At 50.7% G+C, this 68,439-nt stretch overlaps 5 protein-coding genes across 35 annotated transcripts; 3 read left to right on the top strand and 2 right to left on the bottom strand.

The window, feature by feature from the left end:
• The first annotated feature begins 16,480 nt into the window (after positions 1-16,480).
• TMT1B (thiol methyltransferase 1B) lies at positions 16,481-19,416 on the top strand. Its single transcript, XM_001170489.7, has 2 exons — positions 16,481-17,071; positions 18,618-19,416. Exons 1-2 carry the CDS (start codon positions 16,574-16,576, stop codon positions 18,852-18,854), a joined length of 735 nt encoding a protein of 244 aa, XP_001170489.4. The 5' UTR covers positions 16,481-16,573; the 3' UTR covers positions 18,855-19,416.
• On the bottom strand, positions 19,373-50,628 carry ITGA7 (integrin subunit alpha 7). 28 transcript variants are annotated; one of them, XM_009425185.5, is made up of 27 exons: positions 50,494-50,610; positions 46,934-47,005; positions 37,921-38,048; positions 37,742-37,821; positions 35,736-35,991; positions 35,086-35,217; positions 34,694-34,813; positions 33,534-33,741; positions 33,207-33,400; positions 32,762-32,850; positions 32,519-32,646; positions 32,275-32,370; positions 32,039-32,100; positions 31,722-31,891; positions 31,106-31,255; positions 30,353-30,468; positions 29,609-29,801; positions 29,446-29,526; positions 29,275-29,354; positions 29,088-29,162; positions 28,853-28,955; positions 27,973-28,149; positions 27,676-27,807; positions 23,670-23,783; positions 23,023-23,121; positions 22,792-22,917; positions 19,373-20,092 (listed from the first exon to the last, which is right to left on the bottom strand). In XM_009425185.5, exons 3-27 carry the CDS (start codon positions 38,021-38,023, stop codon positions 19,862-19,864), a joined length of 3,315 nt encoding a protein of 1,104 aa, XP_009423460.3. In that variant the 5' UTR covers positions 38,024-38,048; positions 46,934-47,005; positions 50,494-50,610; the 3' UTR covers positions 19,373-19,861. The 28 variants fall into 28 exon arrangements, with proteins under 28 accessions (XP_009423460.3, XP_063642719.1, XP_054519193.1 ...); XM_063786649.1 differs by having other exon boundaries at positions 34,694-34,785; positions 35,390-35,991; positions 50,527-50,610; XM_054663218.2 differs by having other exon boundaries at positions 50,527-50,598.
• Positions 50,601-54,291, top strand: BLOC1S1 (biogenesis of lysosomal organelles complex 1 subunit 1). The gene is made up of 4 exons (XM_509120.8): positions 50,601-50,771; positions 51,508-51,580; positions 53,679-53,811; positions 54,087-54,291. Exons 1-4 carry the CDS (start codon positions 50,627-50,629, stop codon positions 54,195-54,197), a joined length of 462 nt encoding a protein of 153 aa, XP_509120.1. The 5' UTR covers positions 50,601-50,626; the 3' UTR covers positions 54,198-54,291.
• Positions 54,292-54,980: 689 nt separating this feature from the next.
• On the top strand, positions 54,981-59,291 carry RDH5 (retinol dehydrogenase 5). Of its 2 annotated transcripts, none has more exons than XM_522429.7 (5): positions 54,981-55,105; positions 55,740-56,081; positions 56,276-56,534; positions 58,472-58,635; positions 58,908-59,291. In XM_522429.7, the coding sequence occupies exons 2-5, from the start codon at positions 55,772-55,774 to the stop codon at positions 59,129-59,131; spliced, it is 957 nt and encodes a 318-aa protein (XP_522429.1). In that variant the 5' UTR covers positions 54,981-55,105; positions 55,740-55,771; the 3' UTR covers positions 59,132-59,291. The 2 variants fall into 2 exon arrangements, with proteins under 2 accessions (XP_522429.1, XP_009423455.1); XM_009425180.5 differs by having other exon boundaries at positions 55,735-56,081.
• Positions 59,292-60,061: 770 nt separating this feature from the next.
• Positions 60,062-64,314, bottom strand: CD63 (CD63 molecule). 3 transcript variants are annotated; one of them, XM_016923258.4, is made up of 8 exons: positions 63,871-64,314; positions 62,865-62,941; positions 61,740-61,928; positions 61,479-61,553; positions 61,289-61,384; positions 60,713-60,853; positions 60,405-60,488; positions 60,062-60,218 (listed from the first exon to the last, which is right to left on the bottom strand). In XM_016923258.4, the coding sequence occupies exons 2-8, from the start codon at positions 62,928-62,930 to the stop codon at positions 60,153-60,155; spliced, it is 717 nt and encodes a 238-aa protein (XP_016778747.1). In that variant the 5' UTR covers positions 62,931-62,941; positions 63,871-64,314; the 3' UTR covers positions 60,062-60,152. The 3 variants fall into 3 exon arrangements, with proteins under 3 accessions (XP_016778747.1, XP_509121.1, XP_054519201.1); XM_509121.7 differs by lacking the exon at positions 63,871-64,314 and adding an exon at positions 63,542-63,652; XM_054663226.1 differs by lacking the exon at positions 63,871-64,314 and having other exon boundaries at positions 62,865-62,943.
• Between the last annotated feature and the right edge of the window lie 4,125 nt (positions 64,315-68,439).

Below are 68,439 nucleotides of genomic sequence, written 5' to 3'. Positions count from 1 at the left end.
ATTTTCTCTCTTCCACTTGCATTCGAGAGTGAGAAAACACACACCGTGGCCTTGATTCTCACTCACCACAATCCCCCTGTACAGAGGGGTTTGTTTCTAAGTTTGGATCCTCAACACGAGGCTGCGATGCTTCATGACGTGCTCTCTCCCATGGTCCAGCCATCTTTGGTGGTCTCCCCACAGTGCTTCCCCATCTTCTCACGCTCCTGTGGAGGGACCATGGGATGGGCCAGGAGGAAACTTGGGATCGCTCTGACAGGAAACGGACAAGCACAGCTGCCAGCTGCTCTGGCCTCAGTCTCCAGTTGTTAGTCTCAGGATCAACAGAGAACTGGAAAGACCTCTGGGTCTTTGTAGTCAAGAAAAAAAACTTTTTAAGAAAAAAAATAGAACTACCATAAGACCTAGCAATCTGTCTTCTGGGTACATATCCAAAGGAAATGAAATCACTACCACATAAAGATATCTGCACTCCCACATTCACTGCAGCATCATGTACAATAGCCAAGATATGGAAACAATGTACATGTCCATCAACAAACGAATGGATAAAGAAACTATGGTGGCCAGGCACAGTGGCTCACACCTGTAATCCCAACACTTTGGGAGGCCAAGGCAGGTGGATTGCCTGAGCCTAGAGTTCAAAACCAGACTGAGAAACATGGTGAAACCCCATCCCTACAAAAATAAAAATAAAAAATTAACCAGGCATGATAGCATGTGCCTGTGGTCTCAGCTGCTTGGGAGGTTGAAGTGGGAAGATCACTTGAGCCCCGAAGGTCGAGGCTGCAGTGAGCCATGATTGTGTTACCAATGGGGAGAGTCCAGATTCTTGGCATCTTGAACAAAGAATTGGACAAAATGCACAAACAAAGCAAGGAAAAAATGAAGCAACAAAAGCAGAGATTTATTGAAAATGAAAGTACACCCCACAGGGTGGGAGCAGGCCTGATCATATGGGTTCAAGAGCCCCGTTACAGAATTTTCTGGGGTTTAAATGCCCTCTAGAAGTTTCCACTGGTTATTTGGTGTATACCCTATGTAAATGAAGAGGATAAAGTTACGAAGTCATTTACTCAGCATACACCCTATGTAAATGGAGAGGATATTTCCTGACATAGCTGAAGTGTTTCCATCTGATTTAGTTCTAGGAAGTCAGCATGAATTGACCTTATGTTCCCTGCCTCCAGACCCTATTCTCCTGCCTCAGTTGTACCACCGCACTTCAACCTGGGCGACAGAGCAAGACCCTGTCTCAAAAAAACAAGGTTAAAAAATAATAATCATAATAAACAAATAGAGTGTTATACAGCCTTTAAAAAAGGAGATCCTGTCATTTGCCACAACATGGAGGAACTTGGAGGACATTATGCTATGTGAAATAAGCCAGACATAGAAAGAAAAATATTGCATGATCTCACTTTTATGTGGAATCTATAAAAGTGGTCAGGCTGGGCGTGGTGGCCCACACCTGTAATCCCAGCACTTTGGGAGGCCGAGGCAGGGAGATACCTGAGGTTGGGAGTTCGAGACTAGCCTGACCAACATGAAGAAACCCCATCTCCACTAAAAATACAAAATTAGCCAGGTGTGGTGGCATATGCCTGTAATCCCAGCTACTCAGGAGGCTGAGGCAGGAGAATAGCTTGAACCTGGGAGGCGGAGATTGCGGTGAGCCAAGATTGTGCCACTGCACTCCACCCTGGGCAACAAGAGCAAAACTCCATCTCAAAAAAAAAAAAAGAAAGAAAAGAAAAGGGGGAATATCATTTTCACACTGTTTCAGAGCATACAGAACCATGAGTAACTTTCTGCAACTGTCATAGCTGATTTCACTTTCTACCTATCACCTGGGTGCAGCAAGCAGGGCTACTCAGAGGTCCCGAGGTAAGAGGCAGGACTCGACTTCAGAGTGGGGGCTCAGACACTGAACCAAACTGAGAATAGCTAAAATAGGGACGGGAGGAAGCAGCTTTCCACAAGACACGCCCACCAGTGTGCCTTGTCAGTTTACCACTAACATGGCAGCACCCGGGATTTACTGCCCCTTCCCATGGCAATGACCTGATGACCCAGAGGTTTCTACCCTTTCCCTAGAAATTTCTGCATAAATCACCCCTTAATCTGCATGCAGTTAAAAGTAGGTGTAAACCGGGCGCGGTGGCTCACGCCTGTAATCCCAGCACTTTGGGAGGCCGAGGCGGGCGGATCACGAGGTCAGGAGATCGCGACCATCCTGGCTAACACAGTGAAACCCCGTCTCTACTAAAAAAAATACAAAAAATTAGCCCGGCGTGGTGGCGGGTGCCTGTAGTCCCAGCTACTCAGGAGGCTGAGGCAGGAGAATGGCGTGAACCTGGGAGGCGGAGCTTGCAGTGAGCCGAGATGGCGCCACTGCACTCCAGCCTGGGCGACAGAGCGAGAGAGCGAGACTCTGTCTTTAAAAAAAAAAAAAGGAGGTGTAAACATGACTGCGGAACTGCCCTGAGCTGTTACTCTCAGCACACTGCCAATGGGGTAGCCCTGCTCTGCAGAAGCAGTCACAGAGTTGCAACACCGCCTAGGCTATAACACTGCCACTTCAATAAAGCTGTTTTCTTCTATTACAGGCTCACCCTTGAATGTTTTCCTGGGAGAAGCAAAGAATCCTCCCAAGCTAAATCCCAATCTGGGGCTCACCTGCCATGTATCAAGAGGACTAGACTTCTAGTTTTCAGCCTCTGGGTATTTTTTAAAATGAAGAAATGCCAGAAATGAGTCAACATAATAGTGATGTGGTTTTGAAGTTTGGTTTTCGTTTTTTTGTTTTGTTTTGTTTTGTTTTGTTTGAGACGGAGTCTCGCTCTGTAGCCCAGGCTGGAGTGCAGTGGCGCGATCTCGGCTTACTGCAAGCTCTGCCTCACAGGTTCACGCTATTCTCCTGCCTCAGCCTCCCAAGTAGCTGGGACTACAGGTGCCAGCCACCACGCCCGTCTAATTTTTTATATTTTTAGTAGAGATGGGGTTTCACCGTGTTAATCAGGATGGTCTCAATCTCCTGACCTCATGATCCACCCGCCTCGGCCTCCCAAAGTGCTGGGATTACAGGCGTGAGCCACCGCGCCTGACTGCAGATGTTTGTTTTTAACCAATCAAAACTTTGAGTTAATCCAATAAATACAAAGACAGTGTGATCTCATATGGCAATAATAGCAAAGTCTATACTGTGCTTGAGGCCCTTCATGAATACCAGGCCCAGGCCACACTTCTTCTGGTTCCCTGAGTAACAATAAGACCCTTCCTTTCCTTCCTACTGGGAGTTCTTGGCTCTCCTATGGACAGAAGGGAATGAGAATTCAGATAAATCAGCCTTACGTTCTCTCTTGCCAGGAGAGCCACTTGCAGCTCAGTGGATCACAAGTTGGCTCCTCCTAGCAAACCCAAGGTGATGGGGACAGGTGCATCCACTCCCCATCCATGGCCATCATATCTCAGCCCCTGCCAGCATTCTCTTGCCTCTCCAGGCTTCCACAGGGAGAAAAAAAATCACTCTCACTGCTTTAGTGGATCTACACTATTTTCTTTTCTGGCACGCCAGGGAACTATTACAGAGAATTGTAGAGTAAAAGGACTGGAAGTTGCTGATTTAGCTAAATAACTCATTCCCAGGCCAGGCGTGGTGGCTCCTGCCTGTAATCCCAGCACTTTGGGAGGCCAGGACAGGTGGATCACTTGAGACCAGCCTGGCCAACATGGTGAAACCCCATCTCTACTGAAAATACAAAAATTGGCTGGGCGCAGTGGCTCAAGCCTGTAATCCCAGCACTTTGGGAGGCCGAGGCGCGCGGATCATGAGGTCAGGAGATCGCGACCATCCTGGCTAACACGGTGAAACCCCGTCTCTACTAAAAATACAAAAAATTAGCCGGGTGTGGTGGCGGGTGCCTGTAGTCCTAGCTACTCGGGAGGCTGAGGCAGGAGAATGGCATGAACCCCGGAGGCGGAGCTTGCAGTGAGCCGAGATCGTGCCACTGCACTGCAGCCTGGGCGACAGAGCGAGACTCCGTCTCAAAAAAAAAAAAAAAAAAATACAAAAATTAGCTGGACATGGTGGCGGGAGCCTGTAATCCCAGCTACTCAGTAGGCTGAGGCAGGAGAATCGCTTGAACCCAGGAGGTGGAAGTTGCAGTGAGCCGCGATCGTGCCACTGCACTCCAGCCTGGGCGACAGAGCAAAACTCCCTCTCAAAAATAATAATAATAATAATAATAGCTAATTCCCTTGTATCACGTAAGTAACAGCCCTTTTAGATCTAGGTTTTAAGAAGAAAAGAGTTTCTTGTGGACCCTTCCTCTCTCTCAACCCATGTTAAGCTTCAGATTTTAGCCAAATAATAACAATCTTTCTTCTTTACAGATTTTATCAGGTCCAAAGTGACAAGGAACTATCTCTGGTTCCATGAATGAAGAAGACATTGCATGCTGCATCCAGTTTCTTCACAGGTTACCAAAGAAGCAAGCACACCTCACCATAGCAAGGATTAATTTTTCTGTCAAGTCAAGACAATCTAGTTTCATATTAAGAAAGCATAGGCTGGGTGCAGTGGCTCGCGCATATAATCCTAGGACTTTGGGAGGCCAAGCAAATGGATCACCTGAGGTCAGGAGTTCGAGACCAGCTTGGCCAACATGGTGAAACCCCATGTCTACTAAAAATACAAAAGAAAATTAGCCGGGCGTGGTGGCGGGTGCCTATAATCCTAGCTACTCGGGAGGCTGAGGCAGGAGAATTGCTTGAACCCAGGAGGCAGAGATTGAAATGAGCCAAGATGGTGCCATTGCACTCCAGCCTGGGCGACAGATCAAGACTCTGTCTCAAAAAAAAAAAAAAAAGAAAGAAAGAAAAGAAAAGAAAAGAAAGCATATATTGCCCCTAATGTTAACATTTTTACCATATTCCTTCCAAAATGATAACACTAATATGACTGCACCAAGGAATTACTGAGTTTCTGAGCCTGCACTAGCTCTAACAGGTCACTCAGTCCCTCCCAGGTCATGGGTGCGAGCTCCAAATTCTGATCCACAACTCTCTCTCCTGACAGAAAGAAAAGGGAGGTCTTAGAACTTCTTAAGTGTATAATAGTTCACATTCTAACGTGTATCTGGATGGTTTCGATTATTTTTGCTGTGAAATATCAAACCATCGTATTTGAACACAAGAGAATGACATGCAGGAGTCACACAACAAATACATATAACAAGAGCACATTGGGGTGCTGGGAGGGCACGCGCTCTTCTGCAACTTCACCCCATGCTCCCTGTAAGATGTCCTTAGAAACACAGGCCTGAAAGTCTGCTAACTTCAGTAAAAAGCAGGACATTTTAACAGCCACCCCTTCAAAATGTAAAAATATTGCTTCAGATTGCCAAAAACCATTTTGCACTGAACATTCTGACCTTTACCCCAACCCTGAGCCTCACCCCATTCCTGAAGCTTGCCCTATCCCTGACCTTCTGAGCTGAGGGCCCAGCCCCAGTCCCTGCCCCAGCCCCAGGAACTACCTCATCTGATTCTCACCCTGACCCATGCTTGCTGACCAGGCCTCTGACTATCTGGCCTACCACTTCCATCTAGGCCCACTTACTGCCACACCTAGCCAGCCTGATTTTGACTAGATCTATTTAGTCCTATTTAGCCAAGCCCAGTCCCAGTCCCAGTCCCCAGACAGCTCCTGTTTAACCCTGCCTGTGAGATGCTGAGTCTCCAGACCTGCTCATCTGGTCACACCTACTAGATTCAAGTCCTTTGCTCTATTTCTCCTGAAGTCTGGCTCTAACATCCATCGGCCGAGCCCCACAGAGCACTACTTCCTGAGGAGCAAAAGAGACCTAAGACCTGAGCTCACAGGCTCCATCCTTTCCCAGGCAACAGAATTGTTTTCTCGGACAGTGCCTCTCAAAATGGAATGCACATACGAATGACCCGGGAGTCTTGTTAAAAATGCAGATTCAGATTCAGTAGGTCTGGAGTGAGGCCCTAAAGCCTGCATTTCTAACAAACACGCAAGTGAAGCCCATGTTGGTCCAGAAAACAAACTTTAATTAGCACAGTTCTGGAATACCAATTATAGTTTTGCAAAATTTAAAAAAAAATGTTTACAGTATCAACAGCCTTAATTTCTACTAAGGGAAGAGAACTCATCCCCCCATAGAATGCTCCAGCCTACAGAACTTGGAGTCTGTCCCACATATATTGTGCACTAATCACACAGTGCTTTGAATTTCACTCAATAGTTTCCTATATGTGTGTTTTATTATTCATTTGGTTCCTTTACAGCATTTGTTCATTCTGCAAACATTATTGATCATTAATCTATTAGGGCCATAAGAATATATAAGGCATAGTCTCTGTGTCCGATAAGGCAACAGGCCATTAAAGAAGATAGATATGGGCCAGAAGCGGTGGCTCACACTTGTAATCCCAACACTTTGGGAGGCTGAGGCGGGCAGATCACCTGAGGTCAGGAGTTCAAGACCAGCTTGGCCAACATGGTAAAACCCTGTCTCTACTAAAAATACAAAAAATTAGCTGGGCATGGTGGTGCATGCCTGTTAATCCCAGCTACTCTGGAGGCTGAGGCAGGAGAATCACTTGAACCCGGGAGGTGGAGGTTGCAGTGAGCCAAGATCACGCTGCTGCACTCCCGCCTAGGCGAGAGAGCAAGACTCCATCTCAAAAAAAAAAAGATAGATAGATATGTAAGCAGATCTTTTCAGCACAATAACAGTATATGTATATAGCGTGGAGGAAAAAGAGACCTGTAACCCCATTGGAGTTGGGGAATCAACAGGAAAGCCATTCTGGGCAAAAAAGTAGCCTGAGCTGAATCTAACAGAGGAGTGAGTCAAATGAAGTGCAGGGGACCCACAAGGCAGAGGAGCAGCCTGGCAGAGGCCCCGGGGTGAAATGGCTGGGTTGGAGAAGAGCTGCACACACCCAGGTTGTTGGGGCACAGTTAGCAGGGAGGAAGCCTCCAAGAAGAGGCTGAGGTGTCAGCCAGGGAACGATCACAGGGACCTTGTCTGCCACGTTAAGGATCTTGGACTTTAGCCTGTGGACAATAAGGAAACAATTTAAGTTTTTAAATAAGGCCAAGGCACGTTTGGGTTTTAGGTAAATCATGTTTGGTGACTGTGCAGAAAATAAAACTGAAGGTGCCAAAACTAGAAACAGGCTGGGCAAGGTGACATATGCCTGTAATCCCAACACTTTGGGAGGCCAAGGTGGGAGGATTGCTTGAGCTCAGGAGCTCGAGACCAGCCTCGACAACATAGCAAGACCTCATCTCCACTAAAAATAAGTGTAAAAAATTATCCAAGCATGGTGGTGCATGCCTATAGTTCCAGCTACACTCTGTTGTCCAGGCTGTAATGCAATCGTATAATCATGGCTCACTGCAGCTTCGACTTCCTGGACTCAAGCAATCTTCCCACCTCAACCTCCTAAGTAGCTCAAGCAATCCTCCTGCCTTGGCCTCCCAAAGTGCTGGGATTACAGGCGTGAGCCACCACATCCAACCAATGCTACCTTTCTAACACCTGTATAAATATCCTCCTCTCTGTCCCCACCACTATTGCCTTACTTCTCATTAGCCTTTCCTTGTACCATAGCAAATCATCTCTTAACTGATCTCCCAGCCTCCAGTATTTTTTCCCTTAAATCAAACATCGGAGAAATGTTTCCAACAGACTAATCTGACTATCTTAGTCTGTTTTCTGCTGCTGTAACGTAATACCACAGACTGGATAGTTTATAAAGAATAGGAGTTTATTTTGCTTGTAAGTCTGGAGGCTAGTAAGTCCAAAAGACCATGTTGCCAGTGTCTTGTGAGGGTCTTTGTGCTGTGTTATCCCATAGCATAAGGGCAAGCAAGTCCATGAAACAGAGAAAAAATTAAGCCTATTCTCATGATAACTAATCCGCTCCTGTGACAGTGGCATCAATACATTCATGAGGGCAGAGCCTTCACAATTTAATTGCCCCTGAAAGGCCTCCTCTCTCAATACTATTATATTGAAAATGAAATTTCGACATGAGTTTTGGAGGGGATATTCAAGTCACATGGCACTGACCATGTGACTCTTTCCCATTTCCTGTAGGACAAGAGGCAAACCCCATAGATTAGTGTATAAGATCCTCAATGACATAGACATTTCTCAATGATATGGGTCCTTTCTCAATGATATGGGTCCTTTCTCAATGATATGGACCTTTCATTAATACATCTACTAAATGTGTATTGAGTGGTCCCTGAAACAGGCACTAGAAATGGCCCTGAAGATATTACCATGAAGAGAAAAATATACTCTGGCATTGTAGAGCTAACATGCTAGAGGAGACAGCCAATTTTAAAATATAGACAAGCCAGGCATGGTGGTGCACACCTGTAGTCCCAGGTACTCAGGAGGCTGAGGCAGGAGGATCCCTTGAGGGCAGGAGTTCGAGGCCACAGTGCTGTAATCACACATATGAATAGCCACTGCACCCCAGCCTACACAACACAGTGATACCCCATCTATAAAATTAAATTAAAATATAGAAAAATTTAAAAGCTTAAATGTGATAAAGGTATTCATCATCTATTTGACATACACATTTTTAGTGTCTACTACTTGCCAGGCACATGCTAGATGCTAAACACGTGGTGATAAGGGAAAAGGACACAATCCTTACTGTTATGGAGCTCATGGGCAGACACTAATACCATAATAACAGTCATGAACAGTATCACAAACTGGCCTAAGGGCTGTTGACCAAAATGAAGAAGGGAAGGGATGCTTGATACAAGAACCAAAAAATGAGTTAAAAAGTTAACTAGGCAGGAGGGAGGAGGGACTGCTGAAAAGAAAGCAAGCATATCAGGAAGAGGAAGACAAGCTCAACAGCACTGAAGCTAAAAGGAGTGAGAGTATGAGGAACTGAAAGAAGATTGTATAGCTAAAACACAGGGTTAAGGGAGGGTAGCATGAGAGGTGGACAGGGGCCAGATCACACAGGGCCTTATGGGCTACAGTAAGGAGTTCAGATTTTGTACCAAAGATAATGGGAATCCACTAAAAGGTTTTAAGCAGTGGGTGAAAGTGGAGAGACAGTTAATGAGGCCCTTGCAGTGGGCCAGGCAGCGGAGGGTCATGATCTGGTCTAGGGTTATGCCAGTGGAGATGAAAGAAATGTATGAAATTAATGGGAAATAGAGCTGACAGGACTTGTGAGTAACTTGAAAGTTATATATATATTGGCCGGGCGCGGTGGCTCACACCTGTAATCCCAGCACTTTTGGAGGCCAAGGCAGGCAGATCACGAGGTCAAGAGATCGAGACCATCCTGGTCAACATGGTGAAACCCCATCTCTACTAAAAATACAAAAATTAGCTGGGTGTGGTGGTGCGTGCCTGTAGTCCCAGCTACTCGGGAGGCTGAGGCAGGAGAATTGCTTGAACCCAGGAGGCGGAGGTTGCAGTGAGCCGAGATCGCCCCACTGCACTCCAGCCTGGCGAAAGAGCGGAACTCTGCCTCAAAAAAAAAAAGAAAAGAAAAGAAAGTCATATATATGTTATAGAGAGATACAGATGGAGATGAAATGACATGATGTTTGGGATTTTCTTCAAAATGACACACAGGAGAAGGAAGCAGAAAGTAGAAAAGGATGTGGATGGGGAAGGATTGGCTGTTGGTTGATAGTTGTTGGGATGAATGATGTATACATGGGGGTATCTTATACTGTTCTGCCAACTTTTGTGTATATTCAAAATTCTCCATTATACAAAGTTAGAAATGAGAAAAGAAAAGGAGGAGACAGAGAAGAAATAGAATAAATCCTAGGTTTTTGGTTGAGCAATCAAGAAGCTAATGGTGCCATTCACTGAGATGATGAAGAAGATGGGCAGAGTAAGACAAGAGACTTGGGGAGTACCGTAACTGTCATTTTGGACATGTTAAGTTTTATACGTCCAGAAGATATGCTGAGGAGGAGGATCAAGTACACAACTGGGTATACAAATTTGAAACTCAAAGGAAGGATCTGCACTAAAGATATAAATGTGTGAATAATTTGCATATACATGGCATTTTAAACCATGAAAATGGATGGGATTTGGTGATAATTATGTGTCAATGTAGGTTCATCAATTGTAATAAATGTCCACTCTGGTGGGGGATACTGATAATGAGGAAGGCTAGTCATGTGTGAGGACAAAGGGTATGTGGAAAATCTCTGTACTTTCCTCAACTTTTCTATGAAGCTAAAACTGCTCTAAAAAATAAAGTCTATATTAAAAAAAAAAAGATGAGGTTATTTAATGAGAGAATTTAGACAGAGAAAGACCCAAGACTAAACCCAAAGAAACAAAATTTAAAGGTCGAGTAGATGAGAAAGATCTAAAAAAAGAAGTTTCTAAGAAGTAACAGCCACGGGAATGTTATAGAAACAAGAAGACTGTTATGTTAGGACAGCCTAGATGAGAGAATTTTTCAAGAAGAAATAGTAGCCAACTATTTCTGAAGCTGTTGAAAAGAGAAAAACAACAGCCTATGTTGCCCAAGCTGGTCTCAAACTCCTGGGCTCAAGCAGTCATTTCCTCTCGGCCTCCCAAAGTACTTGGATTACAGGCACGAGCCACCATGCCCACCCAAAGTCATAATTCTTGAGTCATCTGCTCGTGTTATCTTGGTTTCCTCACCTTCCATTCACTCTTTCTCACACTCCAATCCATCACTAATAAAAATTTCTTGGGCTTGGCACAGTAGCTCACGCCTGTAATCCCAGCACTTTGGGAGACCAAGACAGGAGGATGGCTTGAGGCCAGGAGTTCAAGATCAGCCTGGGCAACCCTGAGAGATACCCTGTCTCTACAAAAAATTTTAAAAGTTAGTAGGCATGGTGGTATGCACCTATAGTCCTAGCTACTCAAGAGGCTGAAGCAGGAAGGGCAGCACAACCCCAGGAGTTTGAGGCTGCAGTGAGTCAGAATGGTGCACTCCAGCCTAGGCAACAGAGCAAGATCCTGCCAAAAAAAAGGACTTTGACATAGACTTGTAAAATGGAGTTTTAGCTAAAGTGACATGTGGTGTCAAGAGGGTCAGTTTATTATTAACCTGAAATATATTAGAGCATATTCATATTTTGAAAGATCCATGGAAAGGCAGAGATTAATGATTTAGGAGAAAGAAAGATAAAATGAAGACAAGAATTCATAGCAGCATTGTTTATAGTACCCCAAAAGTGGAAACAACCCAAATGTCTATCAACTGTTGAATAAATAAACAAAATGTGGCATATCTGTACAATGCAATGCTACTTGGACGTAAAAGGAATGAAGTATTGATACATGCTACAACATGTGTAAACTTTGGAAGCATTATGCTGTGTGAAAAGCCAGTCACATAGGCCACATGTAGTATGATTCCAATTACATGAAATGTCAAGAATAAGTAAATCCATACAGACATAAGTAGAGTAGTGATTGCCTACAGAAAGGAAATTGATGGTACTGGGGTTGGGAAGGGGACGGGGATGGGGGAAATGGGAGTAAGTGGTAAAAGCACAAGTTTCTTTTGGGGTAACGAAAATGTTCTAAAATTGATTGTGGTGGCTGGTTGCACAACTCTGAATATACAGTCACATGTTAAGTCATGTGTTGCTTAACAACAGGAATAAGTTCCGAGAAATGCATCGTTAGGTGATTTTACCATTACGGGAACATCATCACAGAGTGTCCTTACACAAGCTTGGATGGTGTAGCCTACTATACAGCTAGGCTATATGGTGTAACCTATTGCTCCTAGGCTGCAAGCCTGTACAGCATGTTACTGTACTCAATACTATAGGCAATTGTAACACCATGTTAAGTATTTATGTATCTAAACATGGAAAAGGTGTGGTAAAAAATACAGTATAAAAGATTTAAAAATGGCATACCTATATAGGGCACATATCATGAATGGACTTTGCAGGACAAGAAGTTGCTCTGGGTGAGTCAGTGAGTGAGTGGTGAGTGACTACACTAAATTTATTTAAAATTTTTTTTTCTTTTCTTCAATAATAAACTAGCCTTAGCTTACTGCAACTTTTTTACTTTATAAACTTTTTAATTTTTTTAACTTCGACTCTTGTAATAACACTTAGCTTAAAACATAAATATTCTACAGCTGTACAAAAATATTTTATTTCTTTATATCCTTATTCTATAAGCTTTTTCTATTTTTTAAATTTTTTTAACTTTTTTGTTAAAAGCTAAGACACAAAGACACACATTAGCCTAGGTCTACACAAGGTCAGGATCATCAAGACATCACTACAGGACAGGGATTTTTCAGCTACATAATAATCTTATGGGACCACCATCATATATGTGCTCTGTCATTGAGCTAAATGTGTTATGCAGCACATGGCTGTACAGTTGACCCTTGAACAACTCAGGACCTAGGGGACTGACACCCCTCACAATTGAAAATCTGTGTATCTGCAGGGTGGGGAACACCACACATTGGGGCCTGTCGTGGGGTGGGGTGGGGGGAAGGATAGCATTAGGAGATATACCTAATGTAAATGACCAGCTAATGGGTGCAGCACACCAACATGGTACATGTATACATATGTAACAAACCTGCACGTTGTGCACATGTACCCTAGAACTTAAAGTGTAATTAAAAAAAGAAAATTTTAAAAAATATATATGTGTGTCTGGCCAGGCATGGTGGCTCACACCTGCAATCCCAGCACTTTCGAAGGCCGAGGAGGGTGGATCACGAGGTCAGGAGATCGACACCATCCTCACTAACTCGGTGAAAACCCATCTCTACTAAAAATACAAAAAAAAATTAGCCGGGCGTGGTGGCGGGTGCCTGTAGTTCCAGCTACTCGGGAGGCTGAGACAGGAGAATGGCATGAACCCGGGAGGCAGAGCTTGCAGTGAGCAGAGATCATGCCACTGCACTCCAGCCTGGGTGACAGAGCAAGACTCCGTCTCAAAAAAAAGAAAAATTAGCTGGGCATGTTGGCATATACCTGTGGTGACCACTACTCAGGAGGCTAAGGTGGGAGGATTGCTTGAGCTTGAGAGGTTGAGGCTGCAGTGAGCTGTGATCGCACACTACACTCCAGCCTGAGTGACAGAGCAAGGCTATCTCAAAAATAAAAAATAAAATGAAAATTTCTAGAAAAGGAAATACAGAGGCTCTTAATTATAAGAAACAAAAATTCAACCTCACGCAGAAAAGAGTAAGTAAGCCGGGCACGGTAGCTTATACCTGTAATCCCAGCACTTTGGGAGGCCGAGGCTGGTGGATCACCTGAGGTCAGGAGTTCGAGACCAGCCTGGCCAACATGGTAAAACCCTGTCTCTACTAAAAATACAAAAATTAGCCAAGTGTGGTGGCATGCGCCTGTAATCCCAGCTACTCGGGAGTCTGAGGAGGGAGAATCGCTTGAATCCGGGAGTCGGAGGTTGCAGCAAGCCGAGATAGTGCCACTGCACTTCAGCCTGGGCGACAGAGTGAGACTCTGTCTCAGGAAAAAAAAAAAAAAAGGAAAAGAAAAAGAAAAGAGCAAATAAAAAGCACAGGATAATACTACTTTGCCTCTTTCTGTGTCCATGGAGCAGGCCCAGGAGCAATTACTCCCCAGTGATAATCACATCCAGCATTCAGATCTTGGTTTTTAAATACCATCCTCCTCACAAAAGACCAGTGCGAGAAATAACTAAGTTCGGGGCTGGAGCAGGGGAAATACAAGATGAGCCTGGAACATCTTCTTGTAGCAGAAAGTAAGAAAATGCTCAAAGAGTGATGGAGTTGTGTCAAAAGGAGACAGGAGCCAGCTTGCAGGTGCTCCCCCAGCCAAATCTAGGGCAATTTGAACATCAAAATACACACCCAGGTATTCACCCAAGAGAAATAAAAGCATACGTCCACACAAACCCATGTACACAAACAGTTCATAGTAGCTTTATTTCTAACAGTCAGAAATTGGAAACAACCCAAACGTTTATCAACAAGTGAATGGATAAAAATATATGTAGTATATCCATACAATGGAATACTACTCAGAAATAGAAATGAACTGCGGATGCATGTACAACATGGATGACTCTCCAAATAAACATGCTGAATGAAATAAGCCAGATGCTGAAATCCCATACATTATAGGATTCCATTTACACAAAATTCCAGAAAATGCAAACTATTTGGGAGGCCAAGGTAGGCGGATCACCCGAGGTCAGGAGTTTGAGACCAGCCTGGTCAGTATGGTGAAACACCGTCTCTACTAAAAATACAAAAATTAGCCGGGCATGGTGGTGCATGCTTGTAATCCCAGCTACTCAGGAGGCTGAGGCAGGAGAATCACTTGAACCTGGGAGGTGGAGGTTGCAATGAGCCAAGATCAAACCACTGCACTCCAGCCTGGGCCACAGAGTGAGACTCTGCCTGAGAAGAGAAGAGAAGAGAAATTAATCTATACTGACAGAGAGCAGATCAGCGGTTACCTGAAGATGGGGATGAAAGAGGGGCGAATGGATTACAAAGAAACACAAGGAAACTGATATAGTTTGGATGTTTGTCCCCTCCAAATCTCATGTTGAAATGTAATCCTCAATGTCAGAGGTGGGGCCTGGTGGGATGTGTTTGGCTCCTGAGGTCCCACCCCTCATCAGTGGCTCAGTGCCAACCCCTTGGTGATAAGTGAGTTCTCGCTCTGGCAGTTCACGCAAGGTCTCTCTTGCTCCCTCTCTTGCCATGTGATACACTGCTCCCCTTCGTCTTCCACCATGATTGTAAGCTCCCTGAGACCCTCACCAGAGGCCAAGCAGATACTGGTGCCATGCTTCCTGTGCAGCCTGCAGAACTATGAACCAATTAAACTTTTTTTCTTCATAAATCAACCAGCCTTAGGTATTTCTTAACAGCAATGCAAAAGCCTAACACATAGACATGTTCATTATCTCGACTGTGGTAATGGTTTCCCAGGTATATACTGTGTCAAAAATAATCTATATACTGTACATATGTAAACCTTCTTATATATATTATACCTCAAAGAAACTGTAAAGAAATAAATAGGGTATTAGGTTACAAATCAGTGAATAAAATAGGAATCTAGGCATCAATAATAATATGAACACATAAAAGACACATAAAACCAAATGTTGCTGGTGGACGTGTAAATGGGTACAATCACTTTGGAAACCCATTTGCTATTATCTACTAAATCCAATACATTGTTAAGAAGGGGGGGAAGCAAGGTATACAAGAGTGTGTACAATATACTACTATTTGTAAAAGAAAAGGGAATATGTATATGTATATATGTACATGGATCTAAACACGTGGTGTGTGTGTTCCCTGCTCGTTCACAGGTCATCTCTGGAAGGATTCACAAGAAATTGGCAATATGGTATTTAGTGCCTCCAGAGAGGAGATCTGAGTGGTTGGGTCACAGGAGTAGAAGAGAGAATTTTCCCTGTAATCTCTTTAGTATCTTTTTAATTTTGTACTAAGTGAATGTACTGCCTCTTCCAAAAAAAAGTTGTTTAATAATGTTTTGTAAAAAGAATTCTTCTCAGCCAGGCGCAGTGGCTCCCAACCGTAATCCCAGCACTTTGGGAAGTCGAGGTGGGTGGATCACCTGAGCCCAGGAGTTCAAGACCAACCTGGGCAACAGGGTGAAACCCTGTCTCTACAAATTACAGAGAAAAAAAAAATTGCTGGGCATGGTGGTATGCACCTGTAGTCCCAGAAAATCAGGAGGCTGGTGTAAGAGGATCACTTGAGCCTAGGGACATTGAGGTTGCAGTGAGCCCAGACTGCTGCCACTGCACCCCAGCCTGGGCAGCAGAGACCCTGTCTCAAAAAAAGGAAAGAAGGAAAGAAGGGAGGAAGGGAGGGAGGGAGGGCAGAATCTCTAAAAAGTGACTCTTCTCTGACCTCACTTCCCCCTATTTGTCCAACTCACCCCATTCCCCACAGAACTAAACTTCTCACCCTTTCCAGGAGAGGGCATGCTGTCTCTGTCCTGTACACCTACTTTTTCCTCTGCCAAGAGCACCCTTCCCTTCCTATGGCCCCTCTGAAGTGCCTGACCTGAGGACGAAATGAAGCCAGGATATGTCCCATGAGTCAACTCTGTCCCCAGCATTCACCACTACCAACCCACCCCCAACGCCCTGCCAGCCCCCGACACTCCCCCGCCATGAGTCTGTCATCTGAAACATATCCCCTTACCCCTTCCCACTCCCTCTGAGATGACTCAGCAGCCCCTGCCCCCCTTCAGCTGGGCACAGTGCCCCAGAACTCAGGAACATGGGTACCACCTGTCCCTCCACCCACATAAAAGTCATTGAAGAGCTTGTGGGGCTGTGGGACCTGCGCCCTCTGGAGGAATTCCATACACCCACTCAACTCTGGCAAATAGGAAATTGTCAAGTAGGAGACAAGGAGCAAAGTCCTATCACAGCGGGAGGGGACGCCAGCGCCTGCAGAGGCTGAGCAGGGAAAAAGCCAGTGCCCCAGCGGAAGCACAGCTCAGAGCTGGTCTGCCATGGACATCCTGGTCCCACTCCTGCAGCTGCTGGTGCTGCTTCTTACCCTGCCCCTGCACCTCATGGCTCTGCTGGGCTGCTGGCAGCCCCTGTGCAAAAGCTACTTCCCCTACCTGATGGCCGTGCTGACTCCCAAGAGCAACCGCAAGATGGAGAGCAAGAAACGGGAGCTCTTCAGCCAGATAAAGGGGCTTACAGGAGCCTCCGGGAAAGTGGCCCTACTGGAGCTGGGCTGCGGAACCGGAGCCAACTTTCAGTTCTACCCACCGGGCTGCAGGGTCACCTGCCTAGACCCAAATCCCCACTTTGAGAAGTTCCTGACAAAGAGCATGGCTGAGAACAGGCACCTCCAATATGAGCGGTTTGTGGTGGCTCCTGGAGAGGACATGAGACAGCTGGCTGATGGCTCCATGGATGTGGTGGTCTGCACTCTGGTGCTGTGCTCTGTGCAGAGCCCAAGGAAGGTCCTGCAGGAGGTCCGGAGAGTACTGAGACCGGTAAGCAGGGTGGGAAGGGGATGGGTGTGGGGCAGGCAAACGCAGCATCAGCCGCCCCAGGGTTCGGCCCCCAGAATGGGGCGTCTGAGGTAGTAAGTAGCACATCAGACACCCCATCCACCCCTACCTGCTGGTGAATAGGAGACATGACCAGTGCCATGACGGGGCACAATTGGGTGCTGTAGAAGCAACAGGAGGATCACCTACCACCATGGGACAGGGAGGGGAGCGGGGAGGACACCTAAGGAACTGAGGTTTAAATCGAGATCTGTGCTTGGGAGGCTGAAGCAGAAGGATGACTTGAGCCCAGGAGTTCAAGACCAGCCAAGGCAACATAGTGAGATGCCGTCTCTACAAAAAAAAAAAAGTACAAAAGCTAGCCAGGCGTGGTGGCACATGCCTATAGTCCTAGCTACTCAGGAAGCTGAGGTGGGAGGATCACTTGAGCCCGAGTTCAAAGTTACAGTGAACTATGATCGCACCACTGCACTCCAGCCTGGGCCACAGAGTGAGACCCTGTATCAAAAAAAATAAACAAATAAATAAAAAGAGAGAGAGAGATCTGAGGGATTAAGCAGAGTGTGGACGGGGTGGGGAAAATAAAAGAGTGTTCTAGGTAAAGATAGTAGGGGAAGTAGAGTAGAATCCATCAGACTGTGGAGAGAACGTTCAGAATAGTTTCCAGGTTTCTAGCATGAGCAACTGAGGGGAGAGCTGATGAAAAGTGCCATTTGCTGAGATGGAAGAAAGCTGTTTTGGACTTACTAGGTTTGAGATCACCTAGGGAGAGTATAGTGAGGCGAGGAGCTTGAGGAACCCCAGCTTCAGTCAAGAGTTGGGCCTGAGGTTTCCCTGGGATGTTCACAGCGATGTCCAGGAAGCAGCTTGTGCATGCATCTGGGTTTTGTGAGAGAGGTTGTGCGTGTATCTCAGAATACAATAAGCCCAGCTGGGCGAGGTGGCTCACGCCTGTAATCCAGCACTTTGGGAGGCAAGGCAGGTGGATCTCTTGAGGCCAGGAGTTTGAAACCAGACTGGCCAACATGGTGAAACCCTGTCTCTACTGAAAAATACAAAAAGTAGCCGGGCGTGGTGGCTCATGCCTGTAATCCCAGCTACTCGGGAGGCTGAGGCAGGAGAATCGCTTGAACCTGAGAGGTGGAGGTTGCAGTGCACCGAGATCACGCCATTGCACTCCAGCCTGAGCAACAGACTGAGACTCTGTCTCAAAAAATAATAATAATAATAATAATACAATGAGCCCTCCACTCCTGTTTCTCAGTTTCCCCTTCTGCATGCCCTCAGTTATTCTGGTCAGGCTTTAAAGATCTCCCACCAGCCACTCCTTTCAGTTACGAGGTTCTTCACATGCACTTTGAAGGCGGTAGCAGGGGATGCAGAAAAGGTCAGGGGCACGACAGTTTGCTCCATGAACTCTCAGACCAGCAGCTCCCATTTCACCAAGAAGTTTGACTGTCTTGATCAGCGCGATAGGGAGCAGGGTCAGAATGGAGCCAAGTGACACTAACTCTCTCATCCCTCCCAGGGAGGTGTGCTCTTTTTCTGGGAGCATGTGGCAGAACCATATGGAAGCTGGGCCTTCATGTGGCAGCAAGTTTTCGAGCCCACCTGGAAACACATTGGGGATGGCTGCTGCCTCACCAGAGAGACCTGGAAGGATCTTGAGAACGCCCAGTTCTCCGAAATCCAAATGGAACGACAGCCCCCTCCCTTGAAGTGGCTACCTGTTGGGCCCCACATCATGGGAAAGGCTGTCAAATAATCTTTCCCAAGCTCCAAGGCACTCATTTGCTCCTTCCCCAGCCTCCAATTAGAACAAGCCACCCACCAGCCTATCTACCTTCCACTGAGAGGGACCTAGCAGAATGAGAGAAGACATTCATGTACCACCTCCTAGTCCCTCTCTCCCCAACCTCTGCCAGGGCAATCTCTAACTTCAATCCCGCCTTCGACAGTGAAAAAGCTCTACTTCTACGCTGACCCAGGGAGGAAACACTAGGACCCTGTTATATCCTCAACTGCAAGTTTCTGGACTAGTCTCCCAACGTTTGCCTCCCAATGTTGTCCCTTTCCTTCGTTCCCATGGTAAAGCTCCTCTCGCTTTCCTCCTGAGGCTACACCCATGCGTCTCTAGGAACTGGTCACAAAAGTCATGGTGCCTGCATCCCTGCCAAGCCCCCCTGACCCTCTCTCCCCACTACCACCTTCTTCCTGAGCTGGGGGCACCAGGGAGAATCAGAGATGCTGGGGATGCCAGAGCAAGACTCTAAGAGGCAGAGGTTTTGTTCTCAAATATTTTTTAATAAATAGACGAAACCACGAAACCACTAGACTGATGCAGCAAACTAAGGTCAGATGAGAGGGGAAACTAGAGAGGGAGCAGCCTGAGTCAGTGACACAACCTCCTCCCCGACCCTCTAGGCTAAGGCACTTCCGGGGAGGCAGGTCCTTGGGGTCCTGTTACACAGGGTGAATGGGAGAGGAAGGGATTAGGATCCCTTCTCCCCACCTTTGCATCAGGACACCCCTGCCCTTCTCACCCTACCCCATGGCCCTGTCCCTGATTTACCCACTCTCATCTCACAGCACGCTAAGGGGAAGTTGGGTGGGAGGAGTTCTTGTGGGTGGGAGAGGTCTGTGCCCCTGAGGAAGCCGATCCTGCCAAATCTTGATGCGACACCAGCAGCCCACTCTACCCTCTTCATCCCAAGGAGCCATCTCTGGGGAAGGGATGGAGGGCAGCCACAGGCCAGGCTGGGACATGGGAACCTAGGCGGTGCCTGGCCCTGGATGCCCATCGGGGCCCAGCTCGGGATGCCCGTCGGCAGCCAGGATGGGGTGTGCATCCGGGCCCTCCCGCCGGGGGCTGCCCCAGTTGTTCCTCAGGATGGTGCCCGTCTTCTCCTCCTTGAACTGCTGTCGGTCTTCCCGAGGAATCTTCACCGCATGGTACTGGGGCACGGTGGCCTCGGGGTGCTTCGCCCGTTTGAAGAATCCCATCTATAAGGACACCAGGCCAGACCATGAGGAGCCTGAAGAGCTGCGGTCCCTGGAGCAGATGCCTAGCGCTGCACAGCTCCTCACCCTCACCATCCCTGCTGCGGCAGAAAGGAAATAGGCTGAATAGCATCTGGTGTGGTGGGCAGCACCCACGGTGCTCCCATCAGTGCCGTGTCCCCAGGTTCTCATTCACAGCAAGAGAGAGACCAGAAGGGCGTCCAAGAGGCAGGACCAAGGGTATCTCCCTTGGCCCCTGAAAGAGGGCCTTGAGGGTGGAGCATCAGGACCTGACTCCAGATTTGTACCCACTCTAGCTTCTTAAGAGACCCAATAGTGTCCCCCAGAACACAAACAAGACCTGAGGAAGAAAATGGCTTCCTAGTCCCCTGCATCTCTGGAATGATACCTCTCAAGCCTCATAAACATGCACCTTGTGTACTTGTACCTTGGGCGGCACGCCCCTTACAGCAATACCCTCTTGTCCATCAATACAGTAGTCTAGCCCCACCCTAAATGAGGACCATGCTGGCCCTTACACACCAGGGTGGGAATGTGCCCCTGCACACTCACACTCAGAGGCCCAGGACTCCTACATGCTCAGACTGCATGGCATCTCCTTACACATTCATCTCCTTGCACACTCATGCCCGTAGAAAAAAGCATGCATGCGACCTCCCCACACTCCCACATGCTCACACCCCATGAGCCCACCAACCCTTTGTGCACGCCTCAGGCTGTGTAGACTTACCCTTATATCTGCACCCTTCTAATTACCTCTCACCTCACATCACTCTCATGCAATCTCATTTTTCACCCTGAACATTCCTGATCCCCTGAATGCTGGGAATTCTCCTTATATTCACACACATACATACCCACACACACTAGACACATGCACACACACAACAGTTACCCCACAGTCCCTGGACCCCCAACTTCCATGGCTGAAGGCTGCACAGCCAGACAGGCCCGGTGATAGTTGGTGGGAAAAGATGAGCTCTGGCTGCTCCGATGGAAGAAGCCACACTAGGATGTCGAGGGAGAAGCAGGGCAGAGGAGGCAGAGGATGGAAAGATTGAGGAAGGACAGGAGCCCCTATCTCTGCTCTGTCTTCCTTCCATGGGAGCAGGGAGCAAGCATCCTGGGACCAGTTTCACAGAGGCATCAATCTCCCCTAAGACTGGGAAGGTTCCCAGCAGCTTGGATGCCACTCCAGAGCCTGGTCTACTGATGATTCACACTTGCCAAAGGGTGGCTCAGTCTCTGATTGGTCCCAAAGAGCAGGCACAGGCAGGGGCAGTTCTCCAGAGCCCCAAGGACATGTGTGGTTCTGAACACAGCCCCCGATGTGGCAGATGGCTCAGCATATGACCCCGGTGATGTATGTGATTCCGTGTACTGATGTGTGCATGTGCATACTTTTACATTGAGCCCTGGATACCAATATGATTTGGTATACAGCTCTGGGTGTACAAGAATGCTTCCATGCAGAGCCTGGTATGTGGAAGCTCTGAGTTCCGCCATGAGGGCAGTTCCCTGGAGGCCGTTCTCCGTGCTTGTTGGCCTTCTTGGCCACATTTACCTTTCCAGTTTTCACTGCCACATTCTAGTTAAGTCAGATCACACTTCTCTGCCTCCACGACTTTGCCTACCATGGTCCTGCTGGACCCCACCTACCTCATCCCCTTACATCCTGACCCTACTACCCCAACTTCCTCTAAGGACTGGTTCCAGTGCTACCTCCTCTCAAGCTTTTTTCCCTCTAAACTCCCACTCCATTTTCTCAACTCAACACTTCCTGCCTTGTCCTTGACTACAGGCTCACCACTCCCATCCCACTGGACTATAAAATCCCTGAGAACGAGATCTGCATCTGATTTCTTTTTTTTTTTTTTTTTTTTTTTTTTTTTTTTTTTTTTTTGAGACAAGAGTCCTGCTCAGTCCCCCAGGTTGCAGTGCAGTGGCGCAATCTTGGCTCACTGCAACCTCCACCTCCCGGGTTCAAGCGATTCTCCTGTCTCAGCCTCCCAAGTAGCTGGGATTACAGGCACCCCCCACCATGCCCAGCTAATTTTTTTTATTTGTTTGTATTTTTAATAGAGACAGGATTTCACCATGTTGGCCAGCTTGGTCTTGAACTCCTGACCTCAGGTGATCCACTCACCTCAGCCTCCCAAAGTGCTGGGATTACAGGCATGAGCCACCATGCCCGGCTTTTTTTTTTTTTTTTTTTTTTTTGAGATGGAGTCTCGCTCTGTCACCCAGGCTGGAGTGCAATGGCGCCATCTCGGCTCACTGCAACCCCACCTTTCGAGTTCAATCGATTCTCCTGCCTCAGCCTCCCAAGTAGCTGGATCTACAGGTGCGTGCCACCACGCCCAGCTAATTTTGTATTTTAAGTAGAGATGGGGTTTCACCATGTTGTCCAGGCTGGTCTCAAACTCCTGACCTCAAGTGATCCATCTGCCTAGGCCTCCCAAAGTGCTGAGATTCCAGGCATGAGCCACTGCACCCAGCCTGCATCTGATTTATCTTTGAAACATCCAGGGACTAAGAGAGTTCCTGAGACATGCAGGGCAAGTGTTCAGTGCAGATTTGCTGAATACATGAGTGTGTGGGTGGGTGACAGAACCACAATACAAAATGCTGCTCACCCAACCAGGAAGTCCACCCCCATCAGCCCCACCTCCAAGCCTCACCTTCCACAGGAGTAGCACCAGCAGTGCTAGCACCAGCAGCCCAGCCAGTACAGCCAGGAGGATGACCCACCAGGGCACTCCTTCTGCCACCACAGCCATGGGGTCCAAGTATACCATCACTGGGATCTGGGGAGCAAGGGGTCAATGGAGCAAGAGGTCAATGGAACAAGAACTGGAGGGAGCAGGAAAGAAGAGAGTCCTCCCCACCTATCCCCCAACCCTGCAGCTCACCACTATGGAGGCATCTCGGAGCATCAAGTTCTTTATGGAGGACTTCACTGTGATGTTGGCCCGGACAATCACTTCCAGGGACTTCACAGCTGAGTACTCCTAAGGGAACAGGGAAGGAGACCCTTCTCCTAAATGCCCCATGTCTCCCTCCCTTCCCCTTACCTCCTGAAATTATAAATGTAATGGTGCCCAACACAGAGGATGTTTCTGCCTGGTTTGGGTTAAGAGTATGCTGCGTTTGGGCTGGGCGCAGTGGCTCACACCTGTAATCCCAGCACTTTGGGAGGCCAAGGAGGGTGGATCACCTGAGGTCAGGAGTTTGAGATCAGCCTGGCCAACATGGCAAAACCCCGTCTCTATGAAAAATACAAAAATACCGGGTGTGGTGGCACGTGCCTGTAATCTCAGCTACTCAGGAGGCTGAGGCAGGAGAACCTCTTGAACCTGGGAGGCAGAGGTTGCAGTGAGCTGAGATCGCGCCACTGCACTCCAGCCTGGGGGACAAAGGAAGACTCCGTCTCCAAAAAAAAAAAAAAAAAAAAAAAGGGATGCTGCATTTGGACAGTGAGGAAGGAGGAGGAGAAATGAGTCCTGGAGGGGCTTTGGAGGAAGAAGAAACACAGACTAGAGCTGAGTGGTATCCTCACCTCCAGAAAGGTGCTGTTCCAGAGACGGCCCCAGACATGCAGCACAGCCGCGCGGTCAAAGCTGTAGAGTGGGCAGCTGAACACCACACAGTTGGCCGTGCCCCGGGCGCAGTCCTAGGGATAAGGACAGACAGGGGTCTAAGCCACTCAGCTCGACCCTGCTGAGACTGCCATCTCTCCCATTTTCCTTACTTGACCTCAAACTCCCCTCCTCCAGGAAGTCTTCTCAAACTAATCTTATATCCAAAATAGCTGCCTGCCCCAAATCTAAGCTATTCAGCTTTGAAATGCGTGGAGGGGGCAGCATGGAAGGGAATCTCTTACTTGACAGCACAGGCAGAGTAGCTTCCCCAAGTGATGCTTATGTTACCTAATGACAGTCCCATTTATTGAGCACCTACTACTTGTCGGGCACTTATCTCACTTAAGCTTCGCAATAGTCCTACAAGGTGCACATTGTCATCCTCATTTTTCAAAGGAAGAAACTGAGGAGGCCCAAGGAGGCCAAGCGACCTGCCTCAGGTCACAGCACTAGCAAAGCTAATGAGTGGTGGAGCAAATATTTGAACTCAGGTCCATATTCGGCAAAGCCACACCCCTGCCCTAAACCCAAACTCGCTGAAGGAGGAGGAGGTAGCCTCAGGAGCTCCTGGGGAGACAGGGGACTCAGGCTCTGTTCTTTCCAGGACTGACCTAAATCCATTTGGCCCAATCACCACCTCACGACCCATTTGCCTGAAAGTTATGTTATATTCATCACACCACGATCCAGACACAGAAGAATGGCTTTAAGAGTGTCTGAATTATTTGAGTTATCTTTTATTTTGCCACTTTTGAGCCATTCAAGAATCCTTAGCCAAGCTGTCTAAAAGCAAGGCCTTCTGCCTTTTTTGTAAAAGAATCTACTTTAGTACTAGTACCAAAACAGAGATATAGATCAATGGAACAGAACAGAGCCCTCAGAAATAACGCCACATATCTACAACTATCTGATCTTTGACAAACCTGAGAAAAACAAGCAGCGGGGAAAGGATTCCCTATTTAATAAATGGTGCTGGGAAAACTGGCTAGCCATATGTAGAAAGCTGAAACTGGATCCCTTCCTAACACCTTATACAAAAATTAATTCAAGATAGATTAAAGACTTAAATGTTAGACATAAACCATAAAAACCCTAGAAGAAAACCTAGGCATTACCATTCAGGACATAGGCGTGGGCAAGGACTTCATGTCTAAAACACCAAAAGCAATGGCAACAAAAGACAAAATTGACAAATGGGATCTAATTAAACTAAAGAGCTTCTGCACAGCAAAAGAAACTATCATCGGAGTGAACAGGCAACCTACAAAATGGGAGAAAATTTTCGCAACCTACTCATCTGACAAAGGGCTAATATCCAGAATCTACAATGAACTCAAACAAATTTACAAGAACAAAACAAACAACCCCATCAAAAAGTGGGCAAAGGACATGAACAGATACTTCTCAAAAGAAGACATTTATGCAGCCAAAAAACACATGAAAAAATGCTCACCATCACTGGCCATCAGAGAAATGCAAATCAAAACCACAATGAGATACCATCTCACACCAGTTAGAATGGCAATCATTAAAAAGTCAGGAAACAACAGGTGCTGGAGAGGATGTAGAGAAATAGGAACACTTTTACACTGTTGGTGGGACTGTAAACTAGTTCAAACCTTGTGGAAGTCAGTGTGGTGATTCCTCAGGGATCTAGAACTAGAAATACCATTTGACCCAGCCATCCCATTACTGGGTATATACCCAAAGGACTATAAATCATGCTGCTATAAAGACACATGCACACGTATGTTTATTGTGGCACTATTCACAATAGCAAAGACTTGGAACCAACCCAAATGTCCAACAATGATAGACTGGATTAAGAAAATGTGGCACATATACACCATGGAATACTATGCAGCCATAAAAAATGATGAGTTCATGTCCTTTGTAGGGACATGGATGAAATTGGAAATCATCATTCTCAGTAAACTATCACAAGAACAAAAAACCAAACACCGCATATTCTCACTCATAGGTGGGAATTGAACAATGAGAACACATGGACACAGGAAGGGGAACATCACACTCTGGGGACTGTTGTGGGGTGGGGGCAGCGGGGAGGGATAGCTTTAGGAGATATACCTAATGCTAAATGACAAGTTAATGGGTGCAGCACACCAGCATGGCACATGTATACATATGTAACTAACCTGCACATTGTGCACATGTACCCTAAAACTTAAAGTATAATAATAATAAAATTAAAAAATAAAAAATAAAACAATTAAATAAAATAAAAAAGAATCTACTTTAGACATTATGTTAAGCAAAGTAAGCCAGACTCAGAAAGATAAATACTGCATTATCTCACTTATATGTGGAATCTGAAAGTTGAACTCATAGAAGTAGAGAGTAGAATAGTTGTTACCTAGGGCTGGAGTGGAGGCGGGGTGTGGCTGGGGAGATGGAGGAGATGGTGGTCAAAAGATACAAAGTTTCAGTTAGACAGAAGGAAGAGATATCTATTTAAGAGATCTAATGCACAACATGGGGACTGTAGTTAATAACAACATATTGTATTCCTGAGAATCACTAAGAGAATAGATTTTAAGTGTTCTTACCACAAAAATAAGTATGTGAGGTGATGCATATGTTAATTAGCTCAATATAGCCATTCCACAGTATATACATATTTCAAAACATTGTATTATACATGATAAATATAATTTTTGTCATTTAAATAAATCAATACATTTTAACATGAAAACAAAAAGAATCTATTTCAAAGTTCCCATTTAAAAGGGAGGCCTCTCAGAGGAAATCGGTCACGTGGAGAAGGGAGGATTATCCATGTAATAGAGCAACAGCCATGACATGGGTTCCTACATCCCCTGACGTTCTTCAGTTTGCCTCATGCCATGCTCCCAGGGGAGCTGAGGGCCCAAAGCAGGGACTGCAGCAGCTGCTGACATTCCCCTGCAAAGGATCTCCTTGGCTCTACCTGGGGTTTACCTCCACCTCCTTACAATCAAGCCAAAGACCTCCTAATCTAAGTCCCCACCACATTCTCACTGCGAGCCCCATCCTAGCAGGGAGGGGCACAGAGCATGTGCGGATCTGCTCAATACCTTCACCTAAACAACACAACTCTGCAAAACAAGCAGAAAAGGGGAAAGCAAAACTGCTCAAAAGGGGTAAACTTAATAAATCACATATAATATACGGTTGTCTTAATTATTAGAACTTTTAGAATTTAGTGTTTTTGCTGAGCCCGTGGCTCAGGCCTATAATCCCAGCACTTTGGGAGGCCGAGGCAGACAGATCGCTCGAGGTTAGGAGTTCGAGACCAGCCAGCCTGGCCAACATGGTGAAACCCCGTCTCTACTAAAGATACAAAAATCAGCCGGGTGTGGTGGCATGCACCTGTAGTCCCAGCTACTTAGGAGGCCGAGGAAGGAGAATCGCTTGAACCAGAGAGGCAGAGGTTGCAGTGAGCTGAGATCGTGCCACTGCACTCTAGCCTTGGTGACAGAGCAAGACTCCGTCTCAACAACAACAAAAAAGAACTTAACATTTTTAATACTGTAAAAATCAAGCAAGTGTCCTTACACAAATTGACTTTTTTATCTTATAAGAGTTCAAAAGAACGACAAACAGACCTCAAAGTGTGAGGATGGGCTAACCCCATCCCATCACGTATAAAATGTAATGCTTTATATAAACGTAATGTGAATCAATTGCTTGGCTAACTAACTGGCTTCAGGTGGAGTGACCTGTTCTAGAGTGAGCAATTGCAGGGGCTGAGCAGGAAGGGGGTCTGCAGTGTCAGTAGCTGCCTCCCGGGCACCCCCTCCTATGAATTGTGATGGGAACATCTGGTCAACTTGCACCCAGACCATCATGTGTCTCAACAGGCTACCCTTCCTGGACACGCAGCACCCCGGAGCTCTGGCTGCACCGAGTCTGGCCTGCCCTCACCAGGGTGATGTTTTTCTTCTTCTCAGCAGAGGACACTGGCCACCAGGACATGCTGGGCTCCTGCCGCTCACCAGGCTCCTGCTGCTCAGGTGGCTCCAGCTCCCGCCGCCTCCTATCCCTACTGTCCACATCCTGGACACGGAAGGGGGGTCTTAGTGAGTGTCCCTCCAATCACAGCAGTGCTAAGATCGAATCTCCTCCCCACCGCCTTCCTCCTGCCCCATCACTGCACTCACTACCCTTACTCCCCATAACATCTGTCCCAACATCTAACGCCCACCCCCACCTAAGCCTCACCAGGTGGAGGATGTTGGGCCTGGGAGAGCAAAGCCCTTTCTGCCCAGGCCCCTGCCCGCCCTCCAGCTCAACCCGCATTGGGTACAGCAACCACTTCCCATTGGCAATCTCATGAGGCCACATGATGTTGAGGAAGGCAGAGCCCAGGGTTCTGAGCGACTGGCCTTGGTTGGAAACCTGTGGGAAAAAGAGAGTATGAGGGGAGAGACCTCAGTTTTTCTTTTTTTTTTTTTTTTAATTTTTTGTAGAGACAGGATCTATGTTGCCCAGGCTTGTCTCTAACTCCTGGGCTCAAGTGATCCTGCCACCTTGGCCTCCTGTAGTGCTGTGATTACAGGCATGAGCCACCGTGCCCAGCCAAGGAACTCAGCTTTCAAGTGGATCCTAAATCCACAGAGATGGAAGGAACAAGGGCTGAAGAGAAGGCCCTCAGGAAACACAATTTCAACAAATACTCAGGATCCTAGACCCCGCCAGGCACCATTCTCTCCACCCACCAAATCCGGGAAACCCTGGAAGTGTCCCTGGAAGGTGTGAGGAGAGGCCCCAGCCAAGCAAAGGCAGAGTTCTAGGGAGAGACATTAACCCCCTGCCCCATGTTCCCATCCCCCAGCTGAGGCCCACAGCAGAGAAGCTTCCCTGGACTCTCATGGCCTACCACACCAGCAGGTGAGACAGCCAGACAGAATGACCAGGAAATGGTCAAATGAGGCCCCAGCAGGAACACCTTCCCACAGCCAAGGTCCATATGCAGGACAGAGGCCTCAAACTGCATGCTGCCACATGGTAGAAGAGCCCCAGCCCTGGGGACACAGCTCAGCCTCTCCTCTGTGCCAAGGAGGGAGGGTGACCATGGAGGGGCCTCATCCCTGACACTTACCGTGACCTCATACTTGACCTTGCTGCCCACATCCCGCTCAGACTGCATGGCTCTCTCGCCCCTCACCACACCAGAGAAGAAGAGTTGCTGGGGAATGGCCATTCTGGCGTGGAGAGGTCAGAACAGGGGTGAGAAGGTCTGGGGCCTGGCTCAATGAAGGCAGGGCCCTGGCCAAGGTTTGGAAATGTCAATGCCCCCTCCCTCCAATGGAGGTGCCCCCTTGGGCCAGGCTCACCCTGCAATGGACAGTGGCAGCTCAATGAAGACACGGGCTCGTGCAGAGACTGGATGCAGCTCCTGCTCACTGATCCTGGTGAGTGGGCAGGGGCAAGTATGGGCATCAGGCACAGGCACCTCCCAAGGGGTCAGATGAGGTCAATATGACTACCCCCACCTCACCCCTCCGGCCCCGCCTGGCTTACGTGGCCAACAGCAGCTCTACCTCCAGTTCCGTGGTCTCAATGCTGATCCCTGAGGTGCTAAGGATGAGGTAGAAGGTGACCTAGGCCAAGGGTGGAAAGAGATTAGAGTCGGGGTGGTCTACGGGCTTATGGAGAGGCTACTCACGTAGGGATAAGGGCAGATGTGCCAACCTGGGCACCTCTCTTCATGGGGTTCCCCAGCTCACACTCAACATGGGAGGCATTCTCATTGGACAGGCAGAGTGGCTTCTCCTGGAATGGGAGAGAAGGCAAGGTCAGTCTGGGTTACTGGAGCCCCTCAAGACCCCACCCCATCCTGCCCCCAGGTCCTCACCGCAGGGTCCAGGGCCCGGACCCCTGAGTAGTGCAGTGAGTCAGGAAGCATGACCAGGAGCTGGGCTTCATGGGCATCATCCCCATCAGCCTGGGGCTGGGCTGGGTCCGATGGCAGGTTGGTGACCATCAGCTCCAGGCCAATGACTGGCTGCCCACTCAGTGCAAACAGGGCTGTTGTTCCATCCACATCCCTGGAGAGTCAGACCCCACTCCTGCTAAGTTCTGAACACCTCCCCCTACCATTCCCCCTCCCAGTCTGCTCCCCCAGTACCTGCCTTCACTTCCTGAGCCTCTCTTCCCACCCCAGGTCCCCATCACACCCGTCCAAGCCTCAGGCCTCTGTACACACGACTGGGAGTCAGGGGACCTCCGTTCTCATGTCAGCTCCACCATTACTTACCTTGGGCAAGTAACTTAACCTCTCTAGGCTTCAGTTCTCCATCTATAAAATGAGACTAATATAATTACTACCTCACAGAGGTTTGAAGACTAACCAATGAGATGTATGTAGACTGCATATTATTAGTGTATTGTGAAGGATTGCTATTCCTTGCCATGGGAGCCCCCGTGGCCCCATCACTGACCCTCATCTCAGTCTCCAAGGCCATCGGCAGGTCCTCTTCCACCTTCTGCCTTTTCTGCAGGCTCAGCCCTTCCCTCTGACTGGTCCTCCTGAGAGGGCTTTCTCTCAATCCTTGAACTCTTGCCCTCCCACCCCGACCCTGCTCTCTGCCCCCCTCACATGGGCAGAGGTTGGAATTCCGTGTCGCTGACCCGGGTACAGAAGCGGGCGCGGACCAACTGCAGATTGCTCTGGCAGATCTTGTCTTCACCACAGCCTTGCTTCAGGAAGTGGATCTGGGGAGAGACATGAGATAAGGGGCATTCCTAGGGGGCAAGGCAGGGGGCAAACCTGTCACCATGGCATATGGTGGGTTAGAGTATCACAGGATTAAACAACCTGTCCTCAACTCTCAGATCTGCTGCTTACTAGCCATGTGATCCTGAACTGGGTCCTCTCCTCTGCAGTAAAATGATGGGAGCACTACCATGCCATGGTAGAGACTAGCAGCAAGTCAAGAGCTGGGCCACACTGCCCCAGCTCACATGCATGTAACTGAGTTCCGGATTTAGAACGGGAAAAGATGTCAAGGGCACCGTGACTTCTGGGCCAGCCATAAAAACCATGCAAGCAAGGGGCCTCATGTTCTCCCTTCCAGCTGAATGGGATGAATGTGACTTCAAGAGCTTGAAGGCCGCATTTGAAGATTACAGAATCCCATCAACCTGAGCCTCCTGAATGACTACATGGAGTAGAGGAGCTCTGTCCCCTTGACTAGGAACATGGTCATTTAGGCACCTAGAGATATGAGGAATTACTGGAGTAGCATACGTGAAAGGGCTCTGTGAGCTGTGAATTGGTGTCACTGGGGAGGGACCATGATCTTTGCCCTCCCAGCTCCTCCTCCTGGGCTAAACCAGAACCCATGCTCACCTCTGCCCGCTGGGTGCTGGGCTGGTGGGCATTGAGGATGGGGGCCACTGGAGGCAGCCCCTGGCCAGGAGCCTGTCGCCGGAGCCGAGGGGTCTGGAGACTGTAGGACAAGGTCACTACAATGGCCCGAAGCTTGTCTTTGACATTTTCCTAGGAAGAGGAAGGTCTATTCCTCACTGGAACAATCCCCAGGCCTCAGCCCTGCTCAGTGCCCCAGCCAGACCTAGGACCAATCCTAAAACTTGGAAAGAATATTAGGGAGATGAATGAGAGAGGTGGAGAACTGAGCAAGGAGGAGGGAGAAAGACTGGGGTAGGGGACAGGGGAAACCTTTAGGGCTTTGAGGACCAGATGTGATGATAAAAGCTGCCACCTCCTCCATTCAGCTGGAAGAGGGGACATGAAGCCCCTTGCACCTCCTCCTCCTCCAGGGAGTGCAGAAATGACAGGAGAGGGCAGCAGATGAGGAGGAAGTGAGCTCAGAAGACAGGCTTCCCACGTGTCTAGGTCTTAGAAGGAGGCACGAGTGTGCTCGGGAAAAAGCAGCTAAGAGGAATCAGGGAAAAGAGATGGAGCCATGAAAATGACCCTCAGAAGCCAAGAGGTCAGTGTCCACCTGGAGCTGGAACATGGCATCTCCACAGACTCGGTCATGCTGGTGCTTCAGCCACACGGTGCCCGAGGCCTGGTGCTTGGGTTCTTCCAGGTTACGGCTCAGGAACGTCACACGGGGAACCTGGCCCCGGAGCCTCCGGTCTGTGTCCGCATCTAACACGTAGTCCAGGGCTGTGGCATGTTGGGAAAGGAGGAGCCGCTGAGCTGCAGAGCTGCTCCAGCTCACCCCATTCCGAGGGTGCTCTTCTACCACCTCGAAGTGACCCCCCTCCCTGGGAAACCCAAAAGGGCGAGCCACAGAGGGGGGACCGCACTCACCCACAGTAGGGCTATAGCTGCTGGGGACTGCAATGTAGCTGAAACAGACCCTTAGGTCCACACTGCGGGGGCAAAGGTGGCTCCTGAGCCAAACGAGGCTGATGGGCCAAGGCCCCTACCCCCACCCCATCTGTCACATCCTGTCACAGCCCCAGCCCCAAACTGGGGGGATAAAGGGGTCAAAGGGAGGGCAGGGGAAGCTGCCAGGGTCCAGGTGCCACCCGATCCCACCTCACCAGACCGAGTGGCCGCCAGCACAGTTGGGCTGCTCCAGGTCGATGCTTCGTGGAGCAATAGACACCTCATGGGAGACATGGAGGATGGGTCTGGCCCTGGGATTGTGGAGTCAAGAGCACAAGAAACATGAGAACATGAGGCTGGGAAACACTCTTCAGCATTAGATTTGGCACTGAGGTCGGGGTCAGAGTCACAGGGAGGGGCTGACGGCCTCAGGGAGGGAAAAGGTTGAGGGGGGCTCACCTGAAGAGCACTGCGGTGTCAGCCAGGGAGCCCACCAGCAGGTCAGGGTATTGGTTCCCATCCATATCCAAGCTGCCTGACAGGGAGTAGCCGAAGCTCTTGATGCCCACAGCCTCGCCCTCCAGCACCTAGAGAACCGGCTGTCAGCCTCCCTCAATCCCACCTCCCGCAGGCCTCTGCCTCCCCTGATGCCTCTGCTGATTCCACCCACACCCATTCCCTCATCCCAGCAACTCCCCTCACCTGTGAAGGTTTGGCGACAACCCCCAGGCTGCTCCCATGGTAGATGAAGACTTTCCCATCACCATCAAAGGGGGCACCCACTGCAATATCTGCAGGGCACAGGGAAAAGGCAGTCACGCTGGCTGGGGGCCTTGCAGACAAGATCCAGGCCTTAACTCCCCCCAGTCACTCAGGTATGTTTTCTATTTTATTGAGAGGCTACAAAATCCCAGGCACTCTACATACATCATCTTTAATCCTCTTGGCCACTCCCTGCAGATATTACTAACGCAAAAAGGTTAGGAACTTGCCAAGGTCAGAAAGCTGGTAAATGGTACAGCTCAGACATAAGCTCAGGGACCCTCTCTCCCTGAGTCCTCAGAAGACCACACCCTGACCTCTGAGGGGCTTCCCCATCCCTCCTGTGGCCCCTCCCTCCCCGAGCCTTTCCAGTTCCCAGTCACACCTGGAAAGCCATCTTGGTTGAGGTCCCCCAGGACAGCCAGGCTGATCCCGAACATGGAGTCAAGGGAGCCGCAGAGCCGGAGAGGGGAGATCCCAGCCCAGTGACCCCCCTGGTTCAAGTACACATACACAGCACCCCCCAGCTCTTCTTGGCGCTCAAAGAAGTAGGGGGCACCCACTATCAGGTCTGGCCAGCTATGGAGAGAGGGAAACATTCAGTGTGGGTCCTCCCTGGCCAGAGGAGCCAGCAGGAGGCTAAGTGGCCTCAGCCAGACTGGGGCTACTAGACCCAGCCTCCCTCAGGTGGCACGGCCCTCTACCCACTCACCCATCACTGTTGAGGTCAGCCACAGCCAGTGAGTAGCCAAAGCCGGAGGTCAGGCGCTCCCCAGACAGCATAACCTCAGGCACCAGGCGACTGGCGCTGTCCTTGCGCAGGATGACCACAGCACCCTTGTGGTTGGCGCGGGGGGCTCCAGCCACAAAGCTCAGCTCTTCTGCACGCACCAGACCTTTCCCCGAGTCAATAGAGAAGCCTGGGGGAAGGGTGACTTACCCCTAAGTCTTCACCCCAAGACTCAGAAGCTGGGGTGTGTCACAGCTCCCCCAGCCCCTGCCCCCTCCCTACAGGTTAAGAGCCAAGTCACAGCTCCCCTGCACCCTGCCCCCTCCCCTAGGTTAAGAGCCAAAAGATAGGTCCCCCCAAGTCATCAGCACCACAGCTGGATAGCTCTTCCTCCCCACAGGGCCTGGCAGCCTCCCACACCCACCAGGCCCAGAGATAAGCTTGGCACAAAAAATGCAGTGAGGTCAGCCTCAGGGACTGGGCAAGAGAGAGAAAGGTGATGGCTGAGAAGGCCAGGAGCCCAGGTAGGAGGCTGAGCACAGTGGCCTCACCCTGCCCACACCCAGGGAGCTAGAAGAGCTAGAGGTCCCTCTCAGGCCCGAATCCCACCCAGTGCACCTCTTTCCCCCAACTCCCTCATCCTGGCAGGGAGGGGAAGTCTTCACATGGATGAGGGGGAGACAAGGGGGAGTGAGAGAGCGCCTGCTTCACCCAAACATCTCCCAGGCCTGGTTTCCTCCTCCTCTGCAGAGGAATGCAGATGAGACAACGAGAGGGACTTACCAACAACACTAGCCCTTTCTTCAACACTAGCCCACCATCCATCCCCTCAGGGAAAGTCCCCCTAGAAGACAGGACTGTCCTTCCCAAAATATCCTCAGCCCTGGCCCTCTCATTCCACCTGAATCTTCCTCCATGGAGACCCCTGGCTCACAGCCCCAGAGGCCACCACCCTGGGGGCCTCCTCTTCTTAGGCCTGATCACTGGACCCAGCTCTTCTCTGCAATTTGGACCCAATGTATGTCTCCCTGGGTGTGTGTTGGGGGAGGAGGAGATTATAAGGCACCAAAGGTCGAGTTCCCTGGGGAAGGAGGGGAGGCTGGGCCATGCCCCTAGAGTCCAGGAGGTGGGAGCTTACAAACCTAAGTAGCTATTGAGGGCCAAGTCTCCGGCTGGTCCTGGGAGCCGGTCAGCAGGGTCCAAAGTTTTATACACCAGCTGGTCGGGGTCTGAGCTATCAATGTTGGTCACAAAAAGCAACCCTGTGGGGGGTGGGGTGAGACACCAGGGAGGGGACATCCAGAGGAGGGGCCACAGAGCAGGGAGACAGAGCCACAGAAAGGCCACAAAATGGTGGAAGAAGAAGAGGTGGAGAGAGAAAAAGAGACCAGAGAGATCACAGCCAGAGACAGAAAGACAGAGAGAGACAAGGTGAGAGACAGAAACAGAGACAGAAGGATGGGAGCATGGAGAGGGAGGACAAGAGAGAGGAGCAGAGGGTTAGAGCAGTTCTGGGCCGGGGAGAGGTCCCTACCAAAGTAGCTGTTGGCAGGGACCGGGATGAGGCGGGGGTCCTGCTCCTTCTCTCCCCCCGCCTCGTAGGGACCGTCGTCCAGGTGTGCCAGGTCCGCTGAGCCCTGTGCACAGAGCTCCACCCTGGCGGTGCCTGCAAGGACAGACCTGTTAGTGCCCAGGGCAGGGCGCAAGGAACACCCCTCAGGCCGGACACTGAGTTAGACAGGCACATGGGGAAGCCCCGCCTCTTCTTTCTAGCCCTCTCCCCACCCTGTCCCCAACCCAGGCTTCCTGGGGTCCCCCAGATGTGGCATCACACTCACCGAGTGTCAGCTCAGCCAGCAGCAGCGTGCGGAGACGGGAATGGCAGTGATGAGGTGTGGGCTAGTGTGTTGGAGCATGCAGGCCCCAGCTGCAGGCCCCAGCTGCAGGCCCAGCGTGCACTTGGGGCCCATGCCAGCATGTTGAGGAACACTTGGCCGTGCGAGGGAAAGGAGGCACCCCCCATTCACGTGTGCACTAGCTCAATGGGGTGGAAGGCATGGCAGTGCCCTGGGGCCATACAGCAGTGCACATGTGGTCATGCTTGGCCATGTGCCATCCCCAACCCTGTCTCTGAGGTAAGAGGAGGTTTTGGTCCCCTTCTCCCCTTCCCGAGGAGTGACTCACCCTTCCAGTTATAGGTTCCTGGGGCCCCAAAGAGGAGGTAGTGGCTATCAGGGGAGAAGGCGGCAGCTGTGCCCTGCTGGCAGAACCCAAATTGTTCATGGCCTTGGGGGCGTCCCTCACAGAACTTCCATTCCCCACCATCCAACTCATCCCGGATGGCCAGGTCCTGGCTGAGCACAAAGCAGCGACCAATCATATCCCGTGTCTCCAGGATCTGGTCCACTCGCTGCCTTGCCTCATATCGGTGTGCACAGGTCTGGGGGAGGAAGGGATGGGGATCATTTCACTCTGTGGGCCAGGGACCTGCTTGAGGCATGCTGCCCATATGCAGAGATTTGGCAGATACTGATACATGTGTGCTCACATGCACACGCACATGCACACATACACACACACCCCTATGCCGGCACCACTCAAGCACCATTACCCTGCCAGTGTTACACAGGTCCATGCATAACCCAGCAACCTGCCTGCACCCACTTCCTTGCCCTCAAATGGAGATCTCCTTGTTCCACATTCTGCCTGGAGCCAAAAGACACAATTAAGCCACCACATAGGATGTGTGTCTCCCTGATCATGTCACAGTCCTCCAAAGTGCCAAGCTTGGCCCTGTCCCTGGACCTTTGTAAGTGTCACCATCTCATCTGCAAAGAACTTCCTGTCCGCTTCACTCTCCAAGTATTACTTTTTTTTTTTTTTTTTTGAAGCAAGGTCTCACTCTGTCACCCAGGCTGGAGTGCAGTGGCACAATTATGGCTCACTGCAGCCTCGACCTCCAGGGCTCAAGTGATCCTCCCACCTCAGCCTCCTGTGTAGCTGGGACTACAGGCATGCACCACCATGACTGGCTAATTTGTTTTTATTTTTTATAAAGATGAGGTCCCACTATGTTGCACAGGCTAGGTATTACCTATTATTAAAGCCTGGCTCAAATCACCCCCTCTGCAGAAGTCTTCTCTCTACTCCTCCTTTGGACTTTTATAGACTGGAGACTAGACCACTCACTTAACATGAACCAGATTCTGCCCTACAGTGATCTGTATTGGTAATTGTGTATCTATGTGTGTTACTGAAAGATAGAGAGAGAGAGAGAAACAGAGAGCCCTGGTTTTTTCGTTTGTTTGTTTGGTTGGTTTTGAGATGGAATTTTGCTCTTGTCTCCCAGGCTAGAGTACAATGGTGCGATCTCAGCTCACTGCAACCTCCTCCACCCAGGTTCAAGTGATTCTCCTGCCTCAGCCTCCCGAGTACCTGGGATTACAGGCGCCTGCCACCACACCCAGCTAATTTTTTTTTTTTTTTTTTTTTTTTTTTTTTTTGAGACGGAGTCTCGCTCTGTCACCCAGGCTGGAGCGCAGTGGCGCGATCTCAGCTCACTGCAAGCTCCGCCTCCCCGGTTCACGCCATTCTCCTGCCTCAGCCTCTCCGAGTAGCTGGGACTACAGGCGCCCGCCACCACGCCCGGCTAATTTTTTGTGTTTTTAGTAGAGACGGGGTTTCACCATGGTCTCGATCTCCTTACCTCGTGATCCGCCCACCTCGGCCTCCCAAAGTGCTGGGATTACAAGTGTGAGCCACCGCACCCAGCCACGCCCGGCTAATTTTTTTGTATTTTTAGGAGAGACAGGGTTTCGCCATGTTGGTCAGGCTGGTCTCGAACTCCTGACCTCAGGTGATCCACCTGCCTCGGCCTCCGAAAGTGCTGGGATTACAGGCATGAGCCACCAAGCCCAGCCTTCCCCTGTAGTAACTAGCACAACGCCTGATGCTTAAAAGGTTCTCAGTAAGAGTTTGACAAATGGATGGATGAATGAATGAACAGACGTTTTTACATTTATAAGGACAAGGACCATGTCTCACACCTTTTTATATCTCCCTGATGTACTTGGAATCATACCATATTCCTAACTTGTGTTCTCTAAGCACACCTATGCATATGCACACACCATAAACACACACACACACACACCCCATCCGTGCATTCAGTCATGAGAAGCAATACTCACAACGATCTTGCCCCCAGGCCCCTGGCTCCGAACACTGACTCCCAACCACTGGTTCTCCTTGCTTTCCTTTTGCATATCAGCTAGAGGCAGGACACTGGGAATTAGGGGAGGGAAGAGGAGCCCAAATCCTCTCCTCCCTGTTCACACGCTTCCCCCACTCTGTTCATGCAGGGCCACACCTCCCTGGTCGATGTCCACTCTGTAGCAGTCAGTCTCCTCCAGGCTCAACGGGCAAGCGAAGAGGCCTCCAGTGCGATTCGCCTGCTGCCCAGGAAGAGCCATGGCCTGGGGAGCACCCACCAGCAGCCTGCAAGATGGGGCAGGGGCAGGGGCAGGGACAGGGACAGGAGTTAGAGGTCAGAATGACCCAATCTCCTTAGAGCTGCCCAGGCCCAACCCCTCAGTACTAAAGAGAGTGTTCAAGGACTAAAGAGAAGGGGAAAATGTCAGTTTTCTCAAACCCTGGCAAGGACAAATTAATATGCTTGGTCATGCAGTCATCACGTTGCATGTACATACTATCTGGATAAGGGATCAACATACACAGTAGATACACACACACACACACACACACACACACACACACGCCAACCCAAGCAGCCAGGCCAACAGTGCTGGTTTGAAAGAACTGCCTGTTCCCAGCACCTGTTTCTGAGTAGGCCTTCCCTATCCCCTCCTTGGCCCCATCCCCAAGCTCTGCCCTGCTCCCCAACCCAGTCCAGTTGAAACCCAGCCAGAAATGCCAAGAATGCTGGGAGCAAAAGTAACAGGGCTCCAGACTGGCATCAGAGTGTGGCTCAGGGACCAGCTTCAGAGGCCAGGCAAGAGGCTAGATACGGACCCACTGCCCCCTCATCAGGGACCCAGCAAAGACCCCACCTCCCAGAAGCTGTGCCAGCCCAGGATTCGATCAGTCACTCTGGCTGGCATGGAGGTAGGGATAAGTTTCTCCTTCTGCCTCCAATGCTACCCCATTCTCTTCCCGACATCCTGAATCCCCTTCCCCATCCTTCCTTCTCCCCATGTCCATGATTTCTCCTTCCCTTCCACCCCCACCCAGTCTTCTCTCCTGCCTCCCCCTCAGCCTCTTTCCCAGCTACAACTTTCTTGGCAGGACAATTTTCCATGATCACAGCCAAGCCGTCTTCCCCAGGGGAGCACAGTGCTGGGAATGGAGGCTGCCTGGGTCCCCTGGGGCTGAACCCCCAAGCCAGAGTGAAGGCGGTGGTGAGGTAAGATGACTGACACCCAGCTGGCTCCATGGGTCCTCTCTTTGCAGAAGGAGAGACTCAGAAGTGGCAGCGGGACAAACCTCAACGCCTCTCTCCCACACTCTTCTCCTCCATCTCCCTTCGTGGGGGGCAAGGCCCAAAACCATGTTAGGCAGTATTACAGACAGGCATCTGTGGGGCACTGTGCCAGGTCTGATGGGGTGGAGGGGGAGGGCAGAGAACCATTCTTCCTTCCCACAACTCCTCCTCATCTCTTAGCAGCTGCCATCCCTTGTCAGAGCCAGTGTCAAGACAGAGAAGGGGTATAGGGAGTAGTAGAGAAGAGAAGACACATTTGGCATTCAACTACTTATTGAGAGTCTATTGTATGCCAAGCCCTGTGTCAGGCGCTGGTGAGACAAGGAAATCATATTTATTCAGCACCTACTATGATGTCAGATCCGAGGCTAGACACCAGGGATATAAGAAACTAACATTCATCACTGTCCACATATGTGCCAAGCACCAGGATAGGCAAGTCACATGCATTATGTCATTTAATCATCAGAACAATCCTATGAGATAAGGATTCTTTTCTTGTCTTTCAGATGAGGAAACTCACTCAAAGACATTAAGCAGTGATGCTGGAATTCAAATCCACATGGGCCTAACTCCAACACTTTGTCACTCCACCCAGTGACTGACCTGTCTCTAGAAGACTGAGACCACCCCAGAAAGGGAAGGAGAGAGTGGGGAGATGAGGGTACCCTGGGCAGAAAAGGAAACGGGGTGATACAGCCCTGCACAAATAAATGGCAACCTTCAGGCAAGTCAGCAGTACCCCCAGCCTCCAAACATAGAAGTGGCCATCTCTCTGAGGGTCGGGGCTGTCTTTTCATCTTTGTGCTTGCCCCATAGGGAGTGTCAGAATGTGTTTACTGAACACACACATTTTGTGGACTCATAGAGATACCCAGTGTCACAGCTGGTCAGTGCATAGCTAAGCACCCAGATAAGTTATCCTTGTTCTATGTTCACATCTCCTCCGGAGGCCAAAAGTAGGGAGGAGGGGAGGGGCCCATGTGGAAGAAAGAAGCTGAGTGCATAGATATGCCCAGTCCGCTCTTGGTGGAGAAGAGACCAATCGATCCTTAGTGGAACAAGAGCACCCAGCAGCATCCTCTCTAGTCCCTCCACCTCTGGTCCAGCCACACACACTCCTTCCTGGCTTCATGCCATACGCCCTAACCACCCCAGGCTTCTGGACAGCCACAGTGTAGCCACTGCAGAGAGAAAAGCAAAAAAAAAAAAAAAAAAAGTGTTGGCAGCTGGGGGTCAGAGGGACCCCCTGGGAGCTCAGCTAAGTGAAGACAAAGGAGTAGCCCATGACCACTGCACTTCTCGATTCTCCACACACTCCAGAGCCCCAGCCCAAGTCCAGCCCCTCTTTGGCCCCTCTCAATCTGGGTGGCCCTCTGGGGAGGATGCTTGGCCTGGAAGGCTGGCTCAGCCAGGGAGGCCCTCTAGCCAAGCCTTTGGATCCAGAATCTCTGTAAGGCACTCTGTGAATCACAATACAAGAATAGCAATACTACTAACACTTCACAGCACTCACTGCGGGCTATGCACTATTCTAAGCATTTTATATATATTAAGAACTCTTAATCTGCACAACAACCCTATGTAGTAATACTATGTTTATATCCATTTTACAGTTGAGGGAAGTAAATGAGGCTGGAACCACACAGCAAAGGTTAGACCTTGAAGTCTCATCCCAGAGCTAGACTAAAAGACATCAAAACAGGCAAGAAGTTTTTTTCATCAGTGAGTGCTAAGGCAGGCCACCTACAACTCAAAAGCTAGGGACTGAGCGGGTGCCTGGCCTCTCACATACCCCCCGCCCCCCAGCAGCAGAGCACCCCCTGCTGGAGCAAAAGCAGGGTGAGGCAGTCAGGCCCTCTGGGAAAGGCCCCAGCTTGGCTCTGGGAGACGGAATCAGGGGCCACCTTCAGAGAGGAGGGGGAAATGACAAGAGACCAAGCTATTAAAAATAACCTAGAATTTGCCTGGAAATAGCTTAGAGAGTTCAGCATGTCCTAAAAAGGCCTCCAGTCCTCGAACTCTGACAGATGGAGAAGGAGGGAGGAAGGGAGGGAGGGAGCAAAGGTGAATGAGGAAGCAGATGGTAAAGAGAAGAGGAGATGAAGTCCGTTGCTTTCTATCTCTCCCAAAGTTTTGGGGACCACCGACCCTGCTACCAGATGATAGGGATAATGGAAGAAGAAAGATTAGAGCTAGGCCCCCACTCCCCAAGCAAGTGAGGAGAAATGAGCTCTTGTCCCTGCCCCCTGCCCCCAGACCGATAGCAGAGGCAGAAGACAGTCCCAGTGGACAGCATTGATCCCAGTAATGGATACTTAATGTGGCTTAGGCACTGGTTGAAGAGAGAAAAGCCCCCTAGCAGGAGCAGGTGAGAAGCTTTCTTCACCTCTGGCCTCCCTTTTTACAATCAGACATGTAGCAAGAGCCAAGGATACAGGCAACATGACCAGTCACAGGCCCCTCACAAAAGTATATCCATCTCCCATGGGTCCTGAACTGATTAGAAAGAATTAGAATTGTCCTCCACCCCTTACTCCTCCTGGCCTTTCCCAGCTGCTGAGATTCCTGGAGTTGGAAATTTGCTAAGGAGGAGGAAGGGGAGCAGCCTGGCCAGCATCCTTCCTGGATCTCTCTCACTGCTACAGCTGCTGCGGCTACTACTGCTACTAGTACTTTGAGGGTTCAGTTTGCTGCCACTCTCTATCACCAAGCCACCTACTGCAGGTTGGCAGACCTGCAGATCCTCTCCCAATCTTCCCGTGGTCTTAAGCCACAGAAGTGGAAGCTCTCTCCTGGCCTTCCAGTGCCCTGCTGCCCTCATTCCATCCATGGCAATGCTCTAGCAGGAAGTTATTTCTGGAGTCTGCCCTGCATGCATCCCTCTCATGGCACCCTCAACTTCTATGTCCTTTCCATCTCCTCCCATTCTAAGCAGAGACAGACAGTCTCCCTCCCTTGGGGAATTCAGCCCTTGGAAGAAGCAGGGGAGCCAGAGGCCCTGGGGCTGGATCAAGGATGCAAGTTGGGGGAAAGGCCCAGAAGAAGATGGTTCGCTGCCAAGACAAGAACCTTGCTTTCCAACTCATCCCTAAAGCAAAATACTGGGTCTCAGGGCCGGGAAGTGCAGCTTCAGACGCAAGCCAGATGAGGCAAGGCTCCAGGTTGGGTTGTGGGATGTCTGTGGGCAGTCTAGGTCTTGGTGGGGCTAGAAAACAGAAATGAGGTGGCCCACAGAGTGGGGAGGGGGACGATCTGTGGCTCGGGCATGGCGACTCTGGGCGGGTGCGGTGACTCACCAGCTCTGGGGTCGGGGCTGCAACTGCCGGTGCAGGGCCACAGAGAAGCCGAAGAGGCTGCCTGGCTCGCCCTCCTTGCGCAAGGCACCCATCACGTCCAGATTGAAGGCGACAGCCCGTGAGAAGAGCAGTTCGACGAGCAGGGAGCCAAAAAGGTAGCAAATCCCGGAGGCCCCCCAAGGGTCGCGGCTCCGAGCCCCGGCCATGGGACGATCCCTGCGCGCGCTCCCAGCGAATGCAAGGGAACTCTCGCACGCCCCAAGCCCCAGGTCCCTCCAGGCGCGTCTCTGGTCTCCGAAGTCTCGTTGGTCTTTCAGACGTCTCCCAGTCGTTCGCCCCGCCAGCCCTCCCTCCCGCCCGCCGCTCCGCTCCGCCACCCCGCCGCCCCAGCACCGGCTAGGACAACTACAGCAGCCGCAGCTCCGGCGTCCACTCCGGCTCCCGCCTCCTCTCCCGGGGACGCCACCCAGGCCCCGCCTCCGGCCCCGCCCCTCGCTCCCGCGGCAGGTGGAGACCCAAGCCCGTCTCCAAGGGGATGCCCAGGCTGGTGGCTGGGGTGGAAACTAGCCTTGCTGACCCCCCACCACCACGCCCCCCAAGCCCAGCACCGTCTCCGGCTCCGCCCCTGCGCGGCGCTCTCCTCCCCTTCTCCCCGCACCCCATCCCCACCCCGGGAGTGGTGGAGGCGGCGCCTTGGAATGCGGAGGGAGAGAAGTACAGATAGAAAGAGAGGGGCTGAAACAGAGGAAGGAGGGTAAGAGATGAGAAGTTGGGAAGACGCTAAAAGACAACCTGGGAAGAGAGATGTGCAGATAGAGAGGAAATGAAAGGGGAGCCGTCCTGGGCCTGGGTGCAGCGTGGCATCTTAGTGCTCCCTGTTCCCCCATGGTCACATAGAGCACTCTTTCTGCTGTTGGGATCAGACCGCTGCCCTCCCCCATCCTATCCCATCCCCCGCCCCCAGCCCGGCAATGACCACAGCAGTGCTGGCCACATCGTCAGGATTCAAGGGAACAGAGAAAAAGAGGCAAGAAGAGAGAGAGAAACTCGGGAGATACGGGGAGCAAATGGAGAAATGGAAAAAGGAAAGGAATAGAGAGGAAGAAAGAAGGGCAAGAGATTAATTGACAAGGGATGGAATGAAGGGAGAAAAGAAAACGACTGGGGATGATTACAGGAAGAGGAAATTAAGCAGTGGGGAGGGGAGTGGGTGTCAAAGAAGGCAAAGATGAAAGAGACTGGACCCAAGAGGCAGAGGGATGTAAAGGGTGTCCCCAGGTACCAGACCCTTCCCAGGACTGCACATTTCCTATCCATGAAAGGGGATGGGAGGGGGCAGAGTCCTGGGCTGGCTCAGCAGGACCTGGGTGGGGCTGAGATGGGATCTCCACAGGGACCCATTGGCCTGTCCCTCTTCCTCTCCCTTTCCCTCAGGCTGGGACAGAGGCAAGGGGGTGGGGGGACACTTTCCAACTCTCTGCTATTTATAACTCCGATACAGAAATGGGGCCAGAAGGAGAGACAGGAAATAATTTGGCATAATGGGAACCTCGAATGCTCCCACTTCCCCTTCCTACTCCCCTTGCTTACTGGTGTTGGTCTTGTGAATATACATCTGTCCATCTTCCCTTCTCTCTCTCACTATCTGATTTTGTCTCATCCCAAATTCTATTTTGTCATCATTCTTGTCTCTGCCACACTTGGAATCTTTCTCAGAGTATTTCTCAATGTTTCTAGTGTTGTCTCTGCCCTTCAAACGCTATCATATTCTTACGATTCTTTCTTCTCCTTCCCTTTCTTAAAAGTTCCAATAAGTGTCCTACCTCCTTCCTCTTCCTGTGTTCTCTTTGTCTTTCCTACTTCATTGTTCAGGATTATACTTCTTTGAAAACAAAAAAAAAGTGGGTTCTTACTCTGCTGCCCTGGGACAGTCTTTGCCTTGGATAAGTTAACAGACATTTGGAAGTCTGGCCCTCTGTTTTCCAATACTACACCTGTGGCTATCCCCTCCAGAGCACTAACACATCTCTAAACAGGTACTATAAGGAAATACATATGCTGTCAGCAGGGCTGGCACCAGGATTCTACTTTCACCATGCCCTCCCCATCCTTTTTAATATCTCAGAGCCCCAGACAGTACAGAAGAGCTGACATGGGAATGCAGAATTGCAAAATTAGGACAGAACTGGGACTACTGACTCCCTGCCCAGGTTCCCCCGCCCCCGACCCAGCTCAAAATGCCTTTAGAGCCCAAGCTGCCTCCTATCGGCACCTGCAGCTTCTGCCTGTCTCCATTCCCACTCCACTGGCTTCTGTGATCCAGGGCTGAAATCAGATGCCAAGAATCTGCTTCTGACCTCCTCTCTCCAAATATTTGAGAAGTCACCTCACCACCACAGGAGGAAAGATCAGGAAAGAAGAGAGAGAGAGTTCACCCAAAATTAGCCTGGCTATAAATAGAGGGGCAAAGGAGGGAGGGGAACACACAAGAGCGCGCTAGACCAGCCTAGTAAATTTAGACATGTAGATTTCTCTCAAGGAGAAATGAGACCAGAATGTTGGAGTGGAAGATAATATCGTAGGTGAAGAGGGAAATTAAGAAACTAGAGGGGGCCGGGCGCGGTGGCTCACGCCTATAATCCCAGCACTTTGGGAGGCCGAAGCAGGCAGATCACCTGAGATCAGAAGTTCAAGACCAGCCGGACCAACACGGTGAAACCCTGTCTCTACTAAAAATACAAAAATTAGCCGGGTGTGGTGGCGGGTACCTGTAATCCCAGCTACTCCAGAGACTGAGGCACAAGAATCACTTAAACTGGTTGCAGTGAGCTGAGATGGCACCACTGCACTCCAGCCTGGGTGACAGAGACTCCACGTCAGAAAAAAAGAAAAAAAAAAGAAACTAGAAGGATCCAGAGAATGGGGTAAGCTCAATATTAAAATAAATAAACTGTTAGAGAACTTCTTGTATTTCAGTCAAGAGCTTAGGAATTAGTTAAATTAAAAATTAATGCTGAGCTGGGCACAGTGGCTCATGCCTGCAATCCCAGCACTTTGAGAGGCCAAGGCAGGAGGATCACTTCAGCCCAGGAGTTGGAGACCAGCCTGGGCAACATAGGGAGACCCCCATCTCTACAAAAAATACAAAAGTTAGCCAAATCTGTGGTCCCAGCTACTCAGGAGGCTAGGCGGGAGCGTCACTTGAGCCCAGGAGGTGAAGGCTGCAGTGAGCCATGATCTTGCCACTGCACTCCAGCCTGGGTGATAGAGTGAGACCCTGTCTCCAAACAAAAAATGCTGAAACTGTATTATTCCACTCGCATACCATTCTCAAAATGACAAAACTATAGAAATGAAGACCAGATTACTGGCTGCCAGGGGACAAGGATGGAGGGGGGTGGGCACAAACATAAAGGAATAGCACAAGGGGGTTCCTTTGTGGTGATGGGTTTTGTATCTTGATTGTGGTGGTGATTATCCAAATCTATACATGATATAAAACTGCACAGAACTACAAACAAAAAAATAAATGCATGTAAAAAATGGTGAAAACTGAGTGAGGTCTGCAGGCCAGTTAACAATACTGTACCAATATCAACTTTTTGGTTTTGATTTTATGCTACAGTTACATAAGATATCACCATTAGGGGAAACTGAGTGAAAGGTACACAAGACTTCATGTGCTATTTTTACAACTTCCTCTGATCTATAATTATTTCAAAATAATTTCCAAGCCAGACATGGTAATCCCAGCACTTTGGGAGGGAGGGAGGTGGATCACTTGAGGTCAGGAGTTTGAGACCAGCCTGGCCAATATGACAAAAACCCATCTCTACTAAAAATACAAAAATCAGCTGGGCGTGGTGGTACACACCTGTAATCCCAGCTACTCAGGAAGCTGAGGCACAAGAATCGCTTGAACCCAGAAGGCGGAGCCTGCAGTGAGCAGAGATAGCACCACTGCACTCCAGCCTGGGGGACACAGTGAGACTCTGCCTCAAAAAAAAAAAAAAATTAAAAATTTTGTGCTTCTAAGGATACCACTAACAAAGTAAAATGATAATCCATGGAATAGATTATCCACTCCACTCCATGGAATAGATTAATACACTGTACTTCAGCCTGGGCAACAGAGTGAGACTCTGTCTCAAAAAAAAAGAAAAAGAAAAAGAAATGTGGCTAGTATGACTGAGAAACTGAAATTTTTAAATAAATTAAATTTAAAAATGAAAGATTAATAATCTTTATAAAAATTTCCAAAATTTTAGACGTTGAGAAATGTCCAGATCCAGCCAAGATTTTAGCCCTTTAGCTTTTGTATGAGTGGAAGCTGAGGCTTTCTCCAGCTCCTTCCCTTTTCAACATCTTCTTCCCCCCTTTGAGATCAGTATTTTTCAGCTCCCTCAAATCACACTTTTTGCAACTGTTGTCTCTAGCTTACAAGCAAACACTTCCAGAACACACACTTCAGGGCTAACTTCTCCCTCCACCTCATCTGGCAACAGAGCCTTGGAGCTTATGTCCCAGGGTCAGGCTTTTCCGTCCCAACACGCACACCGTGAGAACTTTTTTACTTCACTCACCTCTCCAGCACTGGAATCCTTCTGCCTGCCTCTGAATTCTGGTTGTAGTCAAAGCTTGAACCATGGGAGTGGCTGGGAGGAAAAGAATATAAATGTGATTGAGGGAATTCAGTGGGGAAACAGCTTGACCGCTCCGGTCTTTGACGATCCAAAAGAAACCCTTAACACTTGAGAAGGACTGGGAGGTCACTTACCAAAGGGAGCCATTTGGACTGTCTTGAGGGCCCCCTTTCTTTGAGCACTGGCTTCAGGCCAACATTTGGAACTTAGCCACACCACCACCAACCCCCTCTCTTGAAGCCCAGCCAGATTTCCCAGTATGTGAAGCCTTGTCTACTCACTCTGTGTCCTCCCTCAGCCCTCATCCAACCCCTAACAACTCAGCAGCTTCCAGCCCTGTTTGGCCCAGCCAGTCAGTTTGGAGCTTGCTAATTAAAGCTAACTCCGAAAGAGACCTCAAAAGAAGAGGGAAATGAGTGAAGAAAGGAGTGTGGAGTTGCATTCATTCAGTCCAAGGGAAAATAATCTGAGTAGGAAATTGTAAGGAGAGGTGAGCAGAAAGAGACTTCAAATTTCAAGAGTCATTCTCCAGATAGATATGTATGCGACTTGTGTCCATCTCTACCAAGGACAAGTGAAGCTGAGCTTCAACTGCAGCAGAAACTAAGGTTAGACAGTGAACAATAAAGGCCCAGAAAAAGAACAGATGGAGGATAACCCTAGAGAGATCAGATGGGGACACTAGATACAGATACCCCATGTCCTCTGCTCAGCTCTAGGGCAAAGGAACAGCCAGTGTGTGGGAGAGGAGGGAGAGGCTAATGTCTGCAGAATCCTGGCAGTCTCTACACCGATTGTGAAAATGTCAGGCAGTTGTGCCAAGAAGGGTGAGGGTAATACAGGATGGGCCTGACACTCTCCCTGAGTCGGCCTAATCTTAACATTTAGACTCACTTTTGAGACCCCCCCAACACTAACCCCCATTAGCCCTCACCCTCTGTTTCACTTATCCCATGTCACCATTATCTTGACACTTCCAACCCATGTCCTTCTCTTCCAGGCCCCACAGCTCTGGAGGTGAGGCACCAGGCATTTCCAATCTGCCTCTATTTTGCTTGCTCACTGCAGTTGGAAGCTGGAGCCAGAGAGTGGGGAGGACAGAGCCAGGCTGCTCTGTGATGCTCTCACTCTTCCCACTTCTATTGATTAGCCCTTCTCTGGAGCAGAGCCTCTTCCCAAACACTCCTCCCCTGCCAGGATTCTCTACAGCTCATGCCCAGCAAGCTAGAGGGGCATAATGATTAGAGACAGAGAGATTCCCAGAAAAGTGCTCTGGGTCTACCCTCCTGGGGTCTCAACTGTGGTTTTATGCAGTATACAGCAGTAAGACTCAGGCTCTGGAGTCAGATAGCCTGGATTTGTATCCTAGCTCTACCACTAATGAACTCTATTACTTAACTGCCTTGTACCTCAGATTCTTCATCTGCAAATTTGGGATACTCGTAATAATATTTCACAGAACTGTTCTAGGGATTAAATGAATACATACATGTAAAGTGCTTGACTATGATGAGTACTAAGAAATGTTTAGAAAGAAGATACAGTACACATATAATTTAGACACATACACACAGTATCTAACGTTTTTATTAGAATTTTTATTTTGGCACTTAAAATGTTTTGCTTTATGCTGCCACTTAAGCATTTCATGTGCTTCTCCTCACTAATCCTTTGACAGTTGCACATCTCCCAGGATTTGGGATGCTATTCTGCAAATAGTTGAATGAATCATTGATCAGTAATTCTCAAATCTTACTCAGAAAATTCAAGAATGTTTTCTTCTAACGCAATCAGCACCCATTTCTCCTCCCCCTGCAAGTAAATATAATGACGTCAACTTCAACTATGCCAATGAATCACAAAATGAGAGAATGCCAAAGCTGGAAATAGTTTTAGATATGGTTTAGCCCAGTGAGTTTCAACCCTGGATACACATTAGAATCACCAGAACAGCTTTTAAAATATACTGATAAGGCCAGGCACGGTGGCTCACACCTGTAATCCCAGCACTTTGGGAGGCCGAGGCGGGCAGATTACCTGAGGTCAGGAGTTCAAGACCAGTCTAACCAACACGGTGAAATGCCATCTCTACTAAAAATACAAAAATTAGTCAGGTGTGGTGGCACATGCCTGTAATCCCAGCTACTCAGGAGGCTGAGGCAGGAGAATCGCTTGAACCTGGGAGGTGGAGGTTGCAGTCAGCTGAGATCACGCCACTGCACTCCAGCCTAGGCGACAGAGCGAGACTCTGTCTCAAAAATAATAATAATTTTATATATACATATATATATACACATATATACGTATAATACATATATACACATATATACGTATACATACATATATACACATATATACGTATATATACATACATATATATAGTGATGTTTGGTCTTCACTCCTTAGATTCTATTTAATTAGTCTGGAATCAAGGCTTTTTTTTTTTTTTTTTTTTTTTTTGAGACAGAGTCCCACTCTGTCGCCCAGGCTGGAGTTCAGTGGCGTGATCTCTGCTCACTGCAACCTCTGCCTCCCAGGTTCAAGCGATTCTCCTGCCTCAGGCTCCTGAGTAGCTGGGATTACAGGCTTGCGCCACTACGCCTGGCTAAATTTTGTATTTTTAGTAGATACAAGGTTTCACCATGTTGGTCAGCCTGGTCTCGAACTCCTGACCTCGTGATCCGCCCGCCTCGGCCTCCCAAAGTGCTGGGATTACGGGCGTGAGCCACCGCACCCGGCTAATCACGGCATTTTTATAAGCCTTGTGATTTCTGTGATTCTAATGTTTAGATTCTAATGCTTAGCCAGGGTTGAGAACCACCGATTTAATCCAATCCCTTCTCCTAGTTTTACTAAAGAGAAAACTAGAACCTAGAATGGTGAGCAACTTGCCCAAAGTCACCCAACATGTTAGTGCAAGGTGCACCGAGAGAGATTGTACCAGTAGCAAGAATATGCTCATGATGTTTATAATTGTTCTCGCTGGAGCTAATCCCGGAAGCATTTCTTTTTAGTTCACAGAGGCCTTATATAAATTACTTTTTACTTTGGCACAGCACTTACGCTTCTGCTAACACTGAAATGGGTTCGCATTCCTGACCACAAAAGGACAGAGATGAAATTCTACATTCACACAGCCCGCCAAGTTAGCCAAGCTCCCTAGGAGGCTGTCTGAAGTGCCTAAAATGCTTCTCTACAATGATCACCCAGAGCTGAGAGACTTCAGTAGGGTAGTGAGAAGAAAGAGGGTTGGGAGAGACAGGAAAGCATTCTCTCCTTGAGGGAAGGAACTGGGAATCAACTGAGAACCAGCTAGCACTGCCAGGAGGTGAGGAGAGGGAAGGAGAATAATTTAAATGATGCCAGGGAGCTTCTGCTCCCTCAATTAAACGGTGATAGACGGCCTGACACCACCAGCCCTCGAAGCCTGAGATCCACAGGAAATGTTAAAAACTGGCTTGGCAATATAAGTATTAGAAAATACTTCTTCCAACACTCACCAAAAACTAAGCTCCCAATAAAGAACACTTCACCTGCCCTCCGCAACCCTCTACCTCTCTTCCCCGCCAAGATCTTCACCCAACGTCTCAAGAGGGCGGTTCCCAACCTCACGTGACACAGCGGTCACGTGACATGGCCCCGGGGAGCCGAGGTGAGCGTTCCAGCTTCCGGAGCCGGAGGGGGCCCGGCGTACCCAGCCCCCAGCCCGACGTGACCATGCTGTCCCGCCTCCTAAAAGAACACCAGGCCAAGCAGAATGAACGCAAGGAGCTGCAGGGTGAGCCAAATATCCTGTCGGCCGTTTTCTCTTCGGCCGCGGCCTAGCTTCAGCCCGGAGCCTGGATCTCGAGTAACTACCCATATCCAGGGAAGGACGCCAGCTAGCGGGCAACGGGCATGGGGGAGAGGGAATTTCAGAGAGGCTTTTTTTAAAACTCCTTTCCCTTGCCAACTGGCTGCGGTCCCTTGGGCAATACTCCGGTCCCCTCGGCAACGCCCCCAATCCCCGACCTGCCGCACCTTAGCCCCGCCCCTGCCCCGGAGCGCCCTGCCTATTGGCCCTGGGAGCCTCTCGTCCTGGCGGCGGGAAGGAGCGACTCTGGAGGGAGGAGGGTGTGGGGAACCCCCCAGAGATGGGCTTCTTGGAGGCCTGAAACCACCGGAACGGAGGTGGGGCACTTGTTTCCTGAGTCCGGGCTGGAAATCTCGGAGTTACCGATTCTGCGGCCAAGTAGTGGAGAAAGAGTGCCTGGGAGTCAGGAGTCCTGGGCGCTGCCGCTGACTTCCTGGCGTCCCTGAGTGAGTCCATTTCCCTCCCAGGGTACCAGTTTCCTCATCTCTAAAATGAAAGAGGTTGCGCTATGTTTTGCAAGGTCCTTTTCAGCTCCGGCATTCAGAGATTAGTTAAGAAATTTCGGCAACTAGCAGAATAGTAATGGATGGGTAGGGAACCTTTAACACTACCCCTCAAAAAACCAAGTCTCCCCTCCAATTCCTTGTCCCCCTCTCCCCAGAAAAGAGGAGGCGAGAGGCTATCACTGCAGCGACCTGCCTGACAGAAGCTTTGGTGGATCACCTCAATGTGGGGTATGGACCTCTTATCAACATCAGTTTCCTCCTTCCCCACCCCGCCCAAGTTTAGGCACTGGCCAGTCTGGCCCTCAAATAGCTGTTGAAGGGGTGGGATGTTCCACTAATTCCCCTATCCTACCCCGCCCCTCCCAGCTCTTTGTAGAGCAACTTGAGTCAACTCTGAGTCCTAGCACTGGGCAAGGGAGGAACAGCTGCCGTGGTTAGAGAAGCAGCCAGATTTCCCCTTCCCCACGTTAACTTGCCTGGCATTTACAACTTGATGCTATCTGCCCACCTCCCTTCACCCTTCCAAGTCCAGCTGTCACTTCAGCAGGAGGGAGAGCACCCTCCTTCATTACAGCTTACCACCCTCTCCTCTGCCTCCCACCCTCTGGCAAGCCTGGGGAGCAGCTGGCAGGAAAGAGATGGCACAGCTGGTGGTGGTGAGAATAGAACCTGTTCCAGGAGCTATGGCAGAGCCAGGCTGTCTCTTACCTTCCTACTGGGTCTCCAGGGACCACACCCTGCCCCAGCCCTAAATGAGAATGCCAGTAACAGCCAAAGACTTGGGAAAAAGCAAAGAACATTGTCTCTTGACCCTAAGTGACCCAGAAGCGTGCAGAGATGATGATTTGCTAGTCTGCCTATTGGAAGAAAGGCAGTATGGTACCTTCCACCCCAGGTCAAGTAGAACAGCTCGGTGTGAATCCAGAGACTGAGTCATCCAAGTGAGCCATGCAGGGGCTGGGGTCATCTTTGTTACTCATCTTGGGGGAAGGTTGAGAGAAAGAAAGTTGTGGCTGGGGCCTCTGATCTCCCTTCTCTCCAGGCAGCTCTCTTTACTCAGTGTGAATATAGAAGCAGGTGGTCAATGGGGAAAACCAGAAGTTCAGGAATTCTCAGGGGAGTCTGTTTCAGTTCCTACCCGACCCTTGACAGTGACCCAGCTGTCTCCCAAAAAGAAGGAACAGGGTCTGCCCTCCCATTTCCTCCCTCCCACATTGGCACCTCCTGGGCTCTGCTGTGCCCATCATTTGTGAGATTGGCCCAGGCCTTTCCCTCTTCTTTTCCTTTGCTAGATGCCACCCCACTTTCAGCTTAGAGGGCAGCTAAGCCAAAGCCAGATTAGAAAGGGTTTTGTGTTGCTGCCCACGGCTCCTCTCATTCCCCGGAAAGGAAAACAAAGGCTCAGTCTATCTTGGCCCCTGTCAGGTGTCCTGCCCACTCCCTCAGCCCCCACCAACCCCTTCCCTGCTCCAGCCCCCACACATTCCAGTGGGTGGGGGCACCGGATGTGGAATCTCCTGGCTGACTAGAGCTTTGGGGTGGGAAGTGAAAAATTCAACAGCCAATAAAGGAGAACAATTATTGTAGGGGTTGGGGAGGGCAAAAAACCCTGGCAGAAGGTTGGGGACACCAACCCCATGGTAGTAATGGTAACCACAGCCCATACCTTGATTGAAAAGAAAAACTAGTGCCTAAGGCAGAAGGGAGGGAGAGCGTGTGTGTGTGTGTGTGTGTGTGTGTGTGTGTGTGTGTGTGTGTGTTCCTTGATCTGTGTGGGCGAAAGCGAAGGCTTGGGAGAGCAACTGAGAGCCGAGAAGAAACCCCTGGGATACCCTCTTTTGACCCAGGGTTCCTGGGGAGGGGGTTTGTGCTCCCATCCTAACCCGGCTTCAGGGAGGGGCCCAATTTCCCTCTCCAACTTCTTGCATAGATCCCTAGGCTTCCAATCACTGCCAGATGTGTTCCTCCTGCTGGATTTTCCCAGTTTTTCCATGCCCCTTTTTCCCTCCCAGCTTTTTCCTCAGGGATATCACCCCAGGTTTTCCCTCCCTTCCCCCACTCAGCTGCAGGAACTCCTTTTTGGGGTTTGGAGCTGGTATGTTTCTAGTCAGCTCCGAGCTTGGCTCTCCTGGGAATCCTGGGAGTGAAAGGAAGGAGCTGGGTTTATTTGCATGTACTGGTAGTCATTTGCATCACATCCAAAAATGGCCAAAATTATGAGCCCTGATTCTTGGCTGAACTCCCACTGCTGCAATGGAATATTAGTCCCGGAGACCACCCCCAACTAGCTGGGTGAGCTGATCTCCTCCCTCCTCCAACCCCCCAGTGTGGCCCAGGCCTACATGAACCAGAGAAAGCTGGACCATGAGGTGAAGACCCTACAGGTCCAGGCTGCCCAATTTGCCAAGCAGACAGGCCAGTGGATCGGAATGGTGGAGAACTTCAACCAGGCACTCAAGGTGGGCCATACTCCCTACCTCACCACCCCAATCCTGGGCCCCCATTGGCTGCCTCCAGTCAGGTTACCTCAGGTTTAGGTTAAGGAGGAAGTAGGGTGGTCCCAGAAACCCCATCTATAGCCCCAGTGTCAGAAAACGTAGCGAAAGAAAGAAAAGCAGTTGGTGGGTCCAAGTAAAGCCTTTTCCAGGAGATGAATAAAACGTATTCCCCAGACTGGAAGCCATACTCTACCCATTCTGATTCCTGGGCTCCCACCTCCTCTCCCCCTTCCCAGGAAATTGGGGATGTGGAGAACTGGGCTCGGAGCATCGAGCTGGACATGCGCACCATTGCCACTGCACTGGAATATGTCTACAAAGGGCAGCTGCAGTCTGCCCCTTCCTAGCCCCTGTTCCCTCCCCCAACCCTATCCCTCCTACCTCACCCGCAGGGGGAAGGAGGGAGGCTGACAAGCCTTGAATAAAACACAAGCCTCCGTTTCTCTGTGGTGTGTTTCAGAGAGCTACTAGCTCCAGTGTCGGGGGTGGGAGTGGAAGGTTCAAAGGTGGTTTCCCTGAGGGACAGGTACCTTTTGGGTAGAGGGTGGAACTAGCTTCCTCTTACTGTCCCAACTCTCTTCTCCTCCATGGCCCTTGTGCAGGTGTCTGTTAGGCAAGCAGAGGGTGGGAGTTCCCATCCCTCCTGAGAGAAGGTCCTAGTAGCCCTGCCCCAAGCTTCCTAATTCAGGACTTGTTTCCTACAGAAGAGAAACAAGGCAAGGTACAGGCCTGGTCCCCAGCTCTGGCTTTCTGCCTCTCCACGTGCTCATGGCCTCTCCCAGGCTAACACTAAGCAGTGTCATGAGTCTGAGCCAGGTGGGAGATTAATTCCTGGGGGCACTTCAGGGCTGAGAAGGGGGAGGAATGACAGGTCCAGTAACCGTTACCAACAGAGCAGTGCAGCTGCCATCCTTGACAGCTCCCTCCTCCTTGGAGACCATGACATAGATGGTCAGGAACCCAGGCTGAGAAAGACAGCCAAGGGGTGGGGGGAGCCTAGGCAAATCTGGCCTCTGCCAAGTCCTGGCTTCAGCCAGGCAAACTCCAGCCTCCCTGGCTCCTCCTCCTCCTCAGTCCTATCCCCACCCTGTCACACATACACTTAATACGCCTGGCATCCAAGTCCACCCACTCCGGACTTTGGCCTTAGCAGTAGTTAGTGTGGGAGGCTGGGAAGACTGGGAGCAGTCTCTTAAACAAAAGCAAAAGAATAAGCTTCGGGCGCTGTAGTACCTGCCAGCTTTCGCCACAGGAGGTAAGTGGATACTGGGAGCTGGGGGAACTATGAGAAGACTAGCCAGATATTACATGTATTGCCAACTCAAAACTTTCAGCTTTTAACATGCTTCCTCACACATTATCCCCTTTGATCCTCCACAACTCTGAGGTGGACCTGGTGGGTCTTAGCCCCACTTGGTAGATGAGAAAATAGGTTGAGAGAGACAGTGAGATGCTCAGTATCACACAGCAAACCTCTTGGCCCTATACATCATTCCAAACACAAGACCCAGGTTGCATATAGAAGGTTCAGTGTCCCTGGTTTAGAAGGAGAGGTGGTGTGAGGCAAGCAAGAAGATGCCTCTGCTGCACTCCAGCCTGGGCGACAGAGTGAGACTCCATCTCAAAAAAAAAAAAAAAAAAAAGATGCCTCTGCTCCATACAGCAGGTCTGTACACAGGATCTGGCTCATGTGGTTTTAGTTAAGTTAGCCACAAATACAGGGTCTGCCCACATCTTTGCTTTGAACAGATGAGCCATGGTTGGCCAATTATCTGCCAACCAGATAATTTCTCAATATGCTCACACCAGAGGCTTCCAGCTAGGGAGGGTATTAGGGGAAAGGGCTTGAGGGCCACAGTAAACTGGACAAGTTTTTCTGCCCAGCCTAGGCTGCCACCTGTAGGTCACTTGGGCTCCAGCTATGTGGCTGCCTCTTCTGCTGGGTGCCTTACTCTGGGCAGTGCTGTGGTTGCTCAGGGACCGGCAGAGCCTGCCCGCCAGCGATGCCTTTGTCTTCATCACCGGCTGTGACTCAGGCTTTGGGCGCCTTCTGGCACTGCAGCTGGACCAGAGAGGCTTCCGAGTCCTGGCCAGCTGCCTGACCCCCTCCGGGGCCGAGGACCTGCAGCGGGTGGCCTCCTCCCGCCTCCACACCACCCTGCTGGATATCACTGATCCCCAGAGCGTCCAGCAGGCAGCCAAGTGGGTGGAGATGCACGTTAAGGAAGCAGGTAAGTATGGTAGACCACCAGGAATATGGTGTGGGGTGTCCTGATCCCCACAGTCACCCCAGGAGTCACCTGCAAGGGCTGTGGTAAGCTAAAGGGACAATTTGAGGAGGAGCAGTTTTCAGATGCTCCCAGGAAGAAGAGGGAGCTGTGGGAGTGCCTCACCTACCCCCAGCATCCTTTTCATCTCCCCACAGGGCTTTTTGGTCTGGTGAATAATGCTGGTGTGGCTGGTATCATCGGACCCACACCATGGCTGACCCGGGACGATTTCCAGCGGGTGCTGAATGTGAACACAATGGGTCCCATCGGGGTCACCCTTGCCCTGCTGCCTCTGCTGCAGCAAGCCCGGGGCCGGGTGATCAACATCACCAGCGTCCTGGGTCGCCTGGCAGCCAATGGTGGGGGCTACTGTGTCTCCAAATTTGGCCTGGAGGCCTTCTCTGACAGCCTGAGGTGAGGGGTACAGGGCTCTGGGTTCCAGGACTAACAGCAGCCCACTCAACAAACGTGGGCCAGCAGAGGTGGTTAAGATACAGCACATTGGAATAGTTAAGAAGAGACAGTTTAGGGCTAGACTTCATGGGTTCAATGAAGTCTACCCTTATGTAAGCTTTGTGACCATAAGTAGATTACTTCTCTTTACCCATTTTTAACGTGTTTGTTTTTTGTTTTTTGAGATGGAGTCTTGCTCTGTTGCCAGGCTGGAGTGCAGTGGCGCGATCTTGGCTCACCACAATTTCCGCCCCCGGGGTTCAAGCGATTCTCCTGCCTCAGCCTCCCGAGTAGCTGGGACTACAGGCATGCGCCACCATGCCTGGCTAATTTTTGTATTTTTAGTAGAGACAGGGTTTCACTATGTTGGCCAGGTTGGTCTCAAACTCCTGACCTCGTGATCCGCCCACCTCAGCCTCCCAAAGTGCTGGGATTACAGGTGTGAGCCACCACGCCCGGCCTTGCCTCTCGTCTTTAAACAATAAGGTTCAAAGTTCCGTGGGAGCACAAAAGAGACATGATGAGGACAATGGGAGTAGGGCCTGAGGTTTTTTTTGTTGTTGTTTTTTTAAGCGTTTTGCTCTTGTTGCCTAGGCTGGAGTGCAATGGCGAGATCTCAGCTCACTGCAACCCCTGCCTCTCAGGTTCATGTGATTGTCCTGCCTCAGCCTCCCGATTAGCTGGGCTTACAGGCACGTGCCACCACTCCCAGCTAATTTTTTTGTATTTTTAGTAGAGATGGGGTTATACCATGTTGGCCAGGCTGGTTTTGAACTCCTGACCTCAGGTGATCCACCCGACCCGGCCTCCCAAAGTGCTGGGATTACAGGCATGAGCCACCACACACGGCCCAAGGCCTGAGTTCTTAGCAGGAGTATAAGGCGCCTAAGCTTAGTCTACCTTCTAAGGAAGCCTGCGTTTGTCACCATCACTCAGCAAATAACCTGAATGTCTCCTGTCTCTCAGCCTTAATTTTTCAGGCAGCATCATGGGACACATACTTTTAGTTTTGAGACGAGGCCTTGCTCTCACCCAGGGTGGAGTGCAGTGGTGCAGTCACGGCCCACTGAACTTCAAACTCCTAGGCTCAAGCAGCTCAAGCGATATCCGCCTCAGCCTCCTGAGTAGCTGAGACCACAGGCACGTGCCAGCATGCCTGGCTAGTATTTTTTTACAGATGGGGTCTTGCTGTGGTGACCAGACTTGTCTCAAACTCCCGGCCTCAAGCGATGCTTCCGCCTGGGCCTCCCAAAGTGTTGGGATTATAGGTGTGAGCCACTGCATACTGGAACACATACTTTATACTTGAATTTTTTTTTATCTCCTTCCCTCCTGCTCCTTACCTATACTTGGATTTCTACATCTGTGCCAGGGCAGTGGGATGTATCCCCACTTTCCCCATCAGCTTACCCTCCAGCAAATACGAGACTATACCCTTCAATATCCAGCACTCAGGGCTCAACCCTGTGTTTTGGGAGCAAGGGAATGGGGTTCCTCTAGGTCAGGAATCGGCAAACTCAGTACTCAAGCCAGATCTGGCCAGCTGCCTACAAGCTGATAATGGTTTTTTTATTTTTAAATGGTTACATTGTAAACTGTTATATAAGTATCTGATAATATCATTAATTTTGTTTCTTGGCCTGCCATGCTTAAAATATTAACTCTCTGGCCCTTTAAGAAAAAAACGTGCTGACCCCTGCTCTAGATCAAAGAAAACAAACCTCAAAAATACCTTCCTCCCTCTACCCCACTTGACCCTTGTCCCGGGGCAGTAGGCATCTCCGTCAAAACTCTTGTCCCTGGTCTGTGGTAACTTTCTCAGCTCCCCAACCCATGTCCCTCAAAGTCCCCTCCCTATACGGCAAGAACCCAGCAACTTCGCTCTGCCCCCACTCTAGGCGGGATGTAGCTCATTTTGGGATACGAGTCTCCATCGTGGAGCCTGGCTTCTTCCGAACCCCTGTGACCAACCTGGAGAGTCTGGAGAAAACCCTGCAGGCCTGCTGGGCACGGCTGCCTCCTGCCACACAGGCCCACTATGGGGGGGCCTTCCTCATCAAGTGTGAGTAGCCAGGCCCACACAGGGGCACATGAAGGGAAACAAGTACCAGAAAGGCCAGTCCTGCATAAGCCTGCTAGGAGGTGGGTGGGGCACCCAGGGCAGGGTTGAGGGTGAACAGGATGTTACAAGAGTGCCCAGGCCATGTGGAACCTGCCCACTCCCCACACTGAGGAGGGGACTGAGGGTGACAAGCCCAGGGCCCCAGAAGACAGTACCTAAGATGGGCTGGAGCGAGGAAGGGAAACTGATTGCAACCACCTATGGGGCTGCAGACCTGAAAATGCAACAGCGCATCATGAACCTGATCTGTGACCCGGACCTAACCAAGGTGAGCCGATGCCTGGAGCATGCCCTGACTGCTCGACACCCCCGAACCCGCTACAGCCCAGGTTGGGATGCCAAGCTGCTCTGGCTGCCTGCCTCCTACCTGCCAGCCAGCCTGGTGGATGCTGTGCTCACCTGGGTCCTTCCCAAGCCTGCCCAAGCAGTCTACTGAATCCAGCCTTCCAGCAAGAGATTGTTTTTCAAGGACAAGGACTTTGATTTATTTCTGCCCCCACCCTGGTACTGCCTGGTGCCTGCCACAAAATAAGCACTAACAAAAGTGTATTGTTTAAAAAATAAAAAGAAGGTGGGCAGAAATGTGCCCAGTGGAAGGCTGACCCCATTTAAGTGCCAACTACTCCAAACCGACATGCTCACGGTCTCTGGCCTGTTCAGTGCCTGCAAAACAGCTAGCACCCACAGTGGGGCGCCAGGGAACTGCCTCACATCTACAGCTGCACGTCGGGGAGTGGCCATCAAAGGGCACTTTAATACATTTCCCTTATTTTCTGAAGGGGAGTAAGGTTGCAATTCAGTGTCTGTACTGGGAATGGTCTTCATATTTCTTGGGGGAGAAGAGCAGGTGATGAAGAGGGTTCTGGGCCAGGCTGGGTGGCTTCCATGGAAGAAAAGGCAATATTCACGTAAATTCTCCTGCTAAGGACACTGACCACACAGGTGTCAAGGCAACTTATCATACTTCGAAAGGAGCTGGATCCCTTGAGGACTGGCCAGGAAGGGAGGTGCTGGGCCCTTAGCGGTGCACAGAAGGCCAGGAAGATGTCCAAGGCAGATGGGGGCTGGGCTCTCGCAGGTGGGACCTTTCTGGGGAGCTGCTTTGACTTATGCAGCAGATGGCTTCATGAATGTTCATAGTGAGCCTGGCAGCATAAGACTAGGGGGCAGAAAGCACCACAGTCTCTGGATCCTCACTTCTCCCACTGCCTGCCCAACCAACACCTTCAGCAAAGTCCTCCTTTCCCAAACACCCCCCAAAATAGACCTCGAAGTACACATGCAGTAAGGTCCCAGAGGACAGGGAACATCGGTAAGGAAAGGAAGGAATCAAGCATCACTCTAAGACAAACTCAGACCATCTCTCTTTTCGGTCTGAAAAAATAATCCGTTTAATTGAAAAACCTGGAGGATACTATTCCACTCCCCCAGATGAGGAGGCTGAGGAGACCAGACCCCTACATCACCTCGTAGCCACTTCTGATACTCTTCACGAGGCAGCAGGCAAAGACAATTCCCAAAACCTAGAAGGAAAGATGGGGACGGGGGTGGAGAGGAGTCAGAAGGGCTAGCTACCCCAGACCCATGCAGAAGACTCCAAACACACACTCCCAGGCCAGTACCTCCTGTTCAGCACCCTCCTCCCCTCAGCCCCTTCCCTCCAGGCACCCTGGACGGAGTCCCAGCCCCTGCTCAGGGTTATCTCTTACCTCGACAAAAGCAATTCCAAGGGCTGCTGCAGCTACCACCAGCACATTTTTCCTCAGCCAGCCCCCAATCTTCTCCACACAGCCCTGAAGGTGGCAGGCACAAAGGACAAAAGCACCATCAGAAACTTCCCACCCCAACCCCCTCCCTTGGTCCATCAGTCTCTTCCCTGCCCCTGTACCTTTCACCCCACCCTTAGCATTTCCAGATCCCCTCCCCATCCCTGACCCTGTCCACCTCCATCCTGGGTCTCTTGCATTCTAAAACATTTCCCAGGTTTCCCAAGTCCCATACACAGTCTCCTCCCTACCTCCTTATGGATCGCCTTCTCGTTGAAATTAATCCCACAGCCCACAGTAACATTAACGCAGCAGGAGTCGGGGACTCGGTTCTTCGACATGGAAGGGATTTTCTCCCAATCTGTGTAGTTAGCAGCCCCACAGCACTTAAACTGGGGGAGGGAAGAAATATGGAGAAGAAGGTTGTTAAGTGAACCTTCACCTTCAATATGGAGATGAGAATTCTTTTTTTTTTTTTTTTTTTTTTGAGACAGAGACTTGCTCTGTTGCCCAGACAAGTGCCCAGCGGTGGCTCGATCTCGGCTCACTGCAACCTCCGCCTCCCGGGTTCAAGCGATTCTCCTGCCTCACCCTCCTGAGTAGGTGGGATTACAGGCACTCACCACCACACCTGGCTAATTTTTGTATTTTTAGTAGAGACAGGGTTTCACCACGTTGGCCAGGCTAGTCTTGAACTTCTGACCTCAGGTGATCTGCCCACCTCGGCCTTCAAAAGTGCTGAGATTACAGGCGTGAGCCACCACACCCAGCCTTGGAGATGAGAATTCTCTATTCCCACCACCCCTGCTCCCAGCAACCCCACTCACATCTGCCTGCATCCTGTCCAGGATCGAAGCAGTGTGGTTGTTTTTCGGGTAATTCTCCATCTGCTGCCGGAAGTTGTTATTAAACTCTGACATCACCTGAGAGTACGGAGGAGCACTGTTGCAGTCAGAATTCAAGCACCAGGGTCCCAGACCCGGCTGAGGCAGGCCCTTCCCATTATTCCCTGCTTACCTTATCTCTAAACACATAGCCAGCAATGGCTGCGGCCACCTCCACCAACATGATAAGAGACAGAAAGATGGCAAACTGCAGGAGCAAAGGACAGGAGTCAAGTTTGGAGTCTATGCATTACAGGGGCCTGTTCTGGCACAGCCGGTCCCTGGACACTCACAAAGGTCTTCCTCACCCACCCACCTCACCCACCTTCCTGAGCCCGAACCAAGCTGCTCTGGCAGTCCCAGACCGCCCATGTTGGTCCCGCCCCCGACTCACCGTGATCATAAGACAATAGTTCTCCTTGCAGGCCCCGCAGCAGCCCACAAAAGCCACCAGGAAGAGGAAGACACCCACTGCGATGATGACCACTGGCAACAGAGAGCCAGGGGTAGCCCCCTGGATTATGGTCTGACTCAGGACAAGCTGTGCCCCGACACCCACGGCAATCAGTCCCACTGCACAGGCCTAAGAGAAAATCAGGTGAGGATTAGGCCATATCCACAACACAGTGGCCCTCCATGGTGGAGGGCAGGGGGTACACCTAGGACACAGACTTGACCCCAACCGGAAGAGAGATTCTCACACCTCTAGGGAATTTCTTTGGCTGTGGGGTAGGGGGATGACCCATCCTTGCCTGCCCCTACCTCCCTTGATCCCCTCCCGGCTCTTTAATCAGGGACGTGACCAAATTCAAAAAACTCCCAGAAAGCCTTGACCTCAAGACACGTATTTCTGACCTAGAATAATGCTTTCTACGGGCCTCCAGGGCTCCCAGCTCAATTCTCTCCCAGAACTGCCCCCTCACTATCCTCCAGTGCACATCCCACGCGCGCATCAGCTGTGACTAAGGTTCCTCTGGCCAGTTAGGCCAGGAGAAGGGAAGAGGAAAAGGGAGCAAGAGTGATGTGCCCCTCCCTAGACAAACAGTAGCCTCTCAAGCCAGGAGCCCCGGGCAGGAGCAAATTGAAGTGGGCAGAGCCCTTCCTCACCCCCAAGCGCTGGGAGGAGGGAAAGGGGGAGAGGGGCTGGACAGGGATGAGAGGGTTGGGGAGGGAGAGAGGGGAGAAGGGAGAGCGAAAGGAAGCCCCATGGTGATAGCATCAGGCGGTTGGCTGGTTGCCCCACTGCCCCATATCACAAGTGGTTGGGTCACCAGACAGGAAGGGCCAGGAGGGATGGGGGTAGGGGTTGCTGCACACCCAGGATGGCCATTCTCGGTGGAAACAAGCCTCAGGTGTCCAGGAAAACTGGAGGAGGGAGTGGCTGCGCTGTCTTTCCCTGGCTTTCTTTCCACATCTGGCCTCCAGCTGCCTTAATTCTCATTCCCTCAGCCCTCACCACTGTGGAGCCAGGTCTCCCCGCACCCTGCCGGCGCGCCCCCCAGGACCCCTCGCTACTCACGCAAAAGGCCAGCAGGAGGACGTAGAGCAAGAACTTCACACATTTCATTCCTCCTTCCACCGCCATGGCTGCCGGGCCTGGGGCAGAGGGGAGGGCGGGGGGATTAAAACTGGCCGAAGGGGGACCTCGGTTTCCGGGCTCCCGGCCGGCCCTCGAGGGCTTCCCTTCACGGCCCCGATTCCCGGCCCCTCCCACCCGGAAACCCGCGGTCGGATCCACGTCTCCCAGCCCCCTCTTTACCCGCAGGAGAGGGGTGGGGGCGACGGCCGCGAAGCCCGGACCCCGCCCCGCCGCCTCTGGGGCCCAGGACAGATCCAAGGGCGCCGGCAGGGGCTTGAGCCTGACGCCGACCCTCGGCCCGCCAGTCTCCGGGCGTCAAACACCCTCTCCTCACCCAACACCCAGCCTGGAGAAACGGTCTTCAGCCCAACCCCGACCCCCGCCCCAGCCCCTTTCCCCTGGGCTCTGACCTCCCCGCCCACCAAAAAAAAAAAAAGTGCAGCCAGCACCCCCGCCACACCCTGCCCAGGCCCAGGGAACTTCGAAGCAAAGTTGCTCCAGGGCGGCTGGAGAGCGCCGGACGAGTCTCGGCGGGCCTGGGGCGAGCCCTGGAGGAAGGGACTGCGGGTGGTCTCTCCCAGCCCGCGCCGAAGTCCGCCGGGTCCCCGCGGCCTCACCTGGGCTTCCCAAGGCTGGCTGCGCGTTCCTCTCCCGCCGCGGCTCCGGGGCTCTCTAGCTGCGCCCCCCGGCTCCCGCCCCGCCTGCCGCGCGGCCCCGCCCCGGGCTCCAGCCACGGTCCCCTCCCCCGCCGAGTGGCCGCCGGCCTCCCTCATGTGACGCGGGAACAGCTGCGGCCTGAGTCACTGGGCCCGGCGCGGGGTGGGCCGAGCCCCCCGCCCGGCCAGGGCCACGTGGCCCCTACCCGGAAGAAGGCGCCCACCCCCGCAAAGGGAAAGCCGCAAGGGCAAGACCTCGGGGCGCCTGGGGCCCCCCTCTGGCGCTATACCTCCGTGCCAACTCGGGGTAGGAGAGCGGGGCGGAGCGCAGCCTGGGTCACTCTGGTTCAGAGAAGCGGACGAGGTGGGTGAGAGTTACCCTCTGAGCGCCGGGGCGGAGAGCTGAGGCCGGGTGACAATGTGGTCTGTGAGGTTTCCCCATCCTACCGTAGGGGATGAGCCAGCTCTCTCCTCTGGCTCCAACTCTGTGCAAGCCCCCTCCCCATCCGACTGTGCAGACAGCTGGGGACTGCCTGGGGTCGGGTGGGGCCAGAACAAACACTTCCAGAAAGTCCCTGGCTCACATCCTGGGTGTCTCCCAACATTCTACAGCATTCTAGAGTGGGGATTTCTGGCCCCCCTCTATTAGCACAGCTTCTCCATTTTCCAGGGCTCCTAGTCTGAGAAAAGGGGAGGAAGCCCTTCCCCGAAGCCACGCTACCCAGTCAATCAAGACACGTCCGCGTCGGGTCCCGCCCTCTGGGGGAGGATTGACAAGGTCTGTGCTTCCAGCCTCCCAGACAGCTCCTGCATCCGTCTGTGATAGCGAGGGCTTGGGGGAAGACACGAAGGCAGGAGAGGCTTACATCCTCTGGATTTCCCCGTCTTATCCCAGAAGACAAAGCCAGGTGAGGGCTGGAAGCGGGCTAGGGGGATCAAGCTGCCTCCCTCCCTTGTGTGCCAGGGGTGGTCCCCAGAAGGAGCTGATCTGAACAGGCCGGAGAGTAGGACCGGCCGTCACACCCCCACACCTCCAGCCTCGGCCCCACTCCTTGGGCTCTTAAGGTCCTGCCTCAAGAACCACTTCCTGAGTCTTGGTGTATGTGTGTACACAAAGAATGAAAGAAGTCTCTAGAGCTAAAGGAAGGAGATCCGGGCTGGGCTGAGAAGCATCTTCCAGGATCACCGCCTTCCCGCGGGACACACCAAGCCCATTCCGGACCTTGCTCTTCCTGACCATGGCTGGCAGGCTGTGGAGGAGGAGCGGAGAGCTGAAGAAAGGGGTATTCATCAGGTTCCTTATTGTGCTGTCACTAGATGCCAGGCATGTGCTAGGCTTGGGGGCTGCAAGGAGAGGAAGACAGCGGCCCTGCCCTCTGCTAGCAGGCAGAACCGAGTTCTGGCCACACTGTGAAGAAAGGCAGAAGCCTGCGGTGGCAGCTGGTTTAGCTCAGAGGGAGGGAAAGGGAGAGGAGAATGGATTTCACGGAGCAGAAGGATGTGCTCAAGGTGACCTTGGAGAATAAAGGGGAGAGCTCCAGGGACAGAGAAGCAGTTGACTGTGGAAAAAAAAGGAGCATTTTGTAAAGTACATGGCAGGTTGGGGTTGGCTGGCTCAAAGGGCTTGGGAAGGATGTGGTGAGATGGGCTGAAGGTGGTCTGAAGATCAAGATTGAGAGACTAGATACATAACAACCAACTGCAATGTTTGGTCCTTCATTGAATGGTTGAACAAACCAGCTGTGAAAGACATTTTGGGACATACAGACATGGACTGAGAATTAGACATGAGAAAATTATTTTGTTAACTGTTATCATGGTTAACAAAACGGTCATATAATATGATTATGTAGAGAAGTTACTCTAGTTTTTCCTCTTTTTTTTTCTTTATTCTCCTATCAGCCCATGCATTTGTTACAGGAAAGGGGTCCCAATCCAGACCACAAGAGAGGGTTCTTGGATCTCATGCAAGAAAGAATTCAGGGCGAGTCGCAGTGCAAAGTATAAGCAAGTTTATTAAGAAAGTAAAGTGGTGAAAGAACAGCTGCTCCATAGACAGAGTAGGATGTTCCTGAAAGTAAGAGGAGGGGCCAGGCGCCGTGGCTCACGCCTGTAATCCCAGCATTTTGGGAGGCCTAGGCAGGTGGATCACCTGAGGTCAGGAGTTCGAGACCAGCCTGGCCAACACGGTGAAACCCCGTCTCTACTAAAAATACAAAAAGTAGCTGGGCACAATGATGTGTGCCTGTAGTCCCAGCTACTCAGGAGGCTGAGGCAGGAGAATCGCTTGAACCCAGGAGGCAGAGGTTGCAGTGAGCAGAGATCATGTTGCTGCATGCCATCCTGGGCGACAAGAGTGAAACTCCGTCTCTCTTTTTTTTTTTTTTTTTTGAGACGGAGTCTCGCTCTGTCACCAGGGTGGAGTGCAGTGGTGCCATCTTGGCTCACTGCAACCTCCACCTCCCGTGTTCAAGTGATTCTCCTGCCTCAGCCTCCCAAGTAGCTGGGACTACAGGCACGCACCACTACGCCCAGCTAATTTTTGTGTTTTTAGTAGAGATGGGGTTTCACCATATTGGCCAGGATGGTCTCGATCTATTGACCTCGTGATCCGCCCCCTCGGCCTTCCAAAGTGCTGGGATTACAGGCGTGAGCCACCGTGCCCGGCAAAACTCTGTCTCAAAAAAAAAAAGTAAGAGGAGGAACACATTCACCCTCGGTATAATGCTTGTATATATGGAGAGATGTGCTCTGCTACAAAAGTTTGTGATAAAGGATTAATTTTCTTAATTACTGTATTTTGTAAGAATCGATATTATCTTTTTTATTATTATTGTTTCCTTAACCATAAACATCTAGGTTTTTTGTTTTTGTTTTTGTTTTTGAGATGGAGTTTTGCTCTTGTTGCCCAGGCTGGAGTGCAGTGGCACAACTCACCACAACCTCTGCCTCCCAGGTTCAAGAGATTCTCCTGCCTCAGCCTCCTGAGTAGCCGGGATTACAGGCATGCGCCACCACGCCTGGATGATTTTGTATTTTTAGTAGAGCCGATATTGTGCCATTGCACTCCAGCCTGGGCAACAGAGCGAGACTCTGTCTCAAAGAAAAAGAAAGAAAGATGAAAATGTTGTGGAGATGGATGGTGCTGATGGTTGCACAATGTGTATGTACTCAATGTCCCTGAATTTTATGTTATATATATTTTACTACACACATACACACAAAGAATGGCCCACTTCTACAGCCTGGAAAGTTGACACAGAGCTCCATGTGTTTGCTGGGGTGCAGGATAGAGGGGCCTCTTAGTGGGAAGTGGCTGATCTCAGACCTGGCCCTTCACATCCTTCAGATCCCCCAGCACCTGCTCCAAGTGCCTGACATCCAGATATGCCACCAAGCCGTCCTGGCTGGCCCAGGCTGCTGCCTCTTGATTGCCTGGCACCAGTTGGTGGTAGGTGTGCTGAGGCGGGGACCCTTGTCCCTCCACACCAAGCAAAGCCAGGTTTCCCTCCAGCTCCACCACACCTCCACCTAGGCCCAGCGACACAGCATGGGGGCCACAGATGTCGCAAGCAAACGTGCAGCCTTCTGAGAGCATGTAGGCATCAGCCAGACCCAGTGCCATGCACAGCAGCTTGTAGCCTGCATCTAAGCACAGGAAAGGGTGAGGGGATATGAGGAGGGTGAGGGGATATGAGGAAGGTGAGGAAGAAAGAAGGGATCCAGAATCAAGGGAAAAGAACAGTTGAGGAGAGTTGGGAGAGGGGTGAGGAAAAACCGGAAAGTGAGAGACATAGAGGAGGGTGGGAGGCATGGGGAAGGATGGGGGAAGAGGAGGCAAAAATACATGAAGGATCAATGCTTCTTGGGCTTCAGTTTAAAAAACATTTTCTTTAATTTTTGAAAAATAAGTGTAAGAGAGGAGTGGGGAGAGGGAAGAGGAAGAGATAGGGATGGGAGGGAAGAAGGAAACAAGGATGCATCATCAAAGCCATCCCCCCACTGGGAGGGTAAGGAGAGTGGTGGATAAAATTCAAGGTCCAGAGGTTGGGTCTGAAATGGGGGCCTGAAATTTAAGTCCAGAGGCCTCAGCTTTGGATAAGGATAGAGGCACGGTGCTTGATGGCATCTCTCAGATCGCAGGGTGAAGGAGGGGATGCACCTGCGCGTTTGCAGGTCCTGCTGGCAGAAAAGCTCATAGACCATCCCGCAGGGCTCTCCAGAGAGTAGGTTATATGCCCCAGCACCAGCACTGAGTGCAGCCCCCAGGGGAATACTGTGCACGGGCTCCACGGCGACATCACCACTATGTATTTACTGGTTGGTGGAGACTGGGGAACACAAAGGAGTCTCCAGGCCAGGCGCGGTGGCTCACGCCTATAATCCTAGCACTTTGGGAGGCCGAGGCGGGTGGATCACCTGAGGTCAAGAGTTTGAGACCAGCCTGGACAACACAGTGAAACCCCATCTCTACTACAAATACAAAAATTAGCCAGGTGTGGCCAGGGCGGTGACTCACGCCTGTAATCCCAGCACTTTGGGAGGCCAAGGCAGGCGGATCACGAGGTCAGAAGTTCGAGACAGCCTGACCAACATGGTGAAACCCCGTCTCCACTAAAAAATACAAAAATTAGCCGGGCATTGTGGCGCATGCCTGTAATCCCAGCTACTCAGGAGGCTGAGGCAGGAGAATCACTCTAACCCCGGGAGGCGGCGGTTGCAGTGAGCTGAGAACACGCCATTGCACTCCAGCCTGGGCAACAGAGCGAGACTCTGTCTCAAAAAAAAAAAAAATTAGCCGGGCGTGGTGGTGCACACCTATAATCCCAGCTACTCAGGAAGCTGAGGCAGGAAAATTG

The sequence above is a fragment of the Pan troglodytes genome, chromosome 10 (genome assembly GCF_028858775.2).
Source record: "Pan troglodytes isolate AG18354 chromosome 10, NHGRI_mPanTro3-v2.0_pri, whole genome shotgun sequence".
Classification (NCBI taxonomy): domain Eukaryota; kingdom Metazoa; phylum Chordata; class Mammalia; order Primates; family Hominidae; genus Pan; species Pan troglodytes.
This window is presented reverse-complemented; position numbering and strand designations above follow the sequence as displayed.

Bases quoted from the DNA above. Each gene is read 5' to 3' on its own strand.
- TMT1B (XM_001170489.7), top strand. From the start codon at position 16,574: ATGGACATCCTGGTCCCACTCCTGCAGCTGCTGGTGCTGCTTCTTACC. The intron at 17,072-18,617 runs GTAAGCAGGGTG...CATCCCTCCCAG, and splicing joins TCCGGAGAGTACTGAGACCG to GGAGGTGTGCTCTTTTTCTG.
- ITGA7 (XM_009425181.5), bottom strand. From the start codon at position 42,556: ATGGCCGGGGCTCGGAGCCGCGACCCTTGGGGGGCCTCCGGGATTTGC. The intron at 35,218-35,735 runs GTGAGTCACTCC...CTGTCCTTGCAG, and splicing joins AGGAACCTATAACTGGAAGG to GCACCGCCAGGGTGGAGCTC. The intron at 34,814-35,085 runs GTAGGGACCTCT...CACCCCCCACAG, and splicing joins CCCTGCCAACAGCTACTTTG to GGTTGCTTTTTGTGACCAAC.
- BLOC1S1 (XM_509120.8), top strand. From the start codon at position 50,627: ATGGCCCCGGGGAGCCGAGGTGAGCGTTCCAGCTTCCGGAGCCGGAGG. The intron at 50,772-51,507 runs GTGAGCCAAATA...CCCTCTCCCCAG, and splicing joins TGAACGCAAGGAGCTGCAGG to AAAAGAGGAGGCGAGAGGCT. The intron at 53,812-54,086 runs GTGGGCCATACT...CCCCCTTCCCAG, and splicing joins ACTTCAACCAGGCACTCAAG to GAAATTGGGGATGTGGAGAA.
- RDH5 (XM_522429.7), top strand. From the start codon at position 55,772: ATGTGGCTGCCTCTTCTGCTGGGTGCCTTACTCTGGGCAGTGCTGTGG. The intron at 56,082-56,275 runs GTAAGTATGGTA...ATCTCCCCACAG, and splicing joins GATGCACGTTAAGGAAGCAG to GGCTTTTTGGTCTGGTGAAT. The intron at 58,636-58,907 runs GTGAGTAGCCAG...ATGGGGCTGCAG, and splicing joins GGGGGCCTTCCTCATCAAGT to ACCTGAAAATGCAACAGCGC.
- CD63 (XM_016923258.4), bottom strand. From the start codon at position 62,930: ATGGCGGTGGAAGGAGGAATGAAATGTGTGAAGTTCTTGCTCTACGTC. The intron at 61,385-61,478 runs GTAAGCAGGGAA...CCGTACTCTCAG, and splicing joins GCTATGTGTTTAGAGATAAG to GTGATGTCAGAGTTTAATAA. The intron at 60,854-61,288 runs GTGAGTGGGGTT...TCCCTCCCCCAG, and splicing joins TGGACAGGATGCAGGCAGAT to TTTAAGTGCTGTGGGGCTGC.